Genomic DNA, 72,089 nt, shown 5'->3' on the forward strand with positions numbered 1-72,089 from the left:
GGGTTCCGAGGAGGACAATAGTCGAAGAGATCCTCCCTCTGATTCTAGTGACACAAATATTCCTTCAGATTCAGAATCAGAGATGGCGGCCCAGAAGAAACTCACTATGATAGAGAGGAAGCAATTCAGTGGAGCTAAGGGTGAAGATCCTAATCTTCACATCGCAGATTTCTGCCAGTATTGTAACACCATCAGACAAGTCGGGGTCACGCAGGACCAAATCAGGGAGATTCTTTTTCCTTTTTCATTATGTGGCAAAGCTAAATTATGGTTTAATGGTTTGAATAGAACTGCACTTGGTATTACTGACTGGGAAACTCTTGCTTTGAATTTCTATAATAAATACTATCCTGCAGAGAGAACAGCGGTACTAAGGAGTGCTATTCAGAACTTCGCTCAAGAGGCCGACGAAACGCTATATGAGGCTTGGGAGAGGTTCAAGGATCTATAGAGAGAGTGCCCCCACCACAATTTAGCACAATGTCAATTGATCCAAGCATTCTACAATGGACTTGGAAATTCTTCTAGATCAATGCTAGATTCTGCAGCCAGTGGGAGGTTCATGAAATTAAATGTGGACGATGCAGGACAGGTTATCGAAGACATGGCAATACACAATTCCCAATACGGGAATCCGAGAGGGTTTGCAAATAAAGGAAAACATAATGTCGATTCCGTATCCTTTTTGCAAGCTCAATTAACGTTTATTTGTCAAAAATTAGATAATCTTACTGTTGCTCCTAACTCTGTAGCTAATGTTTCTGCTGTTGCTAACAATGAAGCTTTTTGTGAAAATTGTGGAATTGTAGGGCATTGGGAGCAAGATTGTAGGAGCTCTATGGAACAAGTTAATGCCTTTCGAACCTATAGGCAGAATAACCCATATTCCAATTCCTACAATGCCGGTTATAAGAACCATCCATATCTTTCATACCAGAGTACCAATGTACAAAACCCTCCACCTCCACAACAACCACAACAGCAAACCCCACCACAGCAAAAATATTATCATCCTAATTCCGGCCAGAAAAGCCAAGGATCACCCTCATCATCTTCCGACCCTGCCATGACAGAAATTAGAGCAATGCTTGCTAATATGCAAAAGCATATGGAGAGTAAGGATGCGCAAATTGATTCCATTCTAGCCCATAATAAAATCATGGACAATCAAATTGCACAACTTTCATCTACCCTACAATCCCGTCAGCAGGGAGCTCTACCATCACAACCTATCCATCCTATAGATCATGCCAATGCAATCACTCTAAGGAGTGGTTCACATTATGATGGATCTCCTATGCCAAAGGAAGATAGACCAGTTCCTGATCTAGATTCCTCTATACCAAACGCTAATCCTGCTGGCCCTGCAGGGCTACAAATAGATACTAACTCTACTAATGGTTCTGTGCAGGGTAAATCGCAGGATAAGGGAGGAGATGTGCAGAGCCCGGTTATCAAACTTCCATTCCCTAATAGACAACTGAAGAGTAAGTTCGATAAACAATTCGGTAAGTTTTTAGAGGTTGTGAAAAACCTACAGGTAACCGTTACTTTTACTGATTTAATCACTCAAGTTCCTGCTTATGCCAAATTTATGAAAGACATTCTGACTAGGAAAAGGTCCTTTAATGAAGTAGAAACTGTAGCTTTCACAGAGGAGTGTAGCGCTTTATTGCAAAACAAATCCCCTCCTAAATTAAAGGATCCCGGTAGTTTTTCTATCCCTTGTCATATAGGGAATGTTTTTATTGATAAAGAGTTGTGTGATTTGGGTGCTAGTGTCAGTGTCATGCCATCGTCTGTCTGTGCTAAACTTAATATGGGAGAATTAAAAGTTACTAATATAACTTTGCAAATGGCAGATCGTTCGATAAAATACCCCTTAGGTATTTTAGAGGACGTCCCTGTCAGAGTTGGTAAATTTTTTATTCCTGTTGATTTTGTTGTATTAGACATGGCAGAGAATACGCAAATACCCATTATATTAGGTAGGCCTTTTCTCCATACTGCAGGAGCAATTATAGATGTTAAAAACGGTAAACTAACCCTTTCTGTAGGTGACGACAATGTTACTTTTAATTTAGGGAAAGTTTTGAAAGGGCCTATGCTAGAGGAAAATTGTTGTTATATTGATGTAATTGATATAATGGACAATATTTGTGATGATAGCTTACCACAGGTTCTTGCGAGGGATCCCCTAGAGGAAGTTCTCTGCGAGAATTTATCTAGAGACAATGCAAGCGTTTGGGGTAATGAGGTACAAGATATTGAAAAGGCTCTTTCCTTAAAAGAGTTAAGCCCCAAGGAAACTGCTGTTCCAAAGAATACTACAAGAAGGGGGGGTTGAATTGTAGTATGAGAATTTAGCCTAACTTTTTGCGGAATTAAAATTAAGTTAGCTAAAGGAACTGAAAGATAAACTAAAGGAACTAAAGAATGCAAGAGAGATTTTACGTGGAAAACTCCTTGGCCCTAACAAGGAGAAAAACCACGACCACTTGGGATTTTGGGAAAAGAATCTTCACTATAATAGGGCAAATGATCCTATTACAAGCTAAAGACTCAAACTCAAGTTCCTCTACGAACTTGAGACCCTGAGGAACAAGTCACCCAACTTGTTACTCTTCTCTTCTCTTTCTCTCTTCTCACTTCTCTGTTCTCTCTTCTCTTTCTCTCTTCTCTTTCTTTTATCTTTCTCTTCTCTCTCTCTCTTCTCTTTCTCATACACAAATGTTCACTCAAACTTCCCCATTCCCCAAATTACAACTCGAAAGAAAAACAAACTCTAGTATAAGAACATTAAAACACTCTAATGAACTTGTGTGGAATTGACACTTGACTCGATTTGAAGCTTGAAAACTTATGTGAGCAAGGTAAGATTTTCCATCTGAAATCAACAACTATTTATAGACCAAAATTCGTTTAGGAAAAACTTCTTTGTGCAGCAAATCCATTACGCCACTACTCCAACCCACTAAGAAGATCATGTCCCTATAACTAAGGAACCATGAACTCCTTAATGTGCACGGCCATGACTTGAAGAAAATCATGGAGGAGTAGCCGCAAGTTTTTAGAAAACGTGGGAGATTTTATTTGCAAAAGATATTTTTAGAAAATCAGAAATAAAATCTTTTTGGTTAAGAAAAAGATAATCGTTAAAAGATTTAACCACTTACCTAAAAACTAGCATGCACAACTTTATCTCTTTAGACCAATTCCACACAGATTTTTCGAGTGCCATTTAATATCTTATACTTACATAAATCCTAAAATATAAAAATATATTTAGTCTTCATGTTCTCTGATGAAGCTTCTACTCCGAGGCTTCTGTTCCTTGGAAGGAACTTCTCTTCTCCAGTCTTCATTTCTGAAGCGCCAGTTCCTGTGAGGGAACTCCTTCTCTATGGCTAGCTCTGCTTCTGGCCTTCTTGTTCCTCATGGTTCTTTTTACAAGACACTTCATTCTCCTAGTCTTTGTAACTGAGTACACACTTAAACAATCAAGCACTTATTAGTTTGTAAGTAAGTGAGGTTGTGTCATCATCAAAATCATTAAGTCCAACAATATTCCCCCTTTTTGATGATGACAAACAAACCAAACTTACTTACAAGGAAACAGAGATAAACCATTTTATTCCTAAAGAAAGAGAATGCAAAAGTAAGATATAATGCAGAATAGAAACTAAGTTAAGAAAATAAAAACAATGCATAAATAAATAACTTAAGGAAAAACTGAAAAACTTGAAAAAAAACTTGTATATACATTATACCTGCTTGTAGAGATTTGGCAGCTTGTGAAGATTTCGAACAGAGACCATAGAATGATTAAGTTTCCTTGATAGTTTGCATCCTTTTCCCCCTTTTGCCATTATAAAAAAAAAACTAACACACAAGTATGTAGTATACCATAACACAGCACCAACTAGTGGTTTAGTGTTAAGACAAGAAGCGTGCATAGAGAGAAAATATTCACAAAGCATATAGGCAAAAGAAACATAGACATTCATCATCCAAAACCGATTAAAAACATCGGCCAATGTACCAAATTTGCAAGTTCAACAAAAGAAGTTAAAGTGCCCAAAATATTACAGACCAAATTTAAAAATTGTTTCCCAAAAGCAAATAAACAGAAGTTTCATCAACATAAAAAGGCTGCAAGGAAAGAGAGATTAGGAAGCAGTGCTCTGGTCATCATCAACAGCAAGATCCTCCAGCTTCTTGCTGATTTGAGACACAATGTCCCTCACTGTGGACTGTCTCCCTTGTTCTGAGCTCGTGACCAGTTTCTTCAGATCAGCATCAAGAGTGAGCACACTCTTCTTCAGTTCCTCCATCTTCACCTTTGTGTGCTCTTGTTCCTTCAGCACCCTCTGGAGCATCTCCTTCAACTCCTTCACATCCTCGCTGGGAACCTTAGGTGGGGAACTAAATGCTGCAAAACCTGAAGTAGATGCATTCTTGCCCGAAGTAGGAGAGGTGGTAACTTTCTGCAGTTCCTCCTGTACCCCAGTTATATCAATGCAGATAGGTGCTGGGGCCTCCTTTTTCTTCATCAACCTCAAACTCTTCCTCTTCTTTCTTCCCCCTGTCTCAATAACCTCTTCCACCTGCCTTTCCTCTACCTCCTCTTGTTCCTGCAACTCCTGAACAACATTCCCTATGGCCTCTCCTGCCTGATCTTCTTCTACTTCCCCCTCAACTGGTCCACCTACGTCTTTTGGCCTCTTATCTTCCTGCACAGCTTCAAAATACCCATCTACAACTTTCATCTTAAGGTTTTCAAGGAAAATGGGTTGTATATATTCGGTGTTTTTGAGGGGCAGGGGTTCTTTGTCAGCAAAGGAAATGCCAAAACTTTCAAACACATAAGTAAGCAGGTTACCATATCCAACCTTCCAACCTTTAGGAACACAATGAGACAGGTGTTGGATCATGATAGATGGGAAATTTATTTGGATCTTTTTGGCTAGACAGTAAATTAAGATAGCGTCAAGCTTGTTGGCACTGTCTCTCTTTTGAGAACGAGGGATTATGTCATTGAACACAAATTTCAGCAGGATTTTGTCAAGAGGGGTTAGGTCATTGTGATTTATGTAGGTTTCCTCCGGGTCACCACCTAAATACTCCACTATTTCATCAATATTGGCATCAGGAAGAGGGTTCATTATCACATTACTCTTAAAATACAAGTCATATCCAGTATTAGGAACATCAAACAATTCAGCCAAGTACATCGCATCAAACTCAATTTCTTTTTCATACACACAGCAACGAATAACACCTTTAGAATATTTGAAACTTTTGCAAAAATCCCTCATAGCATCAACATACATACTCCGATTAAAACACTCACCCAACAGATTCACCCAATTTTGAGCTTCAAACAAATCCAACAATTCATAAAGCTTAACAGATTTACACCAAGGTAAATTAAGTGCCAAACCTGTCACGAAGTGATCACTGATTTTCTCCTGTTTCTTCATAGAGGCAGGCTTGTCTCGATAGTTGACACCCATCTCCGAAACGCTTTCCTCCTCTTCTTGCATGTCCTCGATTTTTCTTTTTCGGGAAGAATTGGACTCAGTAGGAGATTCCTTCTTTTGAGGCTCAGGATTTTGAGGCTCAGGACTTTGAGTTTCGGGGATGATTTCCATGGTGATTTCTAGAATAGGGTTTGTGTGTTCTTCGACTTTAGTTTGGGTTTTTGGTGAGACAGTCATTGGAGAATAGTTTTGATCGGAATGATGAGAGAGAAGGTAATTTTTGTGTGGTGTAAATTTGTGTGAGGCTGATATCTTTTATGGTGGAGGTAAATTGGTGAAGTGAGGTGTCGCTTGGGAGGTGAAGTGAATTTAGTTGATTTGACACTCATATTTATTGCTTAGGGAAACGCAAACCGTGTTTCAAGAGAGTAGTGTAAGTGGGCTACTTTTTGAACAAAAGATAATGATGAATTTAGATGCATTCATCCGATTTTTGTGTTTAGATAAAAAGAATTTGGAATTTTGAAAAATAGATAAACACAACAATTTTATCTTTTGAATATTATCAGTAAAGAACACTTGCAAATACAACTTGATACACGGAACAAATCAACAAGGCTCATGCAACCAATTTTGGACTTTTCATATTCTATGTCTTTCAAATTTACATGCCCTTAGTAAATATTACTCCTGCTTACAACCTGTCTTAACTATGTAATTAAACATATAACACTTGTGCACAGTATACAACAGATTAAGCATGTCAGTTTGAGCTTCATACCTGAGGGAACTTGATGCATTTTTCTCAGTATAACTTAATCATCCCAAGTTCCATTCTCATCTTCTCATGCCTTTCTCTATTCAAGGGTTTTGTTAATATATCTGCAATTTGATTGTCAGTTTGGCAGAAATCTAATTTAATCAAACCCTTTTCAACATTATCCTTAAGGAAATGATGCCTTATATGAATATGCTTAACTCTTGAATGATGGACTGGATCTTTAGATATGCAAATTGCACTAGTGTTATCACAATAGATAGTAATGCAATTAAATTTAATACCAAAGTCACGTAACTGTTGTTTTATCCAGAGGACTTGAGAGCAACAAGCAGCTGCTGCTACATACTCAGCCTCTACAGTAGACAATGCAACAGTATTTTGTTTCTTGAAGCCCCAAGAAACTAGACAAGAGCCAAGGAACTGAACCATACCTGAGGTGCTTTTCCTATTGACTAGGTCACCTGCATAGTCAGCATCTGTGAATCCTTTAAGCATAAAGTCATCACTTCTAGGATAGAACAGACACAGGTCATCTGTTCCTTTGAGGTATCTCAAAATTCTCTTAACAGCCGTTAGATGTGATTCTTTAGGATTAGACTGAAATCTAGCACACAATCCAACACTAAAGGAAATGTCAGGCCTACTGGCTGTTAGATATAACAATGAACCAATCATACCTCTGTAAGTGGTTTGATCCACACTTGTTCCTTGTGGATCCTCATCAAGTCTTGTTGTTGTTCCCATAGGTGTATGATTTGTCTTGGCATTTTCCATGTTGTACTTCTTCAGAAGTTCCTTGACATACTTCTGTTGGTGAATCATTATTCCTTCAGCTGTTTGCTTTATTTGAAGTCCAAGGAAGAAGTTCAATTCACCCATCATGCTCATCTCAAATTCACCACCCATTAGCTCAGCAAAGTACTTGCACAAACCATTGTTAGTAGCACCAAATATAATATCATCTACATAGATCTGTACAACTAACAAATCAGTTCCTCGAGATTTAAGAAAAAGAGTTTTGTATACTTTTCCTCTTTTGAAATCATTTTTCAGTAGGAACTTTGAAAGCCTTTCATACTAGGCTCTTGGAGCTTGTTTAAGCCTGTAGAGAGCTTTATCAAGCTTAAAAACATGATTTGGAAATTTTAGATTTTCGAAACCTGGAGGTTGTTCAACAAACACCTCCTCATTTAAGAAACCATTTAGAAAAGCACATTTCACATCCATTTGATAGAGTTTGAAACCCATAAAAGAAGCAAAAGCCACTAGGATTCTAATAGCTTCTAATCTAGCTACAGGAGCAAAGGTTTCATCGAAATCAATACCTTCCTGTTGGTTGTAGCCCTTCACAACCAATCTAGCCTTGTTCCTTACTATGGTGCCATGTTCATCAAGCTTGTTCCTGAACACCCATTTGAGCCCAATTACCTTCTTTCCCTTAGGCTTTGGCTCAAGGTGCCAGACCTTGTTCCTTTCGAACTCATTGAGTTCCTCTTGCATGGCCACTATCCAATCAGCATCTCCCAAGGCTTCTTGATGATTTCTTGGTTCGAGAATGGACAGAAATGCATGGAATGCGCAGTAGTTCCTCATCTGTGATCTTGTTTGAGTTCCTTTTCCTATATCACTGATAATTAGATCAGTTGGATGGGAACCTCGATACCTGAATGGTCTGGGTTGGAATTCCCTTGCTGGAACTCCAATTTGAGGAGCTTCTGTTTCTGTTCCTTCTGCTTCTTTTGCTTGTTCCTCATTCACCTGTTCATCTGGTTGAGGAACCTCTCCATTTTCTTGATGATCCTCTTCTGGAGCAAGCTGCTTTTCTTTGGTTTGCTTTTGGGTCTCTTCTTCATCCCTGTCTCTTATCAATCCAATTCCAAAATCATTATCATCTTCTTGTTCCTGTACACTCACAAACTGGTTAACTTCATCAAAGATTATATGAATGCTTTCCTCAACACACATTGAGCTTTTATTGTAAACTCTATAAGCTTTGCTATCAGAGGCATATCCTAGAAATATGGCCTCTTCACTTCTTTCATCAAATTTCCCTAGGTTTTTCTTACCATTGTTATGTACAAAGCACTTACAACCAAAGGCTCTAAGATGAGATATGTTTGGCTTTCTTCCTCTGAATAGTTCATAGGGAGTCTTGTTGATGATACTTCTGATTGTTACCCTGTTAAGGATGTAACATGCTGTATTCACGGCTTCAGCCCAGAAGTTCCTTGGCAATCCACTTGCAATCAGCATCGTTCTAGCCATTTCCTCAAGGGTTCGATTCTTCCTTTCTACAACTCCATTCTGTTGGGGAGTCCTTGGAGCTGAGAAGTTATGATTCATGCCATTTTCCCTGCAAAACTCATCGAATCTTGAGTTCTCAAATTCAGTTCCGTGATCTGATCTGAGATAGACTATAGAGTGACCACTGATTTTTTGTATTTTCTTGGCAAAAGCAACAAACTCGTTAAAAGTTTCATCTTTACTAGCAAGAAAAATAACCCAAGTGAATCTAGAATAATCATCAACAATAACCAAAACATATTTCTTGCCACTCCTGCTTTGAATTCTCATGGGACCACACAAATCCATATGGATTAATTCCAAAGGCTTTGTAGTGCTCACCATTTTCTTCAATTTAAAAGATGAGAGAACATGCTTGCCTTTCACACATGCATCACAAACTTTGTTCTGTAGGAACTTGATAATAGGAAGTCCCGCAACCAAGTTCCTTGACCTTAGCTTGTCTAGTAATGAAAAGCTAGCATGTCCAAAACGTTTATGCCATAGCAGGGGATCATCTTCAACAACACTCAAACATGTAAGGTTGTTCCTTGGGATTAAGTTGAGGTCAACTGTATAAGTGTTCCCTCTTCTAGTTCCTTCTAGAACAACTTTTCCTGACTTGTTGTTGATGATGTTGCAAGAGTCAGAAGTAAAACTTACAGAATTTCCTTTATCACAGAATTGTGATATACTAAGCAAATTGTGCATTAAGCCCTCGACCAGGAACACATTATCAATGGAATGAGATTTTGATCTACCAATTTTGCCTTTTCCAATGATCTCGCCCTTCTTATTATCCCCAAAGGTTACTGTTCCTCAAGGGTAGTCTTCTAGTGAGAGGAATTTTGATTTATCACCTGTCATATGCTTTGAACAACCGCTGTCGAGATACCACGAGTTGTTCCCCCTCACTAGGACCTGCAAGAAAACTTAGCATTAGGATCAGGAACCCAGGTTTCCTTGGGTTCCTTAGACGTGGATGCAATATCAGTTTTCTTGACCCACACTTGTTTTACATTTCTTTTATCAGCTTCTTCTCTTATCCTACACTGTCCATAGAGATGTCCAGACTTACCACAAAAAGTGCATACCTTCATGCTAGGAAGCTCAACATATTTCTTTTGCTTACCTTTCCTCTTGGTTATATAGCCAAGGCCTTCAGTTCTTTTTCCTTGAGCTTCAGCTATCCACTTAGGTATGACTTTTGGGTCAATACTTCTATCCTTTCTAGCATTCAGTTCAGATTCAAGTTGATCCTTTTGAGTTTTTAAAGTAGAAAGCTCATTTTTCAAATTTTCAAAATCAACATTGAATTTAAGCAACTGATCGCTTGAGGAACTGCTAGAACTGATATCAGAATTTATGAGCTTATACTGAGTTAATTCAACATTCAGAAGAATACTTTCATTCTTAATCCTATCAGCTATCTCAGTTATGTGTTTGTATTTAAAATCAAGCTCTCTTAATTTGCTTTGAGACTTGGCATAGGCTGTTTCCAACCAAGCACCATGTTCTTTGCAAACCTTAAGAGCTTTTTCACATTTGTTCAACTTTACACATGTATCTCTAAAGAATTCTTCTTCTTCAAGACATATATCTATTAAGACATCTTTAGAGAGAGTTTTAAGCTGTTTAGGATCAAGAAATACCTATTTCTGGAGTTCCTCAAGGTAAGCTTTTTCATCATCTGATTTGGCCATCAAACAGAGATTGGCTGTCTCCTCTTCTGGTTGGTCATCATCTTCTTCTTCACTTTCTGAGTCTCCCCAGGCTGCTATCATGGCCTTCCTCATGTCTGACTTTTGATAGTTTGCTTTGCTGAATTTTTCTCTTCCCTATTCCTTAGCCTTTCCTTTCCCTTTATCATTTTCCCAAAGGGGACAGTCTCTGATAAAGTGATCTGGAGATCCACACTTGTGGCAGTTGTAGTCAGGCTTTGGATTTGAGGTCTTTTTCCCGAAGTTCCTTGAGGTTCGGCCTTTCTTGAACATCTTTTTAAATCTTCGCACAATTAGGGCAGCCTCATCCTCGTCCACTTCTGAGTCTTCCTCCTCATTAGCCTTAAGAGCCAAACCCTTGTTCCTCATAGGTTCATTGTTGACTCCAAGGTGTAGCTCATGAGTCATGAGAGAACCTGCTAGCTGTTCAATATTGAACTTGGTAAAGTCCTTCGTTTCCTGAAGGGTTGTCACCTTAGCTCTCCACCTCTCATCTTGTGGAAGACTTCTAAGAACCTTCCTAACCTGCTCATCTGTAGGAATCTGTCTACCAAGGGAAACCAACTCATTTATGATGTTAGTAAAACGGGTTAGCATCTCTTGAATGGTTTCCTTAGGCTGCATTTCAAATCGTTCATACTTAGACATAAGTAGATCGATTTTTGAGCGTTTAACCTCATTAGTTCCTTCATGAGTAATCTGCAGCAAATCCCAGATTTCCTTAGCGTTCTTGCACCCCATAACACGATTGTGTTCGTGAGGTCCAAGTCCACAGTGGAGAAATTTCACAGCCATAGCATTTATTTCCATTTTATCAAAGTCCTCTTTTTCATATTCAGACATAGGCTTAGGGATTACCTCGTTCTGAGCGTTTGTTTTGGTGACTTCGAAATCACCAACCTCGATGACCCTCCAGACTTGATAGTTCTCTGTCTTGATAAAGATCTCCATGCGGTTCTTCCAGTAGGTATAGAACTTTCCGTTGAACATAGGAGGCCTCTGTGTTGAGTATCCTTCCTCGAGCTTCTCATGAGTATTCATTTTCTCCAAGACCTTTCTTCTTCAGGGTTTCCTGATTTTCCTAGAAGTTAGGCTCTGATACCAATTGTTGTTCCAAAGAATACTACAGGAAGGGGGGGTTGAATTGTAGTATGAGAATTTAGCCTAACTTTTTGCGGAATTAAAATTAAGTTAGCTAAAGGAACTGAAAGATAAACTAAAGGAACTAAAGAATGCAAGAGAGATTTTACGTGGAAAACTCCTTGGCCCTAACAAGGAGAAAAACCACGACCACTTGGGATTTTGGGAAAAGAATCTTCACTATAATAGGGAAAATGATCCTATTACAAGCTAAAGACTCAAACTCAAGTTCCTCTACGAACTTGAGACCCTGAGGAACAAGTCACCCAACTTGTTACTCTTCTCTTCTCTTTCTCTCTTCTCACTTCTCTGTTCTCTGTTCTCTTTCTCTCTTCTCTTTCTTTTCTCTTTCTCTTCTCTCTCTCTCTTCTCTTTCTCATACACAAATGTTCACTCGAACTTCCCCATTCCCCAAATTACAACTCGAAAGAAAAACAAACTCTAGTATAAGAACATTAAAACACTCTAATGAACTTGTGTGGAATTGACACTTGACTCGATTTGAAGCTTGAAAACTTATGTGAGCAAGGTAAGATTTTCCATCTGAAATCAACAACTATTTATAGACCAAAATTCGTTTAGGAAAAACTTCTTTGTGCAGCAAATCCATTACGCCACTACTCCAACCCACTAAGAAGATCATGTCCCTATAATTAAGGAACCATGAACTCCTTAATGTGCACGGCCATGACTTGAAGAAAATCATGGAGGAGTAGCCGCAAGTTTTTAGAAAACGTGGGAGATTTTATTTGCAAAAGATATTTTTAGAAAATCAGAAATAAAATCTTTTTGGTTAAGAAAAAGATAATCGTTAAAAGATTTAACCACTTACCTAAAAACTAGCATGCACAACTTTATCTCTTTAGACCAATTCCACACAGATTTTTCGAGTGCCATTTAATATCTTATACTTACATAAATCCTAAAATATAAAAATATATTTAGTCTTCATGTTCTCTGATGAAGCTTCTACTCCGAGGCTTCTGTTCCTTGGAAGGAACTTCTCTTCTCCAGTCTTCATTTCTGAAGCGCCAGTTCCTGTGAGGGAACTCCTTCTCTATGGCTAGCTCTGCTTCTGGCCTTCTTGTTCCTCATGGTTCTTTTTACAAGACACTTCATTCTCCTAGTCTTTTTAACTGAGTACACACTTAAACAATCAAGCACTTATTAGTTTGTAAGTAAGTGAGGTTGTGTCATCATCAAAATCATTAAGTCCAACAGAAACAATGAAGGTAGTAAATTTAGTTTAGAAATAAAAACCTGCAGAGGTCAAGAAACCTGAGCTAAAACCTCTCCCTTCTCATTTAAAATATATTTTTCTTGATGAACAGGAACTATACCCGTGATCATCAGTACTGCACTTACTGACCTACAAACTTCCCAACTTCTAGGGGTTCTCAAAACCCATAAGAAAGCTATTGGGTACAGTATTGATGATCTCAAGGGTATTAGCCTTGATTTTTGTATGCACGGGATACATCTAGAGGACAACTATAAGCCCTGCATTCAACCCCAACGAAGATTAAATCCCAACATGCAGGAAGTAGTCAAGAAGGAGGTTATGAAATTACTTGATGCAGGTATTATCTATCCTATTTCTGACTCCAAATGGGTAAGTCCTGTGCAGGTAGTGCCAAAAAAGGGTGGGATTACTGTGATAACCAATGAAAAAAATGAATTAATTCCCACTAGAACTGTCACAGGGTGGTGTATGTGCATTGATTATCGTAAATTAAATATCGCCACTAAAAAGGACCACTTCCCTCTTCCCTTTATAGATCAAATGCTTGAGAGGTTAGCTAATCATAAATTCTTTTGTTATTTGGATGGGTATTCGGGATTTTTCCAAATTCCGATTCACCCTGAAGATCAGGAAAAGACTACTTTTACATGCCCTTATGGCACTTTTGCATATCGTAGAATGCCTTTTGGTTTATGTAATGCACCCGCTACCTTTCAACGTGGTATGAATGAGCATTTTTTCTGATTTCATAGATTCTATTATGGAAGTCTTTATGGATGATTTTAGCGTGTATGGTTCTTCATTTGATTCATGCTTAATTAATCTCGCTAAAATTTTAAAACGATGTGAAGAGTGCAATTTAGTTCTAAATTGGGAAAAATGTCACTTTATGGTGACAGAGGGAGTAGTCCTAGGTCACATTGTATCTGATAAGGGCATACAAGTAGACAAAGCTAAGATATCAGTGATTGAGCAATTACCTCCCCCAGTTAATGTTAAGGGAGTTAGAAGTTTCTTGGGTCATGCGGGGTTTTATCGCCGCTTTATCAAAGAGTTTTCTAAAATTGCTAAACCACTGACTCAACTTTTGCTCAAGGATGCTCCTTTTATTTTTACTGACGAGTGTCTTAAGGCTTTTAACAGGATTAAGCAGGCTTTGATATCGGCACCCATCATATGTGCTCCCGATTGGAATCTTCCTTTCGAGATCATGTGTGATGCAAGTGACTTTGCGCTAGGAGTCGTGCTTGGATAGAGAAAGGACAAGGAGTTTCTTGCTGTTATTTATGCTTTAGAAAAATTTAGATCATATCTTGTTGGTTCTAAAGTCATTGTTTTTACTGACCATGCAGCATTAAAATACTTGATAGCTAAGGCGGAATCAAAGCCAAGGCTACTCCGATGGGTTCTCTTGCTCCAAGACTTCAACATAGAAATAAAAGATAAAAAGGGAGCAGAGAACGTAGTGGCAGACCACTTGTCACGTATCAGGTATGATGAGGGTAAGGATTCTCTACCTATAGATGATTCTTTCCCTGATGATAACCTCTATGCAGTTGTAGAGCGACACCCATGGTATGCGGATTTTGCTAATTATTTAGTGGGCGGTACTCTACCTCTTGACTTGTCCTACCAACAAAAAAAGAAATTCCTTTCTGATGTTAAACATTATTTTTGGGATGATCCTTTTTTGTTTCGTGAGTGTGAAGATGGATTGTTTCGCAGGTATGTTCCCGAATGGGAAGTCCACGGTGTGCTTAATAGTTACCACACCTCACCATACGGAGGACATCATGGCCCCACTAAAACGTTGGCCAAGATTAATGAGTCAGGTTTTTTTTGGCCTACGATGTTTAAGGATGCTAACATTTTTGTGCAGGCTTGTGAATCTTGCCAGAGGACTGGCAACATCTCGCAGAGGCATGAGATGCCCCAAACCGGAATTCTAGAAGTTGAAATTTTTGACGTTTGGGGTGTTGACTACATGGGACCGTTCCCTTCTTCAAAAGGGAACCGTTATATTCTTGTCGCCGTCGACTATGTATCCAAGTGGGTTGAGGCCATTGTCACTCCTACCAATGATGCCAAGGTGGTCCACAGACTTTTCAAGAAGACCATCTTTCCAAGATTTGGCTTACCTAGAGCAATAATAAGTGACGGAGGATCTCACTTTCATGAACGGAAGTTAGACACCCTCCTCAAAAAGTATGGTGTCTACCATAGGACAGGTTTAGCCTACCACCCCCAAACTAGTGGCCAAGTTGAGGTTTCTAACCGTGAAATCAAGGCCATTCTAGAGAAGGTGGTGGCAAAGTCAAGGAAAGATTGGAGCGACAAGTTGGACAACACGCTTTGGGCGTACAGAACTGCATTCAAGACCCCTATAGGTACTACTCCGTATAGACTCGTGTACGGCAAAGCATGTCATTTCCCGGTCGAATTGGAATATAAGGCATATTGGGCTATTAAGGAGCTCAATCTAGATGCCAAACTAGCAGGTTACTTCAACTTAACCAACTCGATGAGTTTAGGTTGACGGCTTATGATAGTGCTCGAGTCTACAAGGAGAAGACAAAGAGGTGGCACGACAAGATGATCCTTCCGAGAGAATTCAAGGAGGGTGATAAAGTGTTACTATTCAACTCTCGACTTAAGCTTTGACAGGGTAAAGTCGTATCCCCTAATCAAAAGTAATTCCTAAATCCTCTAACTAACGTAGATAGGGAAGTAGGGTCGAATCCACAGAGAAACGAGTTTTTCTATTCCTAATTAATTAATATAATCCAGATTATAAAGTAACCAATATATTGTAATCAAAGGAAACTAAACTACGAAGATTAAGAGTAGGGAGAAAATAATATATAAAAGGATCTAGGGCATAGGTTCACCAATAAATAATACTCCAGGGTAAAACATAGTAATCAATCATTGACATTGCATAAATAACACGATTAACAGGTTCTCGCAATTTATTAATCAACATAGATCTAACAGGCTCTCGCAATTTACTAGATCTAAGTTCTTATTGAAAATAGCCTTTAATATCAAATTAACATCTGCTCGATTCATCAATTTAATATTGCTATACTTTTACAAGCCGCAATTGTAAAACGTTAAAACAATTCAATAAGAAATTATCATGCAATACCAATAATTAATAATAGTCAATCATCAATGCATCAATTAACCAGATTGTAAAGGGCTTTCGCTACGTATTACAATCACAGAATTAATTTACCGGTATTAAATCTCATCTCTCGAATCTCGACTTAACCATTTATAAATTAACCTGCCTATTGAAATTAGACCTAAACATCAATTCTCATCTGTCGAATCTCGAATCAATATTGTTAAACTCATGCATAAAAGATCTGCGCAAATCTAGTCACAGAGCATTAAATCAATCAATAGGAAATTAATCTAGCATTGATAATCAACAACAATAAATTACCCCTTCATATTATTTATGGATCCCCATAAAACCTAGAAATAAAACTACTCACACATAATTAAATCTAAACTAATCAAAGCAATAAAATAAGTCATGATGAAGGGAAATAAGATTAAGAGAAGAGAAATCGTTACCAAACTAATCTGTATTAATAGAAATAATCAAGAACAAGAGTTGAGAAAAGAGTTAAGAGAGAGAAAAGATCCTAAGTAGAGAGAGAAATTCTCAGTAAGAAGAAGGTCTAATAATTCCGTACAAAATCGTATTTAAACGTTTTCTAAAACAAGAATTAAAACTAAACATCATCAGGTCTTCTAAAAATGCGAGCCCGATCGGGCGCGCCTTGTTCTTCGCGTTCTTCCCAAGCAGCATCGCCCGATCGTGCTAGATGCTCGCACGATCGGGCGCGCCTTAGCATGCACAGCACTATGGTTTGCCACGCCCGATCGGGTCTTTGCTCCCCTTGAGGCTTGGACTTCAATTGGGCTAGATTTCTCGGCCCAATCCGAATTTCCTCTCGGGTCTCGAATACTTGGTCCAAATGCCTCGGGATCCCAATTACCGAGCCCTTAATCACCGGCTCTCACTGATCCTGGGCTCCAAAAGTGGTCGCGTCCTTCTAGCTTCCGTAGTTGATCCATAAAGCCCGGGAAAATGCTCCAAGAGTGCAATTTCCTGTAAAATACAACTAAAACTACGAAAACACTAGAACACACAAATTAGTAATAAAAGTGGCTCTAAAGAGCCAAAAATACTACTAATAACGACCAAGGGACGGGGGTTAAACACTATATAAAATGGACATATCAAGCTTTTCCCAGGAAAGTTAAAGTCAAGGTGGTCGGGTCCTTTTATTGTAAAAAGGGCCAATAAACTTGGTTTTGTGGAGGTTTTCGACGAACATGGTAACGAGTTTAAGGTTAATGGCCAAAGACTCAAGCTATATCATGAGGGGGCTACGATTGGTGCTGTTGAATTACTTCACCTAAGCGGTTCCGATTCAGTTTGAGTTTCACTGTGGTAAGAGGGTCGTGCGGGACCTAGATAAACCAGCGCTTTGCGAGAGGCAACCCGTATTTCCTGCTTTCTAGACTAATTTTTTTCTTTACTTTTATTTCTACTTTTCCTTAGAGTGGTGAGGAGAGTGAATTTTACTTTTCATGAGTGTTTTGTACAGGTTTTAGATCACAAAGTACGGAGGTTTTCAAGAGAACAAGGCGAAGAAAGAGAGGTACGTGCTCGATAGGGCTAGGCTCGCCCGATCGGGCGCGCACCTAAGGTCCAAAGTTCGAGTTTATTTCACTCGATCGGGCGAGGAGTCCCGATCGGGCGCGCACCTGCAGTCAGATTTGAGCATAACTTCGCTCGATCGGGCAACGAGGCCCGATCGGGCGCGCAATATCGATTTTGTCGGAGCATAATTTCGCCCGATCGGGCAAGGAGTCCCAATTGGGCGCGCAAGTCAGGAAGAAATTGAGGAAAATTTCACCCGATCGGGCGAAGTCGCCCGATCGGGCGGAATTTTGGAGAAATCGAGTGCCACAAAAAGAAATATCGGGCGAGCAAAAGGCGATTTCCAGGTCCGTGTTCGCGCCCGATCGGGCGCGCACTTTGCAAATCAGCATAAGCCACCTTCGCCCGATCGGGCGAGGCTAGCACGATCGGGCGCGCCTTTTTAATCCGGGGTTTTAAACCCCCTTCTCTCTTCCTCTTTTCTTTTTCTTTCTTACTTCTTCTTTCTCCTTCACACTTTCTCTCTCTAAAACCTCCATTTTCAAACCTTCAATTCCACCTTCAATCCAAGATCTCCTCAAATTCACCCATCTAAACCTCAAATTTCTTACATATTCTTATTCCTCACACCTTCCTCTACATTTTCCACCCATTTTCTCCCACTTTCTCTCATACTTACAAACCCTTAGAGAGAGAAAGCTCCAAATACCCAATTTTCCACATAAAATGGCTTCAAAGCGTTCAAGGACACAAAGGGGTGAAAGTTCAAGGGCACAACAACCCACGGTCAACCCGGAGCTTCAAGTACCGGGATGGGAGGAGGTTGTTATCACCTCGGAGGAGCAACGGGCTAGGATGCTAAACCTCATTGATCGACACGTAATCTCAACCCGTTTTGTTCATCATCCCACACTAGCTAGATTAGGTATAGCTAAATATGTGGAAAAATTGTTTAAAGGTATAGGCATGAGTGGTTTCTTTCAAATGCGCCATGATACATATGACTATTTAACATTAGAATTTATCTCAAGTTTTAATGTTATTAAAATGAATGCATTAATCACTCATGTGCAATTCCGATTATTGAACAACGATGTGAGACTAACTCTTAAAGAATTTGGAAAGTTGTTTGATTTGAAATCGGATAAACCAATAGAACCCTCTCAAGACCACACTGTCGTGGTCTATAAGAGGCTAACTGGGGAGGATTTGGCTAACCTCCAACATGCCAAAGGGACGTGGATTCAACATCCCGTACCAAAATTTTGGCAAAGATTTGTCGGCCTCACTATTTTTGGGAGGCATGAACCGGCAAATGTGAGGAGGGATGAATTGGAACTATTGGCATCCTATGTAATTCCTAACGCTAAAAAATTGAACATACCCCATAGGATAGCCAATCACTTCCAAAGGGCAGCCAATGCGGCCGAAGCGAGTAGGTCTAGGGAACCTATTTATTTTGGTGGGTTAGTGACCCATATTGCCAAAAAACACCTAGGATGGAACCCGGATGGGCATAGGAAAGTTGTAGGCTCCAACCTCATGGACCTAGCCTATTTAGGGAGTCTAAACTGGGTGCAACCCGTGGGGGGTGACACTTGGTGGATAGTCCACCGACAATCGAGTAGGAGGGACCAAGCCTTCACCTTACCCAACCCCACCTTGACCAAATTTGAGAAGGGGAAGCCTTCCTATACATTTGAGATTAATGGTCAAGGTGAGGTTCAAGTACCTCACCCTTAACCACAACCCCACCAATCTCCCCAAGACCATTCACCACACTACCCACCACCTCCACCCTTCACCTATGGCGTACCTACTTCCTCGGTCGACTATAACGTCGACCCCAATGCCCCTTATGACTTTTCGGCTTTTAAGAGCCAATTGGACCGCATAGAGATGGGGCAAGGGAGAGCTGAGGGTATGATGCAAAACCTAGATTCTAGGTTAAGCACCTTGGATAGTCGGGTAGGACACATAGAGTGGAACCTCGGGAGGGGTCTTTACCCCATGTACGATGACTATGCACGTCGAGGGGCTATCTCCCCCGAGGCATTAGTTCTCGACTGGTTCCAATACCCCCAAGGAGGGTATTCTCACCCCGGTGCATTTGGTACTTATGTGGACTACTCTTCAGTTCATGGATATGGGGGTGACGCTTCTTTTGGGGGTATGGGGGGAATGTGAACCCTAACTACTTTGCAGGTGGTTCGGGTTATGGTGGTGCTGGACCGAGTCAGGGTGGTGCTGGCTCGAGCTATGGAGGAGGATATGAGAGGATGGATGACGATGAGGAGTAGCTTCTCCTAGCTACCCTCCCAAGTCAATAAGGGAATTGCTTGATTTGGCTTGGGGGGAGATTTCTTGTATATATGGTAACTTTCTTTCTCTCTTATCTATTTATTGCTTTCCTAGTGTAGTTTTTATTGCTTTCCTTTATGAAAAAAAATAGAAAAAAATTCATAAATACGTTCCAATGAATTGTAATTCATGCTTCCCTATGTCCCATACTTAGAAAATATTGTTTTGATTCTTGGTATATGATAATGAGCTTTGTGAATTTGTTGATCATGATTTGAAGTTTAATTGTTTGGATTCCTAAACATGCGTCAATTTTGCCAACTATTTGTGAATATAGTGCTCGACTAGTTGATTTGGTTAGGAATGTGTGTTAGTTCCTGGTATGTCAATGAATTTGAGTATTGGTTTGCAACTATTAGTAATGTTTATATAGCTCAATATTATGCACATTGAGGAGGACGAAGGCATTTGTTCTCTTAGGAAGCCTTCAGACGATATTAGATACATTTGTTCCCTTCTTGTTACCCATGTTGTTGCTTGTGCCCTTTTATTGTTTATTTAGCCACATTACAAGCCTATATGAGCCCCATTGGTTACTAGTCCCAAGCTTGGCTTGGGGGAGCTATTAGTTGGTGAGGTAAGGGAGTTGTGGTGTGCACATTATTTGCACAATGTGGGAATAAAAGAAGAGTGATTGTTCTTTGATTTTATGATTGGAAAATATTGATATGTTGTGTTACAGAGTTGAAATTTCCAATATGAGTTAAAAGAAAAAAAAAAGAGCAAAGAAAAAAGTTGTTTCATATGTTCAAATGTTCTATTTCAAGGTTGTTCAAGAAAAAAAAAAGAAAAAAATTCAAAAGAAAAAAAAAGAGTTAAAGTTTGAAAAAAAAAAAAGAAAAGAAAAAGAATAAGTGGTTCAAAGTTTGTTTTAATTCACTCTATTCCGTATTATCATAATTTGTGAGTGAATATGTAAGTGTTGGGATTGTGTTGTATATATGATTGTTTGGTGAACTTTTGTGGAGTTGAGTTGTGATTGGAGATGTTTTGGTCATCACTTGTTGTGACCTTAGGTTTTATTAGGATATGGCTCCATTAAGCATGGCTTTACTCTCACATTTTCCCAAATTTTTCCTACCCTTTACCCTAGCCTTACATTACAAGCTTTAAAGACCTTCCGACCTTTGTGCATAGAGTTGTATGAATGTGAAAGTGTTGTTTATCAATCCAAGTTATGACTTGACATATTTCGAGTCGACTAGTAGGTTGAGCGTTCATTGTTTTAAACACATGAGAGTGTGAGATGGGTGGGCATGGTTCACAAATAAAGGGGTTGGTTGGAGAGCGATCGAGTACATCTTTTACTCGCCACATAAATGAGAGTTCAGTGTGTGAGCACTAGTCTTGAATTCTATATGCTCATGTGGTTTTCTTTACTTGACAATTGTTGGAGATGAATGATAATTAGATGTATGAGATTGATTGATATTGAAGCATGTACATTAGATTTATCTTGAATCTTTTGTGCTTGATTTTGTTTATTGGGATGAGGCTTGTTTTATATGTTCATTGATGAGCTCTTTTCTTAGGGACAAGCAAAGGTTTGGCTTGGGGGAGTTTGATATATCCAATTTATATAGTGTTTTACCCCCGTCCCATGGTCATAATTAGTAGTGTTTTTGGCTCTTTAGAGCCACTTTTATTACTAATTTGTGTTTTCGTAGTTTTAGTTGTATTTTACAGGAAATTGCACTTTTGGAGCATTTTCCCGGGTTTTCATGGATCAACTACGGAAGCTAGAAGGACACGACCACTCTTGAAGCCCAGGATCGGTGAAAGCCGATGATTAAGGGCTCGGTATGAGATACCAGGGCTATAAGATCGATTAATCAAGACCCGATGAGGAAATCCAAATTGGGCCGAGGAATTGAGCCCAATCGAAATCCAAGCCTCGAAGAAGAAGACCGGGCCCGATCGGGCAAGCATACGCCCAATCGGGCGGCTGCGCGCATAAGAACTCTCAAGGAAGAGGCGCGCCCGATCGGGTGAGCGTAAGCTCGATCGGGCGCGGCACACCAGCAGCGGGCAAGGCAAAAAGGCGGGCCCGATCAGGCGGCCCTTCGCCCGATCGGGCGTGTGTTTTTCTCAGAGCTGGTTAGGTTAGTTTTAATTTTTGTTTTGAGGAATGTTTAAGTACGAATTATGGACGTAATTTTGGATTACCTTCTTCTTTTATATTTTTTCTCTCTCCTTAGGATATTTCTCTCTCTTAAATTCTCTCTCAACTTTTGTTCTTAATTACTTCCATTAATCCAGATTTCTTTTGGTAACAATTTCTTCTCTTTTAATTTCAGTTATTTTATTTACTTCTTTGATTATGCTTTGCTTTATTTATTTGATTAGTTTAGTTATGATGATGCTTGAGTAGTTTTATTTCTAGGGTTTATGGGGATCTAATAAATGATATGAAGGGGTAATTTTGTGATAGTTAATTATCAATGCTTGGTTAATTTCCTATTTATTGATTTAATGCTATGCAATTAGGTTTGGCCAGATTTAATTGTATGAGTTTAGCAATATTAATTTGAGATTCGACATATGAGAATTGATGTTTAGGCTTAGTTTCAATAGGCGGACTAATTTATAAATGGTAAGTCGAGATTCGACAGATGAGATTTAATACCGATAAATTAACTCTATGATTATAATACGTAGCGAAAGCCCTTTATAATCTGATTAATCAATGCTTGATGATTGCTTATTATGATTTTCCCTGGAATATTGTTTATTAGTGAACCTATGCCCTAGGTCTTTTAATATTTGATTTTCCCCTACTTTATTCCTTTCGACCTTATTCTTCGTAGTATAGAATTTATTCACAATAATATTGGTTACTTAGATAATTTAGATTATAATAATTAATTAGGAGTAGAAAGACTTGTTTCCCTGTGGAGTTCGACCCTACTTCCCTATCTACTTTAGTTAGAGGACTTAGGTAATTACTTTTGATTAGGGGATACGACTTTACCTTGTCATCTTGATACATGTTAATCTTGTTGGATATTTCATACTCTTCTAGAGTCTTTTAATTATATAATCATGAAACATATAAATTTTACTAAAAGTGATTTCTTCTAGAAATGTAATGGGATTTATCATTTCCTCAAATTTGTCATTGTCAATAGTTGCTCCATTCCTTTTCCGAAGGTTGTTATATTTTAACTCTATTAGACTACAATGCTTCAGACATGCTTTAGGTTCATTAGTAACCGATGTTGTCCTTCTAGGACAATAATTTTAATTGGAGCATTTAAAATTAGTATATGATCAATGACATTTATATCCATCTTCAAGATGGTATCATTTCAAAATATTTAAATAACATGTGGCCACTTCTATTAAATAAATCGTTAATATTTAAGTTAATGTATGTACCAAACTGACCATCAAAATCTTTTATTATTTATGTGCAAAGATAAAATAGTGGAATAATTAATACACTCTCCCCCTAATCCTTGCACATAGGTTATGAAAATGAATCCAACAATATTTAAATCTCATCCACAAGGCATAAATTCTTTTAGCAATACATGTATCATGTTATTCTTACAAACTTGTTCTTACTCGTAACTCTTGTCCAATTACATTAATTTCTTATAAGTATGGGCATAATAAATATATTTTTGCAATTAAGTTTCCCACAATGTCATCTATCTCTTGCTCAAATAAATATTGTGCAATCATCTTACAAACTTGTTCTTACTCGTAACTCTTGTCCAATTACATTAATTTCTTATAAGTATGGGCATAATAAATATATTTTTACAATTAAGTTTCCCACAATGTCATCTATCTCTTGCTCAAATAAATATTGTGCAATCATGTTTAATTTGCAGATCGTATAATTTTGCATGAATTATATTCATCACAAAAACATGCATGTATCATCTTAATCATACAATTATCTCTCATTTATTTTAGGGAGTGAGTATATCTAGTAATCTATGATTTACCAATTCACACCCACCCAGAGTTCAGTGTCGTCTAGAATACTATTTAAAGTCTAGCCTTTTATATATTCTTTCTCATGGCGTCAAGGAAAGAATAAACTTATAATAATAGTCTTGCTCATATGTAACAAATATTTATCGTGGTCATATGTATAGACTCGCAATCTCATCTTATTTATAAAATCAAACCACTTGAATATATGAGCATCAAACAAGTTAAGATGATAGCATTTAAATAACAATTATTAGTCACTCCAAATATATCGGTCCAAACAAGAAGGTTAAACAGGTTTCATGCATGTCCTATATTTTGCAAAATTGCAACAAATATCTTTATCTATACTTGGATATTATAATGTGAATTATTAAAAGGTGAAGAGAATATAGAAATGTTCCAATCCAAGACTATTATCACATATGAGCTTTTATATGCCAGTGTATAAAATCATATATACGTAGATCACTAGAATATATGAGAAGTAGTAAACGAAACTTTAACTACAATAACGAATGGATCCCAACTCACAAGGAAGCATCATGTTATATGGTGAGGGTTATAGTAGAGTACATACTACATACTACATACTATATATATATATATATATATATATATATATATATATATATATATATATATATATATATAACCATTATAAAACATGCAAAAGTATTCACTGTAGCTGGTGAATAGTTCTTTTGCGTGTTATTACCTAGACGCCCCTAGATTAAATAGAATGTCGAGTTTGCCCTTGCTGTCAATTGCTTTATGTGTTGCCATGTGTGATGGAAAATCCAGCTGTTCTTCATGCCTTTGTTTGCCTGACAGCTAAGGTGCTGGTTGCTTGTACAGGTAGCTTTGTGTGTTGAATTCCTGATTTAGTCTTGCTTACTTGCTTTGGTTTGGGTGTTTTTGCTGGTTTGTTTGGCGAGCTTTTCTTCTTGATGGCTAGGTCTGGAATGGAGTTTTCTTGCTGTGGTTGGAAGTTTCAGAATGGCTGGTATGTTTCCGTTGCTCTTTTTACTATCTAGCCTTTTAGTATTTGGTTTGTTTCTTGCATTGGAATGCCTTACTTGGGCGCCACTGCAATGTCTGTGTCAAAGGGAAAAAAATTAATGACTTTGATGTCGGTGAACTTGTTGACCATAGTCTATATATATAGCTTGAGGGTGTTCTTTTCTTTGGACATGGCAAGCGATCCATGCGCATTAACAGTTTCTTTTTTGCGGTGGGCGATCTGAGTTCCCTGTGCGGAATTGTTTGTGTGAAAGGTGGTACTTTGTTATGGATGATATTATATTACTTATAGTACAGGCTTCATTTGTCCATATGGTTTCTGTTTCGGATTCTCTAGCAAATTGAGCCTTAATTTACTAATAGATTATTATATGTACTGTGATACAATGACTAATATTGAATATACAATTCTACAATGTGTTGGATGTCTGTTATAATTCCCTATACTTATGTGTCTATGCTCATTGAATGTTCATGATAGTGGTGTCAGGTTTGTTGCTGTTCCGCACTCTCTGAGAAATGGTGATAAAATTGTCTTTATCAAGTGGTTTATATAGTGTTAGTAGTGTGGATATCAATACATTAGGTGGATGGATTAGATTGCTGTGGTAATAGGAATATTGATAAATAAATTGATTGATTTTCATGTTCTTATTTCGCTTTTTTTTTTTCCTTTGGGCTTACAGGTTTGCTGCTATTGTTGTCTGTGGTGTTGTTGGAGATTTGTTAAGGTACTTTTTCTGCTTCTTTTTATGTGTTTGATGTTGGATAGTTAAGACCCTTTTTAAAGATGTGGTCCTTTACTGGTTGGTTAGCTGCATATAATAGTTTTGGGGTTTGTTAATTAAGTGGTTATGTAGTCTATTTTATGTTCGATTTAAGTAGAAATAGTACTTGTTACCTATTGTATGTACAACCAAGGTGATATTTGTTTGGTTGTTTTTATATGGCATAGCTCTTCAGTGTTAGCTACTGTTAGAGTATGAATTAGTGTTCACCAATGGTTATCTTTAATTGAGTACACATGGGAGGGGATTAGACATGGACTGGAACAAAGTTGTACATTTTGTTGGACTAATCGAGCTGCTTTCTATATATGCCTGTTTAGATTTAGAGTTCCTTTTTGTTATAGAGCACCAATGGCATGATTGTTCTGTGGTGGAGCGTTTGTGATTTTAAGAATACTTATTTACCTGTATGTGTGTTTAGTACAAGATATCTGTCCTCTGCTTCTAGATTCCTTATATGGTTTGCCTTTGTTTTCATTATAGCTTTCCTTTTCTGATTAGATTCTTATTAGTGGAATTAAGTTATATTTTAACGGTCTGGTGTGCGTACGGTTTAGTAGTCTTATTTAGGAGAGAAAGCCCTTTTCTCTTGTTAGATGATTTGTAGCTGAATATCGTTTTTGCCATTACAGGTTATGGCTAGACGGTCAAACAGAGTTTTTGTCCCTTTTCAGCCTCTTTTGGAAAAGCTTGTTGCTTGGTTGCAGTTCCCTTCGCCCGTTTATGGATTTATAGATGCTGCTAAGAATAATGTCTTTGTGCGAGTTAGTAAGCCAAACTCTCGTGCAAGGTTCATTTTCTACGGTGGAGATGCCAGTTCAGTTGAAGAATCTCGTGAAAGAGCGGCCCACAAAGCTGTGAAGAGATTGATGTGTCGGTTTAGTGTGCGCGTGTCTGATTTTACTTATGAGCGCATTAAGATGTATCGCTTGTGTGTGAAGTTGTATAAGAATAGATGTGCTGAGTTAGTGGAGGACAGAGAAGATTTAAGTCGTATACGTGCAGAATGCAGTACAAGGGAGGATGCGCTGTTTCATGATGTTCATGTGTCATTGGATTATGCACAGTTTTTGGGAGTTTTAGTTAGGAAGACTGGTGTTTCTGTGACTGGCATTGAAACCACTAGATTAGAAGGACATGGCTATATGTCTTGGTTAATGGTGACCTGCCCTCGTAACAGTATTTCCATGGAGTGCATTTTCAGTGACCCCTGTCCTGAAGTGTACATTGCTGAGCAGCGAGTTGCGAAGAAAGCATGTTTCTTTATAGCTTCTGTTTGCAATCTAGAAATAGTTGATGCTAATTATGGTGCTGCAGCAAAGATTAGTGGAGAATGTTCTTTGATAAGGGATAAGTATATGGTTTTGAAGGGTCATCTTGAATGCTTGGAGAGTAGTTCAAAGCAAATTGATTCTGTTAATGGATTAGGTACTGCTGTATGTGTGACGCCAACTGATGAAGCAAATTAGATTCCAGTTTTAGCCCACCCACCAAGTCTTCCGTCTAAGCGCAGAATTGATAGGAGCGAGCCATCTACCAGTGGTGTGGGAATGCAGATTCCTGATAGTCTTGTTGCTGGTCTGTCTGATTTAGAGACTGTCTATAAGTGTGCTAGGGTTGAATAGCTATGTTTAGTATGGCTACCTGCCTTTTGGATTTAGGTGATTAAGGGTGTGCGAGCAGATGGTAGTCTTTTGTTTAGGATATGCTAGACTAATTAGGCAGCTTTTGTTGATTACCAGTAGACATGAAAAACATATGTAATAGATGGTATCTTGCTGCTGAAATTCTGTACTTGAATATTTGTGTTGTAATGGTGTTCTTACTTCGACTATAATGCCACTATGGCCTCTTTTTAATGAATGCAGCTCATTTGTGCTTCTTATTTTAAGTATGCCCTCTTTGCCTATGGTCTCTTTAACATGAACTTTTTTGGGTTTTGGAATTTCCTGATTCAGTATTTAAAGTGTTGTTGTTTTTGCCTTTATAGCCCCTTTTACAGAGGCTACCTGTGTTCCTTATTGTCCTACAGTTTATGGTTTTTCGTTTTTACGGGTATTACAGATATTGTCAAGAGAAGGTTTTGGAGAGCCCTATTACGTTCCAATTCTTCGAGCTTGCTCTGCAGTGGTGGCAATGGGTACTGCCTTAGCTGAACTTACTTCCACTTTGTCTCAGTTAATAGATCTGTGTTTTTGTGCCATTTGCTACCCTGCAGTAACTGGTATATGTTGTATGTTAGATTGTCGTTATGGCATTCCTCGTCTGTCTCGGCAAAGCTGTAGCAGATTGAATAGGGCAGCACAAAGAACATCGCAGTCAGCGTTTGCTAGGTATACAGCTTCATCGGATGTTAGACTATTTATCATATGTATTATTGTGTTTGTAAAAGAGACAACTTTACCTTGACTTGCAGTCCCTCTTTACCAGACACTCAGTGTGCTGCTAAACGCCCTCGACAAAGTTGCACCTCAAATTGACAAAAAGGCATGCAGGAACTTAGTGCTCCACAGCTACATAGGTACACTATATCCATTGAAGTAGCCATTTTTGTGGTTAGCTGTGCTATGATGCATATAGTAGTATTTTAGTAATTAGTTCAGAATCATTTGTAGGTGTGTTATCATCTTTATGCTAGGCATGTGTGCCCATCAAATGTTAAGAGTAGTTAGGATAGCCAATATTGTGCCTGTGAAAAAAATAACTTGGCCTTTATTAGCAGCCCGTCTTTACTGGACGTTCAGTGTGTTGCTAGACGCTCTCGACAAGGTCATACGTCAAAGCAGCAAAAATGTATACAGGAGCTAGCGCCGCCGCGGCTAAACAGGTATACTGGATTTATTCAAGTAGCTTTCTTTATGCTCATCAGTGCTGTTCTATGTGTGTTGTCATCTTGCTGATTAGGCCAACATCATTTCTTGTCTTCATATTGGTCATCCGTTGCTGTTTGATTGTGTTAGATATGGCGCTTGCTGATGCTTATAATGGTTATACTGTATAACAGTAGTTAACGCTAGGCATTCTATAGGTTCCAGAATGCCTGTCTGAGCTAAGTGGCTGCTACTAGCTGTACAGATGGCATAGTAGTACAGTATTTGCTTTGCTACATTGTTGTACAGATGCTATAGTAAGACACTATTTGTTCTATGCAGTGGTGTAGCTTCAAAAGTACCTCTCTCATCTAAAAAGAAGGCTAAACAAAGTCATGTAGAAGGTAAATTGGTATACTTATTATGCACCTTGATTTGTTTACTATCGTGATTCATACCACATTACCTATATGCTTGCATTTTCTTGTGTTCCTATTAGATATCCTTGGTGCTGCTACAGATCGAAAGCTTCCAATTGAACCTTTTAGACTTTCTTTGCCTGATTTTTGTGGCAAGTGTGGTGCAAAGAAATTTATGTTCGAATCTTTGCATTTCTGTTGCGGGAATGGAGATATTACGATAGCTGCAACTGATTATCCTCATGAGCTTGTTTACTTGTTTACTTCAAGAGATGAAGGTGCTGTGCATTTTCGAAAGTATGCTAGATTATACAACAATCTGTTTGCATTTAGTTCGTTAGGGGGCCATTATTATGCAAGTACTTACAAAGGGATGTATCTATTCAAGCTGCAAGGCCAAATGTATCATTTTGTGCCAGATTTATTGCCTGATGATAGCAATCCCAAGTACCTACAGTTATACTTCTATGATGGTCAGCATGAAGCAGAAAATAGAGTAGGTTGTTTCCCTGAAATAAGAGAAGATATAGTTAGCATTCTTATGCAGGTATCTGAAAAGAACCCATATGCTACCTTCTTTCGATATTTGCGAGGGCTATTCATGCAGATACAAAAATTGTTCTTAATTTAAGTTCAGTACTTGATCAGCGAGTTTATAATGTTCCTGTTGTTGATGATGTAGCTGTGATCTAGCCAGAAACTTATTCATCGAGCGAAAGCTTGGGCCCTCATATATTAGTCACTGGAAGATCCGATGAATCTCACCGAATTTATCATAGTTATGGTTGTTATGATCCCCTTCAGTATCCATTGTTATTCCCTCGAGGAGAATGTGGGTGGACTCAAGGCCTTAAATAAAATTCTCATCCAAGTAGGAGGGCAGCAGATTCGATTCCAGATCCTATAATGTCCTGTTCTGTGCATAGTGCAGAAGATTTATTAAGTCAAGAAGAAGCCCGTAAGTGCCTTGGGTTTTATATGTTTTGTTGCATTTCTTTAGCATGAGCTCAGTCTTGATTTTGTTTTTTTTTTTTTGATATTCTGTATATCCTGCTGCATATTTGTAATATGTTATTGCTGTTGCTGGCTCTTGTAACTTTAATTTCGAATTTTTAAGTACAGGTTCAAAGCGAAAAAATACCAAAGCAGATAAGTTCATTTCTGCTAGGGAATACTATGCATACAGATTGCAAATCCGGCCGAACAACATGCTGCTGCGAGCAGGTAGATGCTTTCAACAGTACATAGTCGATATGTATGTGAAAATTGAAAATACCAGGCTTGATTACTTCAGAAACAACCAAGAAACAATAAGGGCTGATTTCTATAAAGGTATATTGGATTCACTGGATTCTGGGGAAACTCTTGGTCATAATGTTGGACGGCGAGTTATATTACCTCCTACTTATATTGGGGGTCCTCGGGATATGAAAAAGAGGTACTTAAATGCTATGGCTTTAGTACAACGTTTTGGTAAACCGGATCTTTTTGTGACGATTACATGTAATGCTAATTGGCCTGAAATCAAGGCCGAGCTTGCGGCTGGTGAGACGGCACAGGATAGGCCAGACTTGGTAGCTAGAATTTTTAGGGCGAAGTTGCTTGCGCTTAAAAAGGAAATTATGGAGAAGAAAGTATTTGGAGAGGTTGCTGCAATGGTATATGTCGTCGAGTTCCAAAAAAGAGGTTTGCCGCACGCTCATTTTTTAATTGTTCTGAAACCTGAATACAAGCTGAAGTCTCCTGCTGATTATGATAGATTTGTTTGTGCTGAAATATCCATTGAGACAAATCTTACTTTGAGAAGAATTGTGTTGGCGCATATGATGCATGGCCCTTGTGGTGTGTTGAATCCTGAATGCCCCTGTATGCGGAAGAATGGCCTAAAGCTCAGCTGTAAGAACAAGTATCCTAAACAGTTTTGCAATGAAACAACTAACAATAAGGATGGTTATCCTATCTATCGTAGGAGAGAAACCGGGGAAAAGGTTATGATAAGAAATGCAGAGCTAGATAACCAGTGGGTTATCCCTTATAATCCTTATTTGTCTATGCTATTTGATTGTCACTTGAACGTTGAAGTTTGTTCGACAATTAAAGCAGTAAAGTACCTGTACAAGTATGTTTATAAAGGTCATGATCGGATTTCGTACAATGTTGTTGCTTCTGACAGCAATTCTGTCGATGAGATTAAGCAATATCAATCAGGTAGATGGGTATCTCCTTGTGAAGCTGCATGGAGAATATTCAGTTTTGATTTGTTCGAAATGCACCCTGCAGTTTTGCCTCTACAGGTACACTTTCCTGATATGCAGACGGTTCATGTTTTCCCTCATGAAAGGCTTCGTGCAGTTGTTTCAGATTCGAAGCGGTCAAGAACTCAATTAACAGAATTTTTTGCAATGAATGCTGCATCCGAACTTGGGCTGGGGTATTTGTATGGCGAGTTCTGTGAACACTACACATGGCATCAAGGTGACAAAAAATGGAAGCAAAGAGTTCAGAACCGAATTTCAGTTGGTAGATTAGCGTTTGTCTTTCCTGCAGAAGGTGAACGGTTTTTCCTTAGACTTTTATTGTTAAATGTAAGGAGTCCTAAATCATTTGAGGATTTACGTACTGTCAATGGTTGTCTCCTTCCAACTTTTCAGGAAGCTGCTCTAAAGCTTGGTCTTATAGAGGATGATGATGCAGCTAATTCGACCATGTCTGAAGCATGCAAAACTCATATGCCTGCTGCTTTACGGCGTCTTTTTGCTACAGTCTTGATGTTTTGTCAGCCACGTGATCCTCTTGCTTTATGGAATGCCTACTACACTTTTCTTGCTGAAGATTTTTCTCACAGATTTCCGAATCAGATGGTGAAAATACAGCAACTTACTGTTAGATCAATAGAACAACATCTTGAAGCAATGGGCAAATCTCTTTCTTTTTTTGGTTTGGACCAACTAATTTCTCAGGTCAGTGATGAGTTCAGACGTACCAAAGATATTGTTGATGCTCTTGATGCACCAATTCCAGAGGAATGCTTAAGCTGTCGTTCAAAGCTCAACTTTGCACAGAATACTGCTTTTAAGTGTATTATGGATCATGTCAGGCAGCACAAAGGGGGCGCGTTCTTCGTTGATGGCCCTGGAGGTACGGGTAAAACTTTTCTTTACAATGCTCTATATGCAGAAATACGACAAATGAACAAGATTGTATTACCGACAGCTACATCAGGCATTGCTGCAGCAAATATTCCTTCTGGTCGAATTGCTCATTCTCGATTCAAAATTCCGATTGATAGTGAAAATTCATTGATTTGTGATGTCCCAAAGCAAGGTAGCTTAGCAGCACTTTTGAAGGAAACAACATTGATTATATGGGATGAGGCTTCTATGGCTAAAAAGCAAAATCTAGAATCTTTAGACCTTTTGCTGCAAGATGTATGTGGAAATAAGGTCATATTTGGAGGAAAAGTTGTCGTCTTTGGAGGGGATTTTAGGCAAGTCTTGCCAGTAGTTCCACGAAAAACTATGAAGGAAGCAGTAGAAGCAAGCATTGTAACTTCTTATTTGTGGCCCAAACTAACCAAATTTAGGTGAACAGAAAATATAAGAGCAAGAGAGGATCCAACCTATGCTGCTTTTCTGCTTGCTTTAGGCAATGGCAAGCTGCAACAAACAGAGAATGCTTTCATTCAGTTACCACAACAGATTGTGGAATCTACCAGCGATGCCACGGAGTTAGTGAGTACTGTTGCAAAAACAACATTCCCAGAAATGGTCCATGGCCACTTTGATAGTCAGGTTTTCACTCAAAAGGCAATATTGACACCCATGAATGAAGATGTGGATGCGGTTAATACATTCATGATAGATAAATTTCCTGGTCAGGCTGTTACGTACAAGAGTTTTGATGTCGTTCTGAATGAAACCTGCAGTGTATATCCTACAGAATTTATCAATAAATTATGTCCCGGAGGAATGAGTCCACATGAGCTCGTACTAAAGGAAAATTGTCCTGTAATATTGTTACGGAATTTGTTGTCGTCTTCGGGTCTATGCAATGGTACGAGGCTTATCTGCAAAAAAAATTTCCCTAACGTGATTCAGTGTGCTATAGCAGTTGGCCATTACAAAGGAGAAGAGATATTCATACATAGAATTAATTTAAGGCCCTCTAACTCTGCGAACTATCCATTTTTGTTTGAAAGGAAGCAGTTCCCTATAAAGTTAAGTTTTGCAATGACGATTAATAAGTCACAGGGGCAGACTCTCAGTCAAGTATCCATTTACCTTCCACGACCATGTTTTTCCCATGGCCAACTCTATGTTGCACTATCACGGGCTAAGAAATCAAAAGATGTTCGTGTCTTTACAGCAGGCAGTACATCTCAGTGTTCTGCAAATGAAGTGAAGAATGTAGTGTCTTATGATCTTTTACATCTAGCAGGCATAACTGAAAGTGAGGCTCAACAATATGCCTAATTTGCTCCCTTGCTGAAGACAAACCTAAAGCAATCTAGGCTGCTATTAGTGACTTCTTATAGGTAGGCTGGTCTTCTCTTTTATGTGACTATAGAGTTAGCTATTAGATGTTGCATTACTGAAACCTGTATTTGCTTATCTGCAGATTGGACCAGTTTCCAGTTCATGGTTGCCCTTGATAGCAGGACAATGTAAGTCATCCATCTTCTGTTTATTGAAGCGCCTAAACAGTATCTCTCATGCAATTACTTAGTTACAGTATGTTATACTTGGTATGCTATAAGATGCAGATGTACTTACATACTGCTGTATTACGGTAATCGCAAGAATTTGGTGTACATGTCAATCGGTGATCTATTTTCACAATCTAGCTTGTAATTTTATGATGCCTTTAGATGAAAAAGTATTTAAAATTTTACTTGAACGACTCTATTTCTTAGAGTCAAGTTCTACTTACTCCTATATGCTAACTGAGTGAGCTCTTTCATGGATGAGGTGTACACTACAGTCTGCATTATGGTTTAAAATTTCTATGATTTGTAGGGTTAATCAAGAATGGATTGTCTATTACTAAGTTTACGCCTATTTTACTATAGATGTTTTGTACTAATCGTAAGATTAGAATGCTGCTCTCAAGCTACAGATTTGAGTTCTCTTTTTTTTAAAAAAAAAAGGGAAAAATAATGAGTACATTTTTAAAAACGGGAAAAAATAAGTTGACATTGCAAAGGATGTGTTTAGTATCTCGTGGTATGTTGCATTACTTAGTGATGATTTTAGTATCTTCCTTTGATTTTGTAGTTCTTTTGTGGCTTTAATAAAACATACATGGGCTTAGTTGACTCTAGCCCACAACAAATCAATAAAGAAGCCCTATAAATTATACTTATTGATTACTTAAGTTCAAAATTCAAATGTACTTTGTATTATATTTTAAAGTAAGTGGCAAGTACAAGTCAAAGTTACTATTTGAGTAAACTAATTGTTTTATAATAGCAACCAGTTGTACTCCTCTTTCATTTTCACCACAAAAAATCAGAAATTCAGCATTATAAGTACTTCAATATTATCCTAGCCATAATAATTAATCCCTTTTAACTTAATGAATAAGGAAAAATTGTACTTAGCAAGAGTCCTATGCTTGCTAGCTGTACCCATTCAGCTTAATGAACAGTATCTCTACAATCTGAACCGTTGCTTGCTAGAAAGATGCAGGTTAACTTCTTCCCTAACTGCACCTATAAATACCAAAGGAGTTCTCACCTTTTTTAGCAAACTTTTTAATTCTCTGCCTTATCTTCCTTAGTCATGGTATATTCTTCTGCTTTTATGGGAATTCTTTGTAGTACCTTTGTGTCAAGAATATTTACTATCACTTAAATCTTGAACTATATTTCAACGCATGCAAATCTATCCTAATAAAGCCACGTTTTTCCTTTTTTTTTTTGTATCTGCTTTACTGCTTTGTTATACTAAATATTTGTAATAGTTGAGATCTTATTTAGTGTAACTACATGTATATTTTGCTGGCTTGCTTTTAGACATACATTAGTTTCTGGAGAGAATTCATGCTTTTGGATTCATTGGCCTTATAAACTGTTACTAAGCTATATATACTTTGCAGAAGCCACGAAAATAATGCATGCCAAAACAAACTTTAAAATGTGATCATTTGTAATTATATATATATATTGATAGCTTCCTTTTCTACATACACTAATTTTCTGGAAACAATTCATGCTCCTGCTTGTATTAGTCTTATTGACTGTTACTAAACTATTTATATTTTGCTGAAAAACAAAAATAATGCATGCCAAAATAACCATTTAGATTTGATCATTGCAAACCACATCATTGTTTGTTACCGCTTTTTTTATTGTTTTTACATGCACTTGTTTCCTGTTTAGATCTTTCAGTTCTTGGAGGACAGCATGTTTTGCTGCTGGATCTGCATGTAAATTATATTATATGTCTTCTCTTGCTATACTTACTTACTACTTTGCATCTTATATATTGTAGACAATGAATACACCTCCAAAAATGAAGCTGGAACCAGTGTACTTGGACGAGCTAACTACTCAAAGTAAGGACTACAAGGTGAAAGTCACGGTCACTGAAAAAGGAAGAGCTCAGCCTTCACCTAAAAAACCTGGTGTGATCTTTCAGACCATCATCTTAGAGTATGAGAAGGTGTGCTCTTTCATATTTTGCTATATATATGTCAGTTCTTGAAAAAAAAAATAGAATCAGTTTGCATAAAAAGTTAGTGCATACATTCTTCAACTGGATAATGTACAGATTTTGATATACATGAGTATATGGAATTTGCTTACCATAAAGATGTATACCGTTTGTGCATTTCCAATCATTTTTTACGTTGTTGGCCATATCTTATGTATTATGTGTTTACCAGTATACATATTTGTGCTTGTTTCTTTTGCTTTTATGCATTTATGTATTTTCATAATAGAACCCTACCATTGATTAGTATTCTGTCTCTTTAACCAGAAAAACAGAATGCGATGTGCTCTATTTGGAGATCAAATTGAATCATACGAAGAGGTCTTTAAGCCGTCTGGTCAGTACGAAATTTCTAAGGCTCCTATAACTGCTGTAGATGATCAGTACAAATTCAATCTGGAAGAACTTCCATACCAGATGACCGTTGGACACCAAACTATTATTCAGCGTCTAAATCCTGAAAGCGGACCAATTGAACCGAAGTATCAGCCTCTCTCAACTATTCCTAGATCACTTGATCCAAATGGCAGATATGGTATTTACTCTTTTACATATTCAGTGCACATTTATACTTTAATTTTCATCTTACACCCTTGTGCTGCTTTTCATACTTTTTACTGATGTCCCTTTGCCAAAATCAGATGTAGTTGGTGTAGTTCTTTTCGTTGAAGAAGCACCAAGGATGATACCTAATGCAAGGGGTCGTGACAGTCCAGTTCGAGAAGTATCTCTCACTGACACAAGGTAAATATACACCTGTACAAGATTAGTTGTATTTTATCCCTTACCATACTCCACTGTGTTAGATAACTAACACAATACAATATATTGCCAACCAGCCAAGACCATGCTATGACAATCTCAACATGAAACGATCTCACTGGGAAACCTTGTGATGTTATGAACAACTGGGCTGAGAAATTCAATGTTGTAGGTTGTACTTCACTCAAAACCCGTCACACAAGAGGTACAATTAGTAACATTAGTGTTAATATCACACTCATCATCACTTACCAGATTATCGAATTAATTTACTGCTTGTTCACAGGGTTCACTTTGAATACAACTATGTCAACTAGAATAATCATGAATCCTAAGGGAGCAAGGGCAGATATGCTTCGAGAATGGTACTTAGCATATTTTAGTTATTGTTTATTTAAAATGTAAAATTAAGTCACAAACAAATAGTCGCATAACTGAGTCCATTTCCCTATTCCAATGTTAAATTGTATCAGCATGTTCTACTAGACAGACAGGAAAGAATTCTGAATGTAAGATATCCAAGCGCAGAAAAGAAAGTAGTGACGATAGCTGAACTAAGAAGCAAAAAGGTAAAGGCTTTTAAAATCCACTTCTAATTTTACATTTTCTAGCTTTCCAATGCATTATTCTTTTCAAGTATAGTAGTTAGTTTCTAGCTAATGTATGATTACTTACATTAATGCAGGCAGCTAATGCAACTCCTGATGAAGTTGCTTGGATCAAAGTTACAATACCAGAGGCTGATCTGCAGCGAGTGAATGCTTACATAGGCTGCCTTGGCTGTGGAAAACGGACACATCTTGCACTTGGGACTCGGTTCCCTTGCATTTCTTGCAAGAAAGCGGACACCGTAGCTGTACACAAGTATAGTGTTAACACCTTGCCTTGTATTACTTTTTCTTACAGTAAAATATAATGCAGGACTTAGCTTATTTTTCCTGTATGCATCTGCAGAGTTACATTTAAGTTTGAAGTTGTTGATGACAGTGGGACAATGTCATTTACGACTTTTAGTGATGATACGGAGAAGATTTTTCGAAAGACAGCAGCAGAAATCTGGGATATCAAAGCCACTGTAAGCATTTTTGCTATCTTCTTTGCGTTTTTGCAAGTTCAGTTCAAGTGTGTCTACACTCATATGCAATATTATGGCTAGATACGCTGTACATTTCGCATTCAATACACTTATCTGTATCAGGAAAAACCTACAGTGCTCATCACAGTTGCTTATGAAATATGTACATTTTTATTGGTCCATATCTTGATCATTAGATTACATAATGTTTACATTGCTCATAGTATACCTAATACTTACATAATACCTTTACTTTTCTAGGGGAATGTCGAAGCTTTTAAGGTTGTTCAGGGCATACTAGCGACAAAGCCTTTCTTCATTCAGGTAACTCCGACTCTGGAGTTAGCCAGGAACAGCGTTCTCTTGTGGACTCTGAAGACTGTTGAAATAGATGATACAGAACCACAGGCCCAGGTTCTAGACTCATCGTCTTCGCAGCTTAACAAAGAACAGCCGGCCTTCGGAACAGAAAAAAGGCACACAACAGCCCGACCACTGATGCACGAGAGTCCAGCTTCTGCCTGTACTAAGGCTCATGCCAAAGGAGTTGTTGTTTCAGACCCAGAGCTAGCTGCTGATTATAGTCAGGACAACACAGAGGCAAGTGATGAGGTCCTTGCTGAAATTGCTCAGTTCCATGAATTCAGACTAGCTTCTCAATCATTTGATGCAGACTGCTTCGATGTTCCAGTGCAGCCACCAAGCAAAGGGATTATAATTTCAGAACCAGCGGCATCAAATGCTGAGCTCCCTACATGGAACACCCTTGCTCGCACCCGCAGCAATGTCAAGAACAAACAGTCGGCGCCTGTTGAAAAGATGTTAGAATCAGATGATGAAGATCAGGTTCCGAGAAAGAAACTCAGAACAACCCTTTTCAAAGACACTTCAGAAAAGGACAAGGCAGAGAACAAAGAAACTCCTTGAAACCTCTTTGATGAACCATGAACTAAGTCAACTTTAAAAATATTAGAGTATATTAGCTGTTGCTATTTAAATAGTAGTATTAATCAAGTATTATGGTATCATGCTTTACTTAGTCTGAAGTACCTTTTGAGTGTTTAGAAGGAACATTTTGGGCATCTTTTGTTCCCTATAAACATCAAGTATTGTATATAGTGCTAGAAATCTGCAGTGATGTCTACTTTATGATAATATCTAAGGAATAGTACTATAGTAGAACTGGAATCTTTTGGTGTGTATATAGAAATGCTAAGGTATCTATGATGTATCACATTGTATCCTTAAATCAGGATACTTATCTATAATATAACCTATGGTATTATAACTTCTTACTTTAATTGTTGCAAAATTTACTCTTCAATATAGCTTAAAGCTTTGCAAAAATGATTGTTCCCCTTTTAAACATTTGAACACCTACCAAATTATATACACTCTTTGAATTTTAACTTGAGGTTTTAGGGAAAAAAAAATACAGAATGTTCTGCTTCTGTTCATCAGAGGCAGTTCTGTTTATATATTATTTTAGCCTTGATTATTATATTATCCATGGTCCTTTTGGAAAAAGAGTAACCCTGCACATGTAAATTCAGGTTCGTGCAAAAATGGCAGTATCAAGCAGCTAGAATAAACCAAAAACAAGGAAGCTATTACTTCTCTGCAGGACATGAAATCAATTGTATTCGCCTTTCTTCTACATGAACCAATTTCCAGTCTGAAACTACTATTCTTATATATTTGCAGTTTTTTTGGCATACATACTTACCAATAACTATATGACCTTATAATGCTGCTTGAATGCATGCCCTCTCTAATGATATAAGTCTCATTTACAATGCAAAACCGACACGCAAACCAGGCTCTGCAATTACTAGACACACATAAATTATCTTAGACACACTAGATCATGATAGTATAAATTCCTAAACGACCAACTAAGTCAGCAGTAGAAACATCGAAGATGAACATATTTCCTTGTCTATACTAAGCTAAAATGCTATCCCTTGCTTACTATAAAATATATTGATATGATATCAAACTGCAAGCCCTTCTCCCTATCCATGCAGCCTATTGTAGATTCTTTATCCATGCAGCCTATTGCATTAAAATTCCACATCCTCATAATCACACATAGAATTTAACTATTTATAGAGTTCTACAGCCATTGAACAAATAAAAAAACCAAATATAAATCTGAAAACATTGCAGACCCTTTAAAGTAGTCTTGCTTATAGGTGCAAGTAGCACTTGTGTTAAGACCTTATAAATACATGTTCACAATAGACACAAGCATTACATTGTTAGCTACATTACAATTTAATTACATGATTAGACACAAGCATTACATATATACTGCATGGCTTCATACAGCATAGCCAATTATAGCCATAAGCTAAATTCTATGTGTGCTTATGACTATGTGGCTTCATATAACATAGTCAATTATAGTCATGAGTTAAATTCTCATAAGACAACATTAGTCATTCTCCTAAACCACTTATCAATACCAACCAAGTATACAGCATAGCCAATTATAGTCATAGGCAATAAAAACATATTCAACAGAAAAAACGGCAAAAAATTATAATTCAAAATACCAAAAGAAACTCAAGCATTATATATATACTTCATGGCTTGATACATTGTTTAATTACAATTTAGCAGACTATCTTTATACCTACAAATACCTTAGCATTCTACCATAATAGTTTACTTCTTAGGTTTAACATCAAAAGAACCCTAAATACAAGGCCCTACCCACATATTATCACTTCAAAAGCAAAAGACAAAAAGCACCTATAAAAGCAAAAGGCACTCTACTACTAGCCAATTATGGACTTCTCCTTCGATACATGTCGGAATCTTCACTTGACTCCTGATCTCCAGCATAATAATTGCCAGAATCAGAATCAAAACCGCTATCATTATCAGCATCAGAGTAATCACTGCGATCAGGACCACTATCTGATTCAAGTAGTTCAGATGATTCCGGGACATAATCTTCGTCATCTTCGTTATCTGAGTCAGAAATCAAACTACTTTCTGACTCTTCATCACTCTCATCATCTTCGTCAATTTCGTCCTCTTCACCACTACCACGACCTTCCTCAGTCTTATCCTCTTCAGCAGGCTCAACTACTCCCTGAATTTCATCTTTGTCTTGCTCACTATCAATTTCAATAACAATCACTTTTGATTGTTGCCCATCCTGCTCCACTTCCCTCTTCCTCTTATTGCCGTGTTCGCCTTCTTGCACTTTCCCCCTTCTGTTTCGTCTCCCTTGCTGTAATAAGTCAAGGTACCTGTTCATTTTCTCTTTAACATCCGCACAGTAAGAAAGAAAACTAGCAATATTTTCATCTTCTGACTTATTAGAGATCGGCTTCCAGACAGGTGGTGTAAAACCTTTGCCGGAGCTAGCAGTACTATCCAAACTTCCCATTCCCTTCAACCAAGACAGAGACAGAGTATAGAAGGAACAAAGGGCAGAAGATGAACAGGACTGAACAGTACCGTTCAAGATTTGACTCTCCCAAAAAAAATATATACTTTGTATTATATACCCACAGTCAAACGTCCCTTTTCATATTCCACTAATAAGTATAATTAGCTATAAATAATTCTTTATTGTGAGTATAATTACCTATTAATACAATCACCAAAAAATCTCACAATACAATGTCCCTTTTCATATAGTACTTTCTTTTCAGCATGAAATCTAACCACAAGTGTGCTAGATACGGCTAGAAGCTTTTTCTTGTCTATTTTAGACACAATATAACTACAACGCACCAAATCCCTTACGTTAAATCAGAAACGTATAATTTAGATATACAAAAATAGCCAAAAAAAACATACTTGTACACAGTGTTACGCGGTACAAAATTTGCAATAGGAACACTAACACTAATGACTAAAATTATATAATCTCATACTATAAAAGAACCACAAATATCGCAACTGAAATACAAGTCAACAAATATTGCTTATCTTGCCGTCGGGGGGCACGCGCAACGCGCGTGCTCCAACGACTAGTATATATATATATATATATATATATATATATATATATATATATATATATACATATATATATATATATATATATATATATATATATATATATATATATATACACACTACCACAGTACCACACATAGTGCAAGAAAAGGATGTAGAATATCCTAGCTCTTCATATTACAATCATAATAATTATAATACTAGCGGCTAATTAGAAACAAAACCTTAATGGCGGATTGGAGCAACATAAGGTATAAGAGGGAGACATAAGGTATACTTGTATCCTATATTAATTAATTAGACATCATATTATTGTAGTTCACGTTCTAGGATTTATAAAAAAAAAAAAAAAAAAAAAAAAAAAAAAAAAAAAAAAAAAAAACTACATAGTAGAAAATCACAAAGTGAATGTAACTACCACTGCTCAAAACAAAACTAGAATATAAAGTTTCAAGATTAACATATAATTAGACCAAAGCAAGTTTCAAGATTAACATATAATTAGACCAAAGCATATAAAGTCCCCGTTGGTAGAGAGTAGTACTCTGTATAACTTATTTGAGATTATTGCAAAATGAAACACCTTTAACAATATATCACCATATATATATATATATATATATATATATATATATATATATATATATATATATATATATATATAGATCCGGTAAGAACCCCTCCTTATATAAGAACCCTAATTATATAAGAACCAATCTAAGCCATTGGATAAGATTGAATTAAACGGTCATAATTAATGGAAAGCAAGTAATGGCATTATGGTAAATATCACAACATAAATCTCTTAATTTTCTCTCTCCTCAAACACAACCCACACCTTTGTCACTTCCTCTCTCCTAAGAACCTATATTCTCTCTCCTCAAAACCCCAAAATTGCTCCAAATCGAACAAAAAATCATTGGTTTCCTTCAAAATTTTCACATAATCTCAAGAATATTGTTCCTAAACTTGCATAAACAAGTTGCATTGAACAATTCAAGTAAAAATTTCGCAAAAGAAAACCTAGATTTCACAAAATAATAATTCAAAGAAAAGTATGATTGGAAATTGACAAATTACAACATACTCCTATGAATTTAAGTTCCGAAATGAAAAGGTAAGTAATAATCTATCAATTTGAATGAATTTTAGGTACTTTCATTGTCTAATTTAGGTCGTTTTTTATATTTATTGTTTTGATATTTTGAAATTCGAGTTGTTGCAAGCATAGAATGAAGAATATAAGGAACTTTTTTAAAGAATGTGCAATTGTTACAAATTTGTATGAATTTTCTTCAAATTTTCGCTTTATGTTCTAAACTTCTGTTGGAATCATATATTACTATGCTTATTATGTTCTAAATTATAATCTAAAGTATGTGTAGTGTGTTTAGATATGATAATTTATGATTTTTGTGATGTAAAATTATGTTTGAAAGAATGTGTGTTATGATCTAAATGTATATGTATTATGTTCTAAATTATATCTATTATACTTTTTCTGTTCTAAAAATTATAATCAAAAGTATGCAAAGTATGTTTAACTGATAATCTATTAATATTGTAATAAAAATTATGTTTTCTAAGTATATTTATTATGTTCTAAACGTATGCTGGTTTTGTTTCATAGTATGCCTGTTATGTTCTAAAAACATGTCTGTCATGTTCTAAAAGTATATATATCATGGTTCTTATGTCATAAAGTGTTTGTGTTATGTTAACATTTATATCACATGCTTCTAATTATTATGATCTAAAATTGTGTTTAAAAGTATGTTTATTACTTTCTAAAGTAAGTTCTATTATGCTCTATTGTTCATATTTTATCATAGGAAAACTTTAGAACATATGGCGAAAAAAAATAATTGAACATAAGTTTAGAACAAAGGATATTAATTTATAACATAGGAAAAATAAACTTAGAATATAGGATAATTTAGAGCATAGACAAAAATTTAGAACATATATTGGCTGAAAAATTTAGAACATGTAGGATAAAAATTTAAATCATACATTTATAACACATGTTTAGAATAGGAAAAAATTAGAACATAGGAAAAAATTTAGAATATAGGGAAAAAAATTAAAACATAGAAAAAATACTTTAGAACATAGGTAGAAAAAATTAGAACATAGGAAAAATAATTTAGAACATTAGTAGAAAACTTTAGAACATAAGCAAAAATACTTTAGGACATAGTAAAAGTAATTTAGAACATAGGTAGAAAACATTAGAACATAGGAAAATAAATTAAGAACTTAAAAAAAAATAGAACGTAGAAAAAAAATTTAGAACATAAGAAAAATAATTTAGAACATAAGCAAAAATCTTTAGAACATATGTAAAAAAAAAATAGAACATATGTAAAAAAAAAATAGAACATAGGAAAAATAATTTAGAACATAGGCAGGAAACTTTAGAACATACGAAAAATAATTTTGAACATCAGTAGAAAACGTTAGAACAAAAGCAAAAATATTTTAGAACATAGGAAAATTAATTTAGAACATAGGAAGAAAACATTAGAACATAGGAAAATAAGTGAAGAAGTTAAAAAAAAATTAGAACGCAGAAAAAAATTTAGAACATAAGAAAAATAATTTAGAACATAAGAAAAAATCTATAGAACATATGTAAAAGAATTTATAACATAGGAAAAATAATTTAGAACATAGGCAGAAAACTTTAGAACATAGGTAGAAAAGTTTAGAACATAGGCCAAAAAATCAAACCATAAGAAAAATAATTTCGAACATAGGGTTATTGATAGGTATGCTAAAACCTATTAGCTCAAATGGATAGAGCACTATGCAAATGCATGGAGATGTAGGTTCAAATCCTACATAGGTTATCTTTAAATATAACTACTAAAATATTCATAAAAGTAAAATCAAATTAATTAACACCAAGTTATTTTTTCAGCTTATGTTCTAAAGTTTTTCTTATGTTCTAAATAATTTTTTCAAATTTATGTTATTAGTTTTGGTTTTTTTTTTATTTTTTTTTTATTATGTTCTAAATTTTCTCTGCTAATGTTCTAAAAATTTTCATACGTTCAACATTTTTTCTGCTTATATTCTAAAAAATTTCATACGTTCTAATTTTTTTTTCTATGTTCTAAATATGAAATACTCAATATTACAGAAATGCCATTACTAAAGGAACATTTTAGGTGGTTAGATCAAAACTAATAAAGGGCTGAGATTGGTTCTTATATAAAATTGGGTTCTTATATAGAGGAGGGTTCTTACATGAGCCTTTATATATATATATATATATATATATATATATATATATATATATATATATATATATATATATATATATATATATATAGGGGAGGGATCCGGTGAGAATAGGTTCATATGTGAGAATTCATACTTATATGAGAACTGATTTTAAATTTAGAACATATGAGTAAAAGTTTAGAACATACGAGTAAAAATTTAGAACATGCGTCTGAAATTAAAATTTAGAACGTCTGAGTAATAATTTAGAACATCAAAGTGAGTAATATGTTTAGAACATTTGATTTAAGAATTAGAACAAATGATTAAAAATTTATAAAATCTGCTTTATGAAATTTTAAACATATGAGTACAATTTAGAACATTTGATTTAAGATTATGAACATGTGAATAAAAATTTAGAACAAACAAATATAGAATATAGAAAGTGTGAGTAAAAAATTTAGAACATACGAGTAAAAATTTAGAACATAAGCTTTAAAATCTGGAACATATAATTAAAAATCTTAGAACACACATTTTAAAATTTTGAACATATAATTAAAAATCTTAGAACACACATTTTAAAATTTAGAACATATAAGTTAAAATTTTGGAACAAGTTATTTAAAATTTATGATATTAAACTTAACTAATTTATGGTTTAGAACATGTGAATACTAAATTAGAAAATTTGATTTAATTTAGAACACCTAAGGAAAAGTTTAGAACATCAGATTTAAAATTTAGAACATACAGGTAAAAATTTAGAACATAAAGAGTGTTCTCACATAAGAAAAATTCTCACATAAGAAAAATTCTCATGAGAGCCTCCCCCTATATATATATATATATGTATATATATAAATTTATTTTAACATTGCTCATCACAAGAAACACAATCACATAAAATTAAAGTAATAGATGCAGCAGTATATAATATCAAGTTAATAGCAAACCGTTTGACGAATTATCGTGGAAACATAATAAACAAACAAAATAAGCATCTTCATGCCAAGATGGAATATTAGTGGAGCTAGATAAAATTACCACAACATGAACATTGGAAGTACTAATACTAAAAGGGTGGACTAATTATTCTCGTTTCCAATTCAGAGCATGGAAACTTTGACTTCATAATCAGAATCATGAACTCAACGAAAAAAATTTGCCAAACGAGTTATAAAAGTACTCTCTAATATGTTAGAAATTAATTCTCATATCCATAAACTAGTAAACATAACTAGCCGAAATAAGCATAAAATAATTTAGAGTTTTGAAGTCTAAACAACAAAACCTCTATCATAATCCCCTTGTATAACAAATCATACGATGCATCAAATTAAGGAATAAAAATACATGTGCTCTTGAATTACCCAAAGAAATAAAGGCCCATGAAAAGAAATCCCAACAACAATCTATCAATTAGAATTGGTGAGTGTTGGAGGAGTATGTAAAAAAAAAAAAAACTAAACCTAACTTTCCAAAACTCATTACGGCTACGTGACAACCACAATAAATTACATCACCAATTTTAACATCATCGATCATATAATTAACATAATTTTGCTCCAAATAAAAAAAACAACATATCAAGAATCAAATATTTGAAATCAATAAACCGTCTCAAATTGTTACTGAATAAGTAAATAAAACGATAAGTACTTATCTCAATGTTGTGTAGACCAAACTTGCCGCGTCATGGTGAATCACTGACCTAAAAGACGATTCCTAGCCAGAGGTAGAGTTTGGTGCTAATAACGTGTTATGAAATAAAGGGAATATGAGAGGAATTTAGGAGAGAATAGATCAGTCTATCATTCCATTGAGTAAGGGATGTATATATATACATACAATAGCTAGGGTTTTCTTAGGGAACATTAAACCCTAAACCTAGGATATTCTAGATGGTACATGAATATAATGGGCATCCACATAATATTTCATAACAAATCTAATGTTTTTTTTTTCCGATTCATGAGAGGTACAAAGACTAAAATAGAAAAAGAAGAACAAAAAAGAAAACAAAAGCTACAACACTACTAAAGCAAAATAAACCACCTACGGAGGGACTAAGCGAGGCAAAGCCACGTCCCTAGTATCCTCTTCTAAAACACGACCAAACTCTATCGGGTTCTCATTATTGAAATATACAATTTGAGAGTCTTGAATAACTCCTCGGTTGGCCAACCAATCCGCCGCTCGATTCCCTTCCCGATACATATGAGCTAACCTTACTTCCCACCTCGAATCATTGAGCATCTTCTGGCAATAAATTATGTCATGTATATTTTCTCCTCGTGGCACCTCACGTTTGTTGAGAGCCTACACACAAGCCAGATTATCCATTTGCACTTCCAATTTCTCAATGTGGAGATTCCTTACTATATCTAGACCCCTGGTCAATGCCATTACTTCAGCTTGAAAGGCATAACAGTACCCAAAATTGCAAGAAAACGCTGAGATTAAATTTCCTTTGTAGTCTCTGACTATGGCTCCCCTTCCAGCAGGTCCTGGGTTGCCCTTCGCCGCACCATCGCAATTGAGAGAGTACCACCCATACTCTGGCACATGCCCTGACACATTCACTTGTTCCTTTTTTTGTTGCTGCTATGTTCTTCAATTACATCACTTCGCATTGCTCTTCTTGCTTCCTCATAGCGCACTTGTAAAAAGGCAACAAAATCTATCGGGAGTTATCTCTTCTATTGAAGACCACACAACTCCTCCACCTATCCACCATAAGGTGGTCCCAAAGTATGTCACCCAGCTCTCCTCATCCTCATGATCCGGGTTCTCCATATTCTTGACTATCCACTCTTTGATATTACCCCTGTAAAATTGGGTAGCAACAGAAGCAGGGAGGGTTTTTTTCCAGACTACTTTAGCCGCAGGGCAGTCCCTGAGTATGTGCAGCGTTGTTTCCTCCTTTGCTCCGCAAGTATAGCATTTAGGATAGTCAATAAGTTTGCGTTTAAACCGATTGTGGTTGCTAAGAGTCTATCATGGCAGGCAAGCCATAAAAACGCTCTGATCTTCTACTAAACAGGAGCCTTCCACACAACATTCCAGCAATATTTATCAATTACATCCATTTGGTGCCTCATAATTCTCATTGTTGATCTAATTGTGAATCGCCCCTTCGATCCTTCTTTCCAATACACTAAATCTCCTCGACTCGAATCCAATCTCAATCCATGACTTTGTATAATTTTTAAGGTGTCTTGGTCAAGGAAGGGGGCAAAGACATTACAGCGCCATCCCACCCCCTCTTCCCACATCTCTCCAACTGTTGCTGTACTCAATTCCTTAGGCACTCAATTCCTTAGGCACCTGCTGCACTGCTAAGCTCAAAAGAGGTTGGTCTGTGCACCATCGATGGTCCCAAAAAAGGGTTCGAGTTCCATCTCCAATCGCAAATCTAGTTCCCTCTCCAATTATTCTTGCATTTTCTGTTATTCAAGCCCACACATTTGACATCCCAACTTTTGGCTCAAACATGTCTACATCACACCATTCTTTGCAATACTTAGCTCTAAGCACCCTTGCCCATAAGGCATTCGGTTCAGCCAACACCCTCCACCCAAGCTTTGTAAGAAAAGCTGCATTCGCTTGTTTCGTCAAGGGAATTCCTATTCCACCTTGATTCACTGGTTTCTGCAACATCTCCCAAGAAAGCAGGTAAATTTTTCTTTGATCATCACTTCCACCCCGAATAAACTGTCTTGTTTTCTTATCAATTTGCTCACAAATTCGCCTGGGAATTTTCGCCGCTTACATCAAGTATGTTACCATTGTGGAGACAGTTGATTTGGCTAAAGTAATTCTCCCTGCCAATGAAAGATATTTCGAATTCCATCTAGCTAAACTTCTATCAATTTTTCTCACATATATGGCTATAGGTTTCCAAGGTCACACGATTACACAAGGTTGGCATACCCAAATAGGTCCCTAGATCCTCGGTTTTTTCCATGTGCAGCGCTTCACTAATCGTATTCTGCTCCATCTTATCCATGTTTTTTTAGAAATAAACCCTCAATTTTGCTAAGCTTACTTTCGGCCCAGAAGCTTTACAAAATCTATCTAAACACTGATGAATGACATCTGCTTGTTCCACGCTAGCTTCCGCAAATAAGATAATGTCATCGGCAAAAAACAGATTAGAAAGAAATGGTTCATCCCTGCTTGCCCGTATTAGCTTCCATCTCCCTTGAATAATCGCTTCCTCAATAGTTTGGTAGAAACGTTCCATGCACATGACAAACAAGTACGGGGAAAGAGGGTCTCCTTGTCGAATGCCTCTACTCGGTTTAAAACTTTGAGAGGGTTCTCCATTCCACAACACTTGAAGTGATGCCGAAGTAACACATTCCATAATTAACTCAATCATGAATATTGGCAAATTCATTTGAAGCATCGTGTCACAAATAAAGGACCACCTTAAACGATCGTATGCTTTTTTAAAATAAATTTTAATTGCCATATATCCCTTGTTTCCTTGCTTCCTTTTCATTGTATCAATTACTTCTTGGACAATCACAATATTGTCAGTAATTTGACGACTCGGGACAAAACTTGCATGAGTATTGGATATGACATGAGGAAGGACAGGTTTGAGTCGATTGACCAAAACCTTTGTGACTACCTTATACGCAACATCACAAAGCCCAAGGGGTCGGAATTGAGAAGCTAGTTCCGGTTGCTCTATTTTTGGGATTAGAGCAATAAACGTTTCATTCAAGTGTTCTGGCAGACCTTTCCCTTCCAGTGATAGAGATTTACCATGCTTAGTAATTGACATGTGTAGGCGTCATTCGAAGTACGCCTACGTTAAAGCATGTGTGAATATGCTTGGCACTCTTAGGAAGTGGGAATTGACATATACGATTAGGGACAAGGAAACTAGGGAGCCGCCAACAAGTTTTAAGGAACTTGTAAACCGTTCACGGATCATAAAAGGCAACCACGATAAAGGGACAACGATAGGCAACAACGATTGACCCGTGAAGGTTACACCCCATTCATAATCCATGAGATTACTAACTCCATATGGTTCGGAACCACAAAAGGAGGATCGGGGATGATGATACGAAGTGAGTCATGGAGTCACATTTGCCCGTATTGGCCTCTACTCGATTCTTATAGTGAAAAGTGATTCCTGCGATCTCAAAGGCATACAAACAAAAATTCAATTTTCTCCAAACTATTATTAGGCTAAATTGGTTGAATATTAATGCACCATATAATTCTAAAATATTTGTGATCACTTGAATTAAATAACAAGATTAAAAAGGAACCTAAACCGGTTGTCCATATTATCTTATTAGGCTTGATTTTCAATTACATATTCCCTTTAAACATGTAATATGGTGATCATAAATATAATAAAATAAACATTAATATTGGAAGCAATTCAACAATAATAGCGTTAGTCAAATCAAATATAAAATAACCTAATCATAATGCTAGCAATATTAAAATTAAAATAAGAGTAATTAAGTGATTAATTACTCACTTTCCGAGTTTCCTTGAAATTGCTACATCATGAATAAATTGTTAGTAACTTCAATAAAAATATAAATCAAATGAAAATTAAATTAAATAAAAAGTAGAGGTGATTTGGTCCAAACCCTCAGTTATTTATACCTTTCACGCCTTGGTTTAAGTATAGAACTTTGGGTATTGTATGAATTCCTTGGAGTGCTTAAAGGAAGGAATAGTGATAGAATGGGGAGGCTAGTGTTTAGGCTAAAGAGGGAGAAGAGAATAAATTTGTGATCAAGCTTGTTCCTCCTTGAAAAAGGGGAGATATGACCTCTATTTATAGAGAAAAAAGAAGGGTCGAAAAAACAAGATAAGATCCGAATTAAATCGGAATAAAACTCGATAGACTGCAGTTTTTGCGGTTTTTGTTTTTATCATATCTTTTGATCCAGAAATCGGAATAAGATAAATAAGATATCGTTAGAAAGCTCTTGAAGTCTACTTTCTAAGACAATTAGAATCAGGTTAAAATATTTTGTAGAACAAAAGATATGGCCGAAATAGTGAGACGGTGTCAATTTTGGATAGAGTTTGATATTTTATTCATATCTTTTCCGTTATAGCTCGGAATTGATATTATAATATATCATTGGAAAGATAATTTCAAGGGCTATCTAACCATATAAAATTTTGATAAAAAAATATGAGGCACGAAAATCATACCTGACTATCTTTGAACGTCTATCAATTCGAATAGAATTAGGACTTTCAAAAAAAGATAAGTTTTATTCAATTTCAAACTCTTTAATCTTATCTTTTCAAAAAGGATAATTAAGATCTTTTAGAAACTTATAGAAGCTTCTAATTAATCCTAATTGGTTTAGGAATGAGATTAAATAATTTGGACCCTCCACATGATCATTGGGTCGTAGGTAAGGTGGGCTTAGGTTCGGTTTGGGCTCAATTTAATATTTTGGCCATAACTTATTCATTATAACACGGATTTGGGCTTATAATATATCATTGGAAATATCTTTTCAAACCCCATCCAATTATTAAATAATTGGACCTAGATTATAAACCAAAATAAACTAGATTAAATGTTTTTATAAAAAGGACACGAAATGAATGGTTTTAAAGGACACGAAATGAATTATTTTGGGTTTAAAGGCACGAAAAGAGGAAAATAAGTTATGGTTTGGGGAAATGGGCTAGGAGTTGGGTTGGTTTATGAAATGGAAATATGGATTTAAGCACTCTAAGATTAAATACTCAACTCGACCAATAATGGCGGTGAAAGGTTGTTCATCATCGGGTTTGATTTTGGGGAGACATTTTTAGGTGTCTACAACATGAGAATTGTGACTTAACAAAGGAAGGTGAATAAGTTATATAAGACCATCTCCAATGGTGAGACTCAAGTTTGTGTGTTGAAATACAAAATGAGTTGTTTTTTTTACCTTCAATGGTGATACCATACCCACTTCTCAAATTAACAACTCATGTGAAATCTAATTTCCCGATGGTGAGACTCTCAAAAATATACAAATGTCACTTTCATTTATGGTCCACCAAATCCATTTCTTTTTTAATATCAAATATTGTAAGATTAAAAAATAATAAAATAAAAAAAAGGTAAACTTAAATAAATTACAAAATATATTAGAATATTGGTAAGTGGCCCACACTTTTTGTCAAATGAGACTCAAAGTTAAGTATCTAAACTTAGCAACTTTCTTTTGGAGTTGCTAAGTTTAGATACCAATTAAGTTTAGATACCAACTTATTGGTATACATACTTCGTATGCTATTTGAATTTCAACTTTTTATATAAAATTCTAATCTTTCGTATTTTTCTTGATCTCTTCAACATTGAAAATTTAAAAACTTTTATTTTTTTAAAATTTAATTTAATTTGAATTATTACTTAATAATACACGAAGTTTAAACTATTTTGAATCTCATATGGTTGAACCTCACTTATAATACAAGTTAAACTTATATTTTTACTAAAAACTAATTTTTGTTTATATTAACTTTTTACTACGTTAACTCTTAATCCATTACTTTTCACTAAACCTAAATCTCTTTATTTCTACTTCAAGGATTAAGAAAGTGTGACCATAATGAGATGGAGCATATAATCGTTGTTTCAAATGCAAGAAACAGCAATAAAGAGAATAGGAAAAGAGAGAGATAGAGAGAGAGAGAGAGAGAGAGAGAGAGAGAGAGAGAGAGAGAGAGAGAGAGAGAGATTTACATGATTCGCAAAACCATGTTTTAACTACGACCTTTTTTTTTTACAGTGGGAAAAGAAATACAGATACTAAAGCTTGTCACCCATACTTCCTACACTGGACTATAAGAGTATGGGCTACATGAACCATGCTTCGCAAAACTTTAATACAGGCTACAAAGTCTATGGCTATTGTTGCATCCTTTATATCTATGATGACCTGCCTTAGCTCGTCTTCCACTTGTGCTTGTCTCAGTACCTATATTACTACATCTTACCTGATTTGATAATTAGGTTTCTAACCTCCAAGACTTCTCGCAAAGCCTTCAGAATTGCCATCCCTTCTGCTTGATTAGAGGTTAGAGCAAAAATCTTGGATGCTCCTTGTAGCTATGTAAATTGGCCATGTTCTGTGGCCCAAGCTGCTGCTGTTCTCCACGTCTTCGTCTCGCTTTTTTCCTTTTTCCTTCCAAGTTGCATCTACACATATTAATAGAGAAGGTTTCTCAGATATTTTCCCTTGTTCCAAATCGAAATTTTTGCTTGTTGTTGTTGACTTTTTACTCCTATTTCTCCTTGTGGAGTATAGCTATTAACAACTGCTTCCCATCTTGACTCGAGTGACTGTGCTATTTCTAGGATGGTGCTAGGATTAACACTCACGCCCTTGAAAATGATATCATTTGTTGTAGTATGAGTTGCCAGAATATTCTTTGCATTGTTTTCCTCGAACATCTTCCAAATTAATCTTGCATTCCTTTGCCTGTTGTTTGTAATAAGATTTAAAACTTTGAGAATATCTTGAAACTCAGTTTTGTCTTTCTTTGAACTCTTCTTCTATTTACCCAATTATCTTGATCTATCACAGTGGATAGGCCATTTCCTATCCTTCTTCCAATTCCTTCCTTATGAGCTTCCACGGCTCTAATCAGCTTTTAGCTACCCATGACCCCTTTTGTAGCTTTCTTCCTGATAAACCAAAGGTGATAGGGTCCTATCCATATTTTACCTTGAAGAGTTTGCTAGCAAGAAGGTTTGGATTGGAGTATAATATCCAACTCTACTTCAAAAGAAGACTTTTATTAATCGCTGAGATTTTTTTCAACCCAATGCCACCTTCATATTTATGAGAGTGAAGTACTCTTTCCGTCTCCAATAAATAGGCTTTACTTCATAGGATGAGCTCCACCAGAACTTGACAATAGTGGAATTTATCTTGTTTACAATCACCTTGGGGCACCAGTAGAGAGAGAGGATGTGGTGAGCAAGCATGACTATCACTCCATTTATCAAAATTGTCTTACCAGGTTGGACAGAGTTGAGAACTTCCAAGATGAGATTTTGTTCTTGACCTTATCCACAAGGCTATTTAACTTTGAGCATGTTCTTCTCCATAGGGCATCCTAGATAGGTGCTTAACTCCTTACAGCTCTTGACTTTAAGAACTTGTCTTAGTAATCTGACAAATCTTGGTGGTATATTTAGGCTGAATAGAATTGAGGTTTTGTTCGCATTTACCACCTCTCCCGAGGTTAGACACAAGTTTAATTTATTTATCATTCTACATGAAGATGGAGTAGCTTTACAACAAAGAAGTGCATCATCTGCGAAGAACAAGTGGTTTTTTAGAGGTGCTCTTCTAGCTAGCTTGATTCCCTGCAACTCTCCTGATTGTTGAAGAGCATTAAATCTTCTCGATAGTATTTCCATCACAAGAATGAATAAGTAAGGTGAGAGCGGATCTCCTTGTCTGAGCCTTACTTTTGATAAGAAAATATCACCTAATTCTCTGTTCACTAGAACACCATAAGAGACCGTTGAGATACATTGAAAGATCCTTTTTATCCAGCTTAGTGGGAGCTCCATTTTGACTAGGATTTTTCTAACTAATTCCCAACTCACTCTATCATAAGCTTTGCTAAGATCAAAGATCAAAATATCCTCAAATCTTCCACCCTTTTTTTTACCGTTGACCCTTGTGAGAATCTCATGAGCAACGTTGCAATTATCCACCATAAGCCTCCCCGGAACAAAAGCATATTGGAAATCACCGATCAACTATGGGAGGATGGAACTATGGGAGGATGGATTTTAGTCTATATATTCACCATGCATTTAGAAATTACTTTATATAGTGAATTGCACAAGCTTATCGACCTATATTCATCCACCCTCTTTGGTTGCTTTGTTTTCGGAATGAGAGTAATGTTATGTCATATTTGTTTCCTTAAGCATTCTCCCAGATTTGAAGAAGTGATGGAGTCCATTTATTACATCAGTCTTGATGGAATGCCAATTTTCTTGGAAGAACAAATGGGAATTCTATCTGGGCCGGGAGACTTTAAAGAATGTGGGGCGAACACCGCTTTCTTAATTTAGAAGGGCCGATTCAATAAAGGTGTTTGGGCCTCTAAGAGTCTTGGCAGGCTCGCTAACCATTCTTCCATTGTGAGTGTAGTTTCTTGGGACTGTGCTTGTAAATTTGGCCCACCTTAACATATTACTAAAGAAATATTGGAATTGGGCTTTAATCTCTTGGTTATCCGTGATCCATGACCCAATATCATCTTGTAAAGCCCTTATATCAGCTTTCAAATTTATTTCTTTAACACTCTTGTAGAAAAAGGTCGTAGATTTGTCTCCAAAAGCATCCCACCTCGACTTAGCTCTTTGTCTCCAATACCACCACCTTAAAGCTGCTCCCGCTTTCAAAACTTTCCTTTTTTCAATTTCTATCCTCACGTTTGCATTATCAAGCAAAAAATCACAGGCTTGGTATTCCTCTAGCGATTAGTTTAGATCTTGCCAATCAGTACCGAATTGTAACCTATTTTTACTTAAACACCAATGTCTCACCTCTTTGAGACAATTCTTTACTTTCTTTGGACTCTAAAGGGGTGATGGAAGTAAACCTGTTTACAGTTTCATAATCAAGTTTGGCTGCTCTTCACCCTTAATGGGGATCCGCCCTCCTGAGCAACCAAGTTCCTCGGCCTGTATAGAGGTAGCTACAAAGACTTCCCATTCTGACTTTCCAATTAGTTTCACTTCTGCACTCAAGCTTTTATCTTGTAAAAATCATACCGTAGTATTACAAAATCAAGCGATAGTTATGACCTGGGAAACTTATGTGATTTGTGATTCTGAAACTACTTATGGTGTTATCTATAAATCTATAACTACAAGGTAAAAACTGGCTGGATTGAGAACTAAGACAACCAAATGATCGAATTACAAGCATCTTTTCTTCATTTTAGGTTGTTTCAATAGAGGTCTTTTGAAAGCTATGCACAATTTAAAAAATTGTTAGTAATTGCATTGACCATTAATCAGCGTTTGTGGACAAATAATACAAAAGGTAGTGGATAAAATCATCAACAAATGAATCTAAAAGGACAAGTCACATTGCAACTAGACGATCATACACTCTCCCATACAAATATATTACAACAGCATGACGCTTGTACCCTCCCGACCAACCCCACACCCAGCCTCACTGTGCCCCAAAAAATTTCTCTATAAGTCCTAGAGTTGGTTTTACACAAATCAAACAAGAAAAATACGTACAATGAGAATAACGAGTAAATATAGTTGGCCATAATGCAGCATCACTCTCAACTTGCTCAAACCACAACCAGATTCAGAGTCTTTTGACACCGTACGCCAAAGCACTCCTGAACAAGAACAAACTAAGTTCTTTGCAACTTCAAGACCTTCAAGTGGCTGACTGGCTGATATTAAATCGATATACATTATCAAGAGGAGATCTGTATCCTGCCAGAAGTTTTCTTCCTCCGCCAACCCTGAAGCACATACAACAAGAAGACAGCTTAAGACAATAAGACCCCTAAGAAGAACTTATTTCAAAATTTTAAATAAAATTAAATAATATATCTAGAATTTGCCTAAAACCACGGGGAATAAAGAAAATTTCATGAGCTTACAAAGGCCGCATAGTAGAGGAATGTCAATACAGCTAATGCAACAAAAGCAATCTGAAACACATTATACCTGTAGATAACAGACAAGGTCAGCATTTACAAACCATAAACAGAACACTACGGAGTATTAAATAAGGATTGAGTAAACGGACTTGTATAAATATTTGATGCCACGAAGAGATTGCAGCGTGTGGCCAAATATTTCACCAGCAGCAGTTGCTTGGGCATAATATGCAAATGCAGTGGCGCAGAATTGGATCACACTGAAACCAAAGAAAAGAGACCATGATCACAAGTTGAATCAAAGATAATAGCATTCAAATGATTAAACAATGACAGATGCTCAACTAGAAGTAAAAACGAGTAGAAAGAGGCAGGAAGGTAGAAAAAAGAGAAACAAAGATAAAGGATTGAAAAAAGACTGGAGGATGAGCACGTAGAATATGCAATATTCATAGAATTTTCTTCCCCATCCTACCAACATAAAGAGTAAACAAATGTCAACCAATGCCCCAATAGGCCTATGCAGAGGTATGGGATCCAAGCCTGCTAATGGTCATAGTTGGGGGAGAAAACAGATGAAAAGCAGCATACTTTGAGAGATGAAGTACAGTTAAATCAGAGCAGAAAACACATTCTTGGCACATATCTGAAAACAGTGATTTACAACACCTCTATGCAATAAAATCAGAATCCAGTTTCCAGGCATGTTTTCTTCAACTTCTTCAAATAGTATTCAGTAAACTTAATTTCAGTTCAGTAAAATAAAGTTTGGTTTAAAAAAAATAAAATAAAAAATAAAAATAAAAGAACAGTTTAATTAGTAAAAATCAGTAAATTTAAAGAATAAATATACAAATAATAGAGAATCGTTAGAAAACAAAAATTAATTTTAGTTTAGCAAAAATAAGGTTAAGAGAATATGGGCTGATCTCATCTAATCCAATATTTTCATTACAGCACCATGGTGCCAAAACTGACATTGAAATGATAACAAGTATATCAAAGCCCAGATTCAAACCTGATAGAGCAAAGAAGAATCAAACCAACATTGAACAAAAAGGAATTCATGAGAGTCGCTCCCCACCTGTAACCAAGTCAATCATGTAAATTACTATAAAATTCCAAAACTCAGTGAATATAACAAGTGCATTTAGAGTTCATTATTACTTCATGGGATGGATGGTGATGAAAACTAATTTTAGACCAAGCATAGTTGCTCCAGCAACAACTGCCACAAGAAGATAGAAGCAGAAGAATGCAAATGCCACTGTACCAAGCAGCCCTGGAAAGCAACAAAATAAGAGTTTTAGATAACAATCAAATAAACAAAAGGTAATAAAAAACAGTCCTTTCAAAAAAAAAAGTAAAAAAACAGTGGTGTCACAAAGAAACTCACCCCAAACATCATCCAACTTGATGAAGATATAATTCAAGAAAGGAGATAGAGGAGGCCTAATTATCAGATATATTAAAATATGTGCAATCCAGGCCACTGAAACAATCAACCTGAAACAAAAAGCAGAAAAAATTAACGAACTTGACCATGTCAATTACATGACAGACAATATGTTATGTAAATGTATCCAATTTGACAAATGAATACAGATCCTATAATAATAAATAAGCAACAATTTGATGCAGAAAGAAACTTCCTTGATAATTCCAAAGAAGCAAAGAGGAAGTAACCTAATACGTATCATATATAATACTTACTACATTTATTTCTTAACAGGTAACAGCACTTAGACTTATGCAATAATCACATACTCTACTTTGACTTGCTTTGATGATTTATGGTTAAAAAAAACAGCCATGTCGGATCTTGTTAGATTCGTCTCGGTTTATACTATAGTATATCTAGTTTTTTATAATTTTTTAATTATTAGTTATTATATATCTATACTATATATTAAAAGGCATTCCTATTAAAGGAACGGTGCCACGTGGCACTCATCAACATATATGACACGTCACTATTCAAAGTACATGTGACACGTAAGCTTGCAACTTCATTTAACAAAATAAATAAATAATGGTTTGATCTAGATTCGAACCCGCAACCTGCAACAAATAAAGGTTATACACTTACAATCTTAACCAACTTTTATTAGTGTTCTAAATTCTACATAATTAAAGTTATATATTTCTTTCAAATTATAGGTAATTTAATTTATTTATTGTTCACAAGATTAAGATACATATGAGGTTAATAAAACAGTAACATCCGAGGCAATGCCCGGATCACACACTAGCTATACAAACAGTTGAACATAATTATCAAATTAAAGAGGTACAAAGTACAAACTAGCAAACCGGAGCATCGCCCGGGACACACTAGTGTGTGATTAAAATAACGCATTGGCAATCATGATATGAGAAATGCATTCCACCATACTTAGAAAGCTAGGATTGAAAAGATAGCAATCCGAAGTTTGATTTCAGTAGGATTAAGTTGGCAAAATTACAGTCTAACCGTAATCCATTCATATATGTTACTCAGATTCTTCAATTCACCTAGACACTAGAGCATGAGTAGGACACTTAGACACTTCACTTTAGTTCAAAATCATGAAAAAATTTCATAAAATAGCTGAGTAAGGCACTTGGACACATACCCATGTCAAACATGGGTACCCGAGTCCAAGCTAGGAAGCACGGACTCGGGTACGGGTGTCAGACTCGGGTTTTGAATTTGGACTTGGGGACACGGCAATTAAAAAAATTACAGAGTTTAAGGTAAGTAAAAATAGGTCAAAGTAAAAGTAAAGAGTAGTATGTATTGCTCAGCTTTTAAAAAAAATAATAAAAGAAGTAACAAAAAAGAAAAAAAAGAAACAATAAATAAATAAATCATGTGAGCTTCCCACCTACCACCACACTGTACCGAGTATTTCACTACTTCAATTTTCAAGACACCCTACCCCACCCCCATTAAAAAAATAATCAAAAGAAAACAGAAATTGCAGTTGAATAGTCGAAGACTCAGAAAACCAGTTTCCCGTCGCCGGCAAAGAAATCCGGCAACTTCTTGGTGTTGGACTGCTCGTTTTTCACTTTTGAGCAAAAACCCTAAGATTTAGGCTCTTGGTTTGGTGAATCCACCCTTCTATTTTAGATCTAGGGTTCATGATTGACGGGTCCACTTTTTCACCCAAGGGCCCAACTCAGATTCCGTGTCCGCACCCAGGTCGCGTCGTGTCGACACAGGTACAGCTGGGAGGTTGGTCGAGTCCGAGCTTTGCAGAGTCCAAGTAACATAGCATGTTGATGTATTTGTCAGAATTTGTTAGAAAACAAACGCCATTGGGGTTGCGGTTTACCATATTACTCTTCCATCAGTTTATGGTCTTATTCATCCTTAGCTAATCCTCTTCTAAAGACATAAAATGTGCCGACAATGTCTCCATTACAGGTGCTAAAAATAAATGAATGCAAGGGAAAAAAAAAAGGGATATTATTGGTTTCAATAACCTTACTGCTGGAAAACCCCAAAGAAGCGGTTCCCAAATCCAAACTAATACAGCATATAGCAACCACTCAGGTGGAAAAATATATACAACTTCCCCTCACTCCCCCTGCTCCTATAAAGCTACTTTGCTATAACCAATTCCCCTTTCCTACAAAATAACAAACACAATATCCCGATAGGGGACAACCTATAACTTAAAAAATTAGGAGACAGCAATGAGAGCACCATTGGCAGACTAAAAAGGCCAATATGAATCCAACCTTATGAAAAACCAGCAAGTATATGACAAAAGGACGAATACTTTCCAGTAAGACAAAGAGTCAACAAATGAAGAGGAAGGAACATCAGTCTGCCTCGTTTCAACATGAATGCACGACTAACAGGATAGGCAGAACTGTGATATAAGCATACATGAAGACATATATCAGTGATATCAAAGGATATTGTTCTTATTTTGGCTTATTGTAGTAGTACTGATTATTGGTTTATTACTTACCTTAACACCTCCATGAGAAACCACATACCTAACTCTGAATAGAAATTTTACAAAGAAAATGCTATCTTACTAGGCATTTAGTCTGTTTACTAAAACAGAATGCTTTTCTGAACTAAATTTTATATGAATAACCTAATCAAATTCTTCATCAGAGCCAGAGTTAAGAGGAAACAGGATTTTCAGTAATCAAATTGAGGCTCCTTAACTTCATTTATCTGAACCAGATGCAAGCTAACCACCACAAGCAAACCCCCACATCACCCCAAAAAAGAGTAAAGCAGCCATGAGAGAGAATAGCGTCCAACAACACCAGAGTAAATCAACTCAAGATGCAGTATTTAATTTCAACAAAATCCACTCACCCTAAGATTCCCAATATAAGCTTTGCCAAGTATCCCAGTACAGTAAAAGCCCAAGCAGTCTCGGCCTGAATGAACCATAAGGATGTGCTAGTAAGACACATAGTAAAGAAAAAGAAAACAATCATCAACGATATGGACACTAACAATTCAAAGTAACAAACCCCACCTTGTCCCCTTGAGGATACATTTCTTCCAAAGCATTCATATCCTCTTCCAGTAATAGCAACTCCTACAAAGCAAAACAATTTAATTAGAGTTTACAATTAACAAAAACCAAAACACTTTTAACATTAGAACTACATACAACAACATAAACCTCTTGGTGTGATCATGACTTCTTTCATTCCAAAAAGAGAGGGGTGAACAGCACTTTCTTTTAAAAATCACTTAACCCTTAACCCATTAATGAAAGCAGCCATCTTTGCCTCATTTCCAATCCAATGTTGAGACATGTATTTATCAAAATGCAATTCAGCACCAGTGCACTCACATCTAGAATGTTTGGATATAAAGACAAATTTAAAGGAGCAATTTCAAAACTGTATGAAATGAGGTGTATTTGAAAGCTTTATATACTACTTGTACAATTCTACACGACTTGGCCAAGATATGAGAAAATTAAGCTACTTCCCCAGTTCCATCATGCCTTACATACGACTAAGTTCCCTCACTCCCCAAAAGCGATTGCTAAAGACCAACATCAAGTAGATATGATGTGGAGCGTAATTTGGAAAAAAGCATGAAATGATGAAGAAAGATTACTGAAGTTAATCCAAAACAACAGCTACCTTACCTTCTCAACTGCTTTCACATTTTTACGCCATTTCCTTCCCTTGCTGCCACTTCTTTCCTCCTGGTGAAGAGCATCGGCAGTTTTCTTCAATTCTCTTGCCTTTTTACCAAGCTCAGTAGCTTCCTAATAGACATCAGCAGGACATGAGAAGCACACAAAGATGCAATGGCACATATAGAAACAATTTGCAATAGTGTCATAAAATTCTCGACATGTTTTCAAAATTAGGTGACCAAAGAGAATACCTTAATATACTGTGAGCGAGTTATAACAGCTTTTGGACGCCTGAAGAATGCAAATATGAGCCCCAAAGGTAGACAAGCAATACCAGCACCACCAAATATCTAATTAAGAAAACAAGGTTCAGTCAAAGTCATTCAGACTTAATTTTAAAATTATAAGTAACACATCAATGTAAGTAAGTGACGCCTCAAGAATACAGTAGGACAGAATAGGAAGATAAGATCAAAGTATTTCAGCAAAATACCATCCCTAAGAAATTTCAAAGAAAGGAATTCCCTAAAAAAACTGAAGACAGTCAGACATAAGTAGTTCACTATTAATGGTCTTAGGGAATAACAAGAGTGAGGAACTATCAAGAACACTAACATATAATGGCATTTGAAAAAGGAAGAACATACCGTGAAAAGAACAGATCCTGCAACAGTTGCAAGAGCAACAACGTATTCTGGGAAGGTTGTACGCATAGTCCATGTAGTCTCTGATGAAGGGCTAGCAGAATATGCAGAGCACTGAATAAAAAACAAGTAAACATAGAGGAAAGTAATTAGAAACATATTGGAATAACCAGATTGCTCCCTCAATGTCAAAACAGATAGTGTCCACGCATTTGACCATACGTTTTTTTTACTTAATTTTTTCCAGATTTTTTTTTTGGGGGGTGGGGGGGTTATTAGAATTACCAGTACATAAAAGCTCAAGAGATACTTGACAAAGTTATGTTCCTAACCTGCCGCGAATTACCAATACATGGGGAGGAACTAGAAACAATTCCATTCCATGAGCCGGGAAATGTAGTTGTGCTAGAAGAAAGATGTCGAACAGTAAAGTCCACCTTACCAACTACACCTGAGACATTAAGACCGAAGTCAGATGCCGATGATGGATAAACTAAAAAAAAAAAACCTTTCCACGAACATAAATTGAAATAATATATTCATACTAGTCTAAATCATAATGACATAGTGATAGGAGGTTTGTTCTTCAGTTCTAATTTGAAAGTACAATAAGGAATTTAGGATTAAACTTTACAAATCAATTGAGCAACTGATTAAGTTTCATAATATTTAGGTTCTAAAAATAAATCAACGAACCAAACATACCAATTATGCACAGCATTTTTTCTTTATTGTTCAACAAATAAGATATTTACAGGGCAAACTTACAAGTTACAACAATTAAAATTCAAAAGAGCCCTCCAAAACTTCAGCCCAAAAGGACGCATAAAATAATTGTCAAGAAGTTCAAAGATTCTCTTGCATCAACGCCTCAGTGAAAAAAAATATCCATTTAGAAAAGTCTTCTCAGCCCGCAGTTGATTTGGAATAGTTATGGAGTCAAATATGAGGTGGCAACGGTAGAACTTTGACCCAACCCACCACTTGTCAAAGGTGTTTCCTTTGATGAGTTATAAGACTCTTACTCCTTCGCCTAGAAGAAAGAATTAATAATTAAAACTCTCTAATATAAACCCAAAGGCCCCACACCTAACCCATCACCATTCCCACAATATCACCTACCCACATCTACACCCTCAGTTGTCCACTATTTGTGTGGTTTGCTTGGTCAATAATAGCTCACATCCATTTTAAAGAAACAAAACCCTTTTATTGGTCCTTTTTAATACTAACATAAAACATAGTACCCAACTATATACCAATATATATTTTTATTTGTATCAATTAGAATTCAAGGCTCACCAATATACTTCCTCCGTTCTTTTTAAGTTGACATATTTTGGTTTTTGGCATTATTTACAAACTTTAATTTGACTAGATTGTGTGATTATAGTTATGATAAAATATAGTCATATGGAATCTTGTTTGAATCATTCAATATACAATTTATTAAAATCTACTTTTAATAAATATTACTTTTTAATAATCCTACTTTTTATTAATTATTACTTTTCAATAATTAGAGATAATAATTGATAAACATGATTAAAAAAAAGGTTTCAACTAAAAAGAAATAGGTTTTCTTGGTACCCAATGGGTACAAACAACAAGCAAATTAGTACAAATAAGGGACCAAGCCACTATGGGTTGTTTACCTAACACCATTCCCATCAACATAACCCAAAACTAACATCAACTATCTCCCATCTATCCAAATCTCTTTTTTTAGCTTGTAGGCCTATGGCTCATGCATAGAGCAACTTAAACATTATGCAAAGTCTATAAGGCTCCAATTAGGGACCACACAAAGGGCGGTGGGGGGCATCACCCTTGTACTAGCAAAAAGGCTACATACACAGCCTATGGACATTAATGTAAATCTAATTTTTCCAGCATCTCTCCAGCCTTTGAGATCTTATTCACAGTCAAAAGTGTCATACACATTTTTCACCACAGATCAAATCCACAAATGAGGAAGAATAGGAAAGAACTGCACCAATTGCTCCTCATGTAGTCACACGTGGCAGAACCACCCAACAAAAAGTTAGATCAGTAACCAAAAACAGAGAACTTGACCAAATAGTCTTTGACCTGGCATCTACATTGATAGATAAAAATTTATGAAAGGGGAGTTGGGAAAAAAAAAATTTGCAGTCATGCAGGAACAAGGATGGAAACAACCAGATTCAATGACAAATTACAGAAATGAGAAGAAATACTTAAACATTTATGAGCCTACAAACAATGCTCCATGTCCACAAAATCCCTCTCCCTTTTCTATGGATATTAACCCTTTTACTTTACAAGTAATATGTTTTGATGAGTAGAGGTCTAAAAGGATCAAGTTGACGAGCAGTGTTAAGTCAATAAAGGGTAAGAATTCCCATTAAGGAGAAACATCCTAAATCATAAGGGAAATGGGATGTTGTTTCTAGACCAAGTGGCTGGTGTAGTGGTTCCCAACCAAGATACCCCAAAGTCATGTAGTTTAGATGATAATTTTCAGTTCTCAGTTCCTGAGAAAATAATAATCTAAGTAGCTTCCAATTCCTGACCATAAAACAGCCACTACAATAGCCAACGTGAGATGGGAAGAATCTAATATATTTTATTGGATTAATGTTTCCATTGCTACTCAATTCAGTTGACCACAGGCTATTAGATCCACAGGGCCATATTGGAGGTGCTATTTCTTGTTGATAAGGGACAAAAGACAGATACTTAGTAGGACATACACAACCTCACTTCTACATTACATGGAGACTCATTTTGCATGCTTTAAATGAGGAAAATCAACAAGGGTATAATGTTTAACTAGTAAAGTAACTATGGAGGGAAAGGGGTGATAGGTTATCCTACTTCCTCCAAAATTCTATGTTACTCGGACATGCCAAGAGTGTCGGACAAGGATACAGCGTCCAAATCCAACACACATACATATTTTTAGGATCACATTCAAATCTAAGACATTCATCGCAAGATAAATGCAGGATCACAATAAATCCTCCACACATCAATCACCCCTGATTTTATCCTCGAATATCAATTCCTGACACCCCCAATTCATTTCCCTCATTCCAAGCACGGCATAAAAGCAACTCCTCTCACATCACATTGAAAATGTACAATTGCAAACAGGCAACAAAATAGTCAATACTTAAGATCAAATTCAAGTAATGCCTCACCATATAGAATTCCTAATGTAAGACCGCAGACGACAGCGGTAACACCCACCCAGATCGCCGCGCTTTTAACCCGCTTTCCAACACTCCTGCAACCACAACAAAAACCCCAAATCACACCCATCAACATCATCAAACAAAATTCAAATTCAACACCAAAAACTCAATAAATCAGCAGAGCAATGTACCATACTTGTCCTGGTCTCCCTCATAGTAAAACATAGCAAAGGGAATCACAAAGAAAACAAGAATAGCGTCGATAATATAAATAGCAAGCCAAAGCTGCTTCATCGGCAACGTCAAATGACAAGCGCCATTGTAGAGAGCATGACGACAAGCATGCCGATTAGCGACGTCAGCAGGAAGCATAAGAATGGAGATAACAGCAACAGAAAGCCCCAAAACGACGACGAATTTAGGGAAGTAAGCTTGATTAACATCATCAGGGTGCTGGTAATTGATCAAAAGGTAGACATTGAAGACGAAGACTAACACAGTTACGATAATGGCGACGAGAAGCAATGCTAGATTGAAATCCCCCATTGCTAAATTTGGGGATGAATTTTTTTTCTAGGGTTTGAGTTTTAGATCTGATTTTGAGGAGAGAGAAAGAGATGAAGGTGTTTTTTTGAGTTGATGATTATTTTGAAGGAGGTAGTGGGGGGTGTGGAATTTGGGTGTTTTGACGGTTTTACCCTTGAAAAATGGGTTTAATTACGGATTTGGTATGGAGTTTGGGAAATATGAGAAGGGTAGTATGGGAATAAGGGGAAATTATGTTCGATTTCTTCTGGTTTGAAAAACTAATTCTGAAACAGCCTGTCTGAAACCGTAAAGCATATTTGCTTAATCATTTTCCTTGACTCACTCGTTGTATTTTTGTTTTTTGTTAATTTTTTTGTGTTATTTTATTTTATTTTGAAAGGAAATTTATTTGTGTAAACTCCTACGAAGTTTTTTTTTTTTTTTTTTTTCTAGTGTCTCAATTTCCCCAACACATAAGTCATAAGCAGAAATTTGACTAATTTTAATCGGCATATTTGTTAAGTGGATATTTTAACAATAATTATAAGTAAGAAAATTTAATATTTGAAATTGAGATGATTTTAACAATTAGTCACATTTGCTTAGAGGTTTTTCAGTGCGGCAGGGGTTACTTGTATTATGAGTTACTTGTTTTTGGAGTTACTTGTTTTTGGAGTTACTTGTAGATGTTACTTGTAGGATGTTACTTGCATTTTAGGGTTACTTGTATGGATTACTTGTAGGGGTTGGGTTGAGTAACACCTACAAGTAACCCCAAACCAAAACCTCGTACCAAACCAGTAACACCCTATAAGTAATTTCTGACCAAAACCAGTAACACTCATACAAGTAACCCCAAAAATACAAGTAACCCCTGACAAAACCAGTAACACGCATACAAGTAACCCCAGAATACAAGTAACCCCTGACAAAACCAGTAACATCATACAAGTAACCCTTGCCGCACCATGTGGCCAGCCACATACAAAAATTTGTGTTGCTTAATCCTATTCCTTGACTCACTCGTTGTATTTTTGTTTTTTGTTAATTTATTTGTACAATTTTTTATTTTAATTTTTGAAAGGAAATTTTTTTGTATAATTCATAAAGTATTACTCCTATTTTTTTCTAGTGTCTCAATTTCGCCAACACGTATGCATTTGATTAATTTAACTAGCATATTTGTCAAGTGGACTTTTACCAATAATTTTAAAATAATTAATATTTTTAAGTATGAGAAATTGATATTTAAAAACTATACATTGAAATGATTCTAGTAATCACCCAATAAAATTGATATATGTGAATAGTGTAAAAGACTAAATGAGACACTTTAAAAACGAAGGAAGTATGAAGGATTGAAAGTTAAAAGTTAAATAATAATATTCGAAAGGAAAATTTGATAAATACCACCATCTATTGTTGGAAAAATTGGAAATACCACCTCAAGTTTTTTTTTTTTTTTTTTGTATTTTACCACCTAGTTTTTTCCTAAACTTTTGAAACTCCCACCATGACGTCATTGTGGGTCCCACATTTGCGTTTTCCCTCTCTCTTCCCTTGATTTCCCCTGTTCCTCATCTTCTTCTTCCCTCTCTTCCAATTTCGTTTCTTGATTTTGATGGCGTGTACAAAAATTTGCGCAAATTAGGTTATAATTTATGCAATCTAACCTAAAACGAAGTGTATTGATTAGATTAATTAGGGTTTGGGTAATTAATTTGGAGGTTTTGCTAAATTGGACAAATTTGGGTTTATGAAATTAAAATTGAATGAATAAGTGGACAATTAAACAAGTAATTACCACGAAAACACAATTAAACATGCAATTGGGGGAGAAAACACTAACATTGTTGAATAGAGAAGGAGAAAACAAGTAATTACCATGAAAACACAATTAAACATGATTCTTTCACATAGAAAAGGAGAGAGAGTGAAAAATGAATGTTGAATGTTAGGGTTTAACAATAAATTTGGGTGGGTGAGAGTATAGTAATGGGTATTGAAGAGGAGAGAGATGAAATTGAAAGAGGAAATTCGAGGAACAGGGGGAATCGAGGGGGAAATAGAGGGAAAACGCAAATGTGGGACCCACAGTGACGTCATCTAAGAAAAGAGGTGGGAGTTTCAAAAGTTTAGAAAAAAACTAGGTGGTAATTTACAAAAAAAAAAAAAACTTGAGGTGGTATTTCCAATTTTGCCAACAATAGATGGTGGTATTTATCAAATTTTCCTATTCGAAAACTATACATTTTGAAACAAAATGCAATAGGATATTAGGAATCATGGAGTATTCTAAAATTATAAACATGTGTAGATATTTGCTGACTTATTTGATAAGTTTTGCAATTAGGATATTAATTACGGATTATTCAAATGGTCGAATTACGAGGTGTGTCTTTCTATTTTATTGACATTCCATGTAGAATTCTTCATACTCCGTAATATACTCCGTATTAAGTTCTCTAGAGCTCTTTCCCTAAATAATGCTACCAAAAGTTACAATTCCACAAATGCTGTCATTTTTTTTATAAATTCCCACTTTACCGTTCACGTCACCGGTTCAAGCTATTATTTTTTTTTTACGATTTTTTGTGAAAACCGCTACTTGAAGTGGCGGTTAATTAAGATAAACCGCTACTTGAAGTAGCGGTTTTTATCTTAGCAAACCGCCAATAAGAGATGGATTTTTTTTTTCTAGAATTCAAACGTGAGACAGTGAGAATAAGAATAATCGTTCAAGTTCCTGTTGATGCCGCCGCTCAGAGCCGCGTTTGATGTTGGAGAATAGCTGCGGCCGCCGTCATCAATACTTTTCACCGTTGATGTTGTAATTAAGGGATGGAGGGTTAGTAGTATAATTTATACCTAATTTCAATCTAATTGTCAATATAAGCGCTAAATTCGTTATTTTTTTTTTCAATTCACTTGTTAATTTTTTCAATTTTTGTAATTATGTAATCTAGATCTAATCAAATTAAGTTTTAACTGAATCTACCTTTTTTTTTTAAGTTTTGTTTTTGTTTGATTTGGAGTATTATCGATCTTAATTGGGTCCATTTTCTTTTCTTCCAAGTATCAATCTTGAAGTATTATACTTATGTGATCTTTTTTGTTTTTTTGATTATTTGTTTGTTGAAAGAATCAGGTTGCAGGATGCTATTGCTTTATTTTTTTTAAGTTACAATAGAATTGAAACTGCTACTTGAAGTAGCGGCCTTCAGTTTTGAAAACCGCCACTTCAAGTAGCGGTTTTTCAGTTTAAAAAACCGTTGCTTCAAGTAGCGGCCTTTAGTTTTGAAAATCGCCACTTCAAGTAGCGGTTTTCTCTGAACCGATAAAAAAACCGGATTTTTTGCCTCTCGCTTACGTGGACAATATTTATGGAATTTATTAAAAAGTGGCCGTAATTTGGGAATTGAGTACTTCGTACTTTTTTTTTTTTTTGGTGAACAATTATTTCTCATGGATTAATAGTAATATTAACTTATTCTAAATTTTACTCTTGACTTGTTTTTTACTCCGTACAAAATTTATACTTCGTATTACATTTAGCTTTATTCTCTTCACCTTATATATATACTCCCTCCGTCTCCGAAAGAACGACTCATTTGGGTTGATTACGCGGGTATTAAGAAAGTTAAATAATAATAATAAAAAAAAAGTAAAAGTATATTGAAAGATAAATTTACACGGGGTTTGTAAAAAAAATAGAGAGAGAAAGTAATAAAATTACATGGAAAATCAAATTTTTATATGGAGAAGCTAATTTTGCACAAATATTGTTGCAAATTGGTGGGTGGGAAAATCAAATTTTTATATGGGGAAGCTAATTTTGCACAAATATTGTTGCAAATTGGTGGGTGTTTTAATGCAAATGGGTCATTCTTTTTGGGACTAAAATCAGGCTAAATGGATCGTTCTTTCGGGGACGGAGGTAGTATAAATAAATTTCAGGTCTAATAGGCTTAGATCAGTTTAAGGGCTAATAAATTCAATAAGGTATTATATGTTCAAAAAGATCTCGTAATAAGTTCCAATAAGTTAAATAAGGTTTAATTACAAAAAATTAATTAATTCCAATAAGTTAATAAGTTCTAATCAAGTCTAATAATAAGGTCCAATAAGCTCCATTCAATCAGGTATAACAAGTTCCAATAAGTTTAATAAGTTCAGTTTAGATAACTTCAGGTTCAATAAGGTGAAAAGAATACACCCTTATATTTATTAGTCGAAAAAGTCTCTCAATTTTTTTTTCTCCCTCTTTTTTTTTTTTTAGAGAATTCTTCCTCTCCTTTTTGTTTCCTTTTGAAAATTGTTGCAAGATTTTAAAAACAAACTCAAGAATATTATCTTAAAATACTACAGGTTGTTTAGTTGACAAAATAAATGAGAGAAGTGAAAATTCATGAGATTTTGTAATATAGGTAGTTATTTGGTTGACACAATAAAAACAAAAAGGGGAAATTGGAATTCATAAGAATTTCCACTTCCCACAAAATATATGAAATAAATTATCTAACCCCCTTGGTCATTCAAAATTCATAGGAATTACAACTTTCTATTACACAACCAAACAACTTACAAAAATTCCATTTAGGAAATAATTTCCCATGAAATACAACTTCCTGTGAAAATTTATTTCCCATGTCAACCAAACGAGACCTAAATAAAGATTAAATAACACTCCAAATTTAATGAAAAGATTTAGCAATATGACAAATCAGTGCTAAATGCTATGAAGTATTTCATACGAGTGATAGGACTTCCATGAGATCATTACATACAAGAATAAACGGGAAGGATAGAAAAGGGCAAGTAGGAAGTACATGCTAGTATGCTACGACCCATTACAAGCGAAATATGTACATTTGTCAATATGTATGTCAAATGATATTGACAAAGACTATAAGCTAAACAAAGTTTGCTAGTTCTAGGGAAATGGATAGAGCTAAGCATTTTTCACAGCAAATTGTTCAACCGCAAACACAAGCAGATACTGAGATACACATTACATTCAAGTCTGGTTATTCAAAGGAAATTGCTCAACTAGCCACCAGCAAAAATTATGCTTTCCAGTCTGCATGCAAAAAAGTAAACTCATTGTCAGCAATGAAACACAGAATTTCGGTTAACACCAGACATTGACGATCATAAAATTTCAGGAAAACCGAGGAAGACAAGCTTTGAAACAGACAAACAGATGAGGAGACATTGATGACATCAATTAATATAGCTACATAAGCAATCTTGCATCAGCTACCATAACTCCATAGGCCCAAGCCACAAGAAAATAAAAAAGATGGCAAAGAAGCTGCACGATCTGCACCAAAAGTTTGATATGGCATGTTTGATGACAAAAACAATAGAAATTACTGTAGTCAAATAGAAGAAATATTGTGATGAGCATTGACATTTGTAGATGCATCTGGTAATTAAATACAGTACAACAAAGCAATGCGCAACCAGAAAGGCAAATGCAACAATAATATCGTTTGGATTTGAGTACCTTCACTTTTTTTTTCCAAATGAGCTCATTTACCAGAAAGATTTAATCTCAAAATTTGCTTCCCCTTTTACATAACTATGAGTCTGCCCAGACTATAGACACCTTCCGCTCCCCCCCCCCCCCCCCCCCTTTTCTCTCTTTTTCTCTGTTCCCCTTCACCCATAATCCCAACCCACTAGCAAACAAAGGAGAAGCAAACAAATACCTATAATATTAAAATTGAAAGAAGAGCGCATTAATATATGAGCATGAGTGCCAAAAAATCAAATCACTGAAACAAATAGTAAAAAGTATACATACTGACCAAAATGCTTAATTAAGCGGTTTATGCCCTTGTTACAAAAAAAAATGCATCTATAGGATTCTATATCAGGCAACATCAAGATAAATTCACCTTCTAACTAGTTATCTGGAGCTCCTAGTGAAGAAAGATTTGGTAACTCTATATAGTCAAAATCATCTGTTATTCCAGCCTGCAGCACAATGAAAAGCATCATAGAATATTATATGTAGAACAAGGCCGTAAAAACGACAGGCAAAAATCCTATAATTTATACTTTTATAGCCTCAGATTGGCTACATAAGGACTGACATTTTAGGCACACCGTGCCAATGCATTTTAAGCGGTATAATGTTCATGAAAGCAAATAAGCAATTGAAAAATATAGCCACATTGAGGTCAAATATAGGACTCTGGATGACACAACCAAGAAAAAAGAAAATCTGCAGCAAGTTCAGATTATCAGTCAAAAGATTCTTTAAAATTATTGAAATAACTAGAGACAAGAGTATTTCTGTAATAGTAAAAACTACTTTAGAAGATGCAAGTACAAAGTAGCTAAGATGAAATGTCACAGGCAATCAATATAGTACTATTAAATGCAGGTAGTCAAAAATTGAGTAAATTAAAAAGATATACCTCCTGGTACATGTGTTCAAGTTGTTCTTTAGCCTGTGGAAAATTGTTTGCACACCATTGCCGCAACGTGAATATATTATCTGTGCATTGTT

At 36.0% G+C, this 72,089-nt stretch overlaps 4 protein-coding genes and 1 non-coding gene across 7 annotated transcripts in view; 2 read left to right on the forward strand and 3 right to left on the reverse strand.

The window, feature by feature from the left end:
* Positions 1–367: 367 nt before the first annotated feature.
* On the reverse strand, positions 368–474 carry LOC145608654 (small nucleolar RNA R71). Its single transcript, XR_014105860.1, has one exon. It is a non-coding gene; the product is annotated as a small nucleolar RNA R71 (small nucleolar RNA).
* Positions 475–24,575: 24,101 nt separating this feature from the next.
* On the forward strand, positions 24,576–27,343 carry LOC145583262 (uncharacterized). Its single transcript, XM_081640471.1, has 2 exons — positions 24,576–24,647; positions 26,085–27,343. Exon 2 carries the CDS (start codon positions 26,088–26,090, stop codon positions 26,919–26,921), a length of 834 nt encoding a protein of 277 aa, XP_081496597.1. The 5' UTR covers positions 24,576–24,647; positions 26,085–26,087; the 3' UTR covers positions 26,922–27,343.
* Positions 27,003–36,473, forward strand: LOC145568718 (uncharacterized). Its single transcript, XM_081628140.1, has 15 exons — positions 27,003–27,030; positions 27,443–27,785; positions 28,572–28,666; positions 28,762–29,228; positions 29,375–29,513; positions 29,804–32,226; positions 32,338–33,130; positions 33,299–33,344; positions 33,444–33,502; positions 35,061–35,107; positions 35,173–35,343; positions 35,452–35,502; positions 35,662–35,929; positions 36,036–36,138; positions 36,443–36,473. Exons 1-15 carry the CDS (start codon positions 27,003–27,005, stop codon positions 36,471–36,473), a joined length of 5,064 nt encoding a protein of 1,687 aa, XP_081484266.1.
* Positions 36,474–55,454: 18,981 nt separating this feature from the next.
* On the reverse strand, positions 55,455–65,686 carry LOC145583268 (LIMR family protein At3g08930). The gene is made up of 14 exons (XM_081640483.1): positions 65,238–65,686; positions 65,048–65,133; positions 62,195–62,313; positions 61,866–61,976; positions 61,470–61,568; positions 61,225–61,347; positions 60,598–60,660; positions 60,432–60,496; positions 57,501–57,610; positions 57,272–57,386; positions 57,123–57,188; positions 56,254–56,364; positions 56,105–56,171; positions 55,455–55,963 (listed from the first exon to the last, which is right to left on the reverse strand). Exons 1-14 carry the CDS (start codon positions 65,585–65,587, stop codon positions 55,916–55,918), a joined length of 1,533 nt encoding a protein of 510 aa, XP_081496609.1. The 5' UTR covers positions 65,588–65,686; the 3' UTR covers positions 55,455–55,915.
* A 4,544-nt stretch (positions 65,687–70,230) lies between these two features.
* LOC145583277 (meiotic nuclear division protein 1 homolog) overlaps positions 70,231–72,089 on the reverse strand; it is a 4,782-nt gene continuing 2,923 nt past the window's right edge. For all 3 annotated transcript variants that reach the window (XM_081640492.1, XM_081640501.1, XM_081640509.1), the window contains exons 10-12: positions 71,998–72,077; positions 71,473–71,551; positions 70,231–70,649 (exon numbers count right to left, since the gene is read on the reverse strand). In XM_081640492.1, the coding sequence (XP_081496618.1) occupies positions 71,480–71,551; positions 71,998–72,077 (152 nt within the window). In that variant the 3' untranslated portion in view covers positions 70,231–70,649; positions 71,473–71,479. The remainder of the gene's footprint in view (positions 70,650–71,472; positions 71,552–71,997; positions 72,078–72,089) is intronic.

Source organism: Chenopodium album, chromosome 2 (assembly GCF_948465745.1).
Source record: "Chenopodium album chromosome 2, dcCheAlbu1.1, whole genome shotgun sequence".
Taxonomy (NCBI): Eukaryota; Viridiplantae; Streptophyta; class Magnoliopsida; order Caryophyllales; family Amaranthaceae; genus Chenopodium; species Chenopodium album.

Excerpts from the sequence above, each read along its gene's own strand:
- LOC145568718 (XM_081628140.1), top strand. The coding sequence starts at position 27,003 with ATGCAGATTCCTGATAGTCTTGTTGCTG. Across the intron at positions 27,786-28,571 it reads TCGCAGTCAGCGTTTGCTAG|ATGCTATAGTAAGACACTAT; the intron begins GTATACAGCTTC and ends ATTGTTGTACAG. Across the intron at positions 32,227-32,337 it reads AAGCAGTAGAAGCAAGCATT|CTGCAACAAACAGAGAATGC; the intron begins GTAACTTCTTAT and ends GGCAATGGCAAG.
- LOC145583268 (XM_081640483.1), bottom strand. The coding sequence starts at position 65,587 with ATGGGGGATTTCAATCTAGCATTGCTTCTCGTCGCCATTATCGTAACT. Across the intron at positions 65,134-65,237 it reads TATGAGGGAGACCAGGACAA|GAGTGTTGGAAAGCGGGTTA; the intron begins GTATGGTACATT and ends TTGTGGTTGCAG. Across the intron at positions 57,387-57,500 it reads CAAGTTGGATGATGTTTGGG|GGCTGCTTGGTACAGTGGCA; the intron begins GTGAGTTTCTTT and ends GTTGCTTTCCAG.
- LOC145583262 (XM_081640471.1), top strand. The coding sequence starts at position 26,088 with ATGGCTAGACGGTCAAACAGAGTTTTTGTCCCTTTTCAGCCTCTTTTG.